General features: G+C 44.2%; 2 protein-coding genes across 6 annotated transcripts; one reads left to right on the top strand and one right to left on the bottom strand.

Annotated features, from left to right (window-relative positions):
- Positions 1-3,420: 3,420 nt before the first annotated feature.
- Positions 3,421-9,457, top strand: LOC143528569 (afadin- and alpha-actinin-binding protein-like). 5 transcript variants are annotated; one of them, XM_077024325.1, is made up of 13 exons: positions 3,421-3,503; positions 4,310-4,406; positions 4,849-5,003; positions 5,141-5,344; positions 5,472-5,582; positions 5,764-5,899; positions 6,182-6,257; positions 6,470-6,659; positions 6,773-6,908; positions 7,224-7,375; positions 7,461-7,634; positions 8,616-8,721; positions 8,814-9,456. In XM_077024325.1, the coding sequence occupies exons 2-13, from the start codon at positions 4,388-4,390 to the stop codon at positions 8,861-8,863; spliced, it is 1,509 nt and encodes a 502-aa protein (XP_076880440.1). In that variant the 5' UTR covers positions 3,421-3,503; positions 4,310-4,387; the 3' UTR covers positions 8,864-9,456. The 5 variants fall into 5 exon arrangements, with proteins under 5 accessions (XP_076880440.1, XP_076880441.1, XP_076880439.1 ...); XM_077024326.1 differs by having other exon boundaries at positions 3,430-3,654; positions 7,467-7,634; positions 8,814-9,457; XM_077024324.1 differs by having other exon boundaries at positions 3,430-3,654.
- A 14,291-nt stretch (positions 9,458-23,748) lies between these two features.
- LOC143528570 (vitellogenin-like) lies at positions 23,749-30,577 on the bottom strand. The gene is made up of 27 exons (XM_077024329.1): positions 30,486-30,577; positions 30,349-30,369; positions 30,099-30,250; positions 29,731-29,982; positions 29,481-29,642; positions 29,235-29,383; positions 28,996-29,146; positions 28,708-28,865; positions 28,466-28,631; positions 28,248-28,373; positions 27,787-28,005; positions 27,487-27,704; positions 27,304-27,401; positions 27,075-27,199; positions 26,882-26,980; positions 26,653-26,781; positions 26,391-26,571; positions 26,199-26,301; positions 25,928-26,113; positions 25,532-25,788; positions 25,139-25,437; positions 24,983-25,027; positions 24,837-24,890; positions 24,527-24,730; positions 24,277-24,428; positions 24,038-24,176; positions 23,749-23,944 (listed from the first exon to the last, which is right to left on the bottom strand). Exons 1-27 carry the CDS (start codon positions 30,523-30,525, stop codon positions 23,870-23,872), a joined length of 3,960 nt encoding a protein of 1,319 aa, XP_076880444.1. The 5' UTR covers positions 30,526-30,577; the 3' UTR covers positions 23,749-23,869.
- Positions 30,578-72,089: the final 41,512 nt, after the last annotated feature.

Here is a 72,089-nt window from a genome sequence, read left to right on the forward strand (position 1 = left end):
CACACAGCATCATTAGAGACCCCTCCCACCCCACACACCGTCATTAGAGACCCCTCCCACCCCACACAGCATCATTAGAGACCCCTCCCACCCTACACAGCATCATTAGAGACCCCTCCCACCCCACACAGCATCATTAGAGACCCCTCCCACCCCACACAGCATCATTAGAGACCCCTCCCACCCCACACAGCATCATTAGAGACCCCTCACACCCTACACAGCATCATTAGAGACCCCTCACACCCTACACAGCATCATTAGAGACCCCTCCCACCCTACACAGCATCATTAGAGACCCCTCCCACCCCACACAGCATCATTAGAGACCCCTCCCACCCCACACAGCATCATTAGGGACCCCTCCCACCCCACACAGCATCATTAGGGACCCCTCACACCCCACACAGCATCATTAGAGACCCCTCACACCCTACACAGCATCATTAGAGACCCCTCCCACCCTACACAGCATAATTAGAGACCCCTCCCACCCTACACAGCATCATTAGAGACCCCTCCCACCCCACACAGCATCATTAGGGACCCCTCCCACCCCACACAGCATCATTAGGGACCCCTCACACCCCACACAGCATCATTAGAGACCCCTCACACCCTACACAGCATCATTAGAGACCCCTCCCACCCTACACAGCATCATTAGAGACCCCTCCCACCCCACACAGCATCATTAGAGACCCCTCCCACCCTACACAGCATCATTAGAGACCCCTCCCACCCCACACAGCATCATTAGGGACCCCTCCCACCCCACACAGCATCATTAGAGACCCCTCCCACCCCACACAGCATCATTAGAGACCCCTCCCACCCTACACAGCATCATTAGAGACCCCTCCCACCCCACACAGCATCATTAGAGACCCCTCCCACCCCAATCAGCATCATTAGGGACCCCTCCCACCCCACACAGCATCATTAGAGACCCCTCCCACCCTACACAGCATCATTAGAGACCCCCCCCACCCCACACAGCATCATTAGGGACCCCTCCCACCCCACACAGCATCATTAGAGACCCCTCCCACCCCACACAGCATCATTAGAGACCCCTCCCACCCCACACAGCATCATTAGAGACCCCTCCCACCCCACACACCGTCATTAGAGACCCCTCCCACCCCACACAGCATCATTAGAGACCCCTCCCACCCCACACAGGATCATTAGAGACCCCTCCCACCCCACACAGCATCATTAGAGACCCCTCCCACCCCACACAGCATCATTAGGGACCCCTCCCACCCCACACAGCATCATTAGAGACCCCTCCCACCCCACACAGCATCATTAGAGACCCCTCCCACTCCACACAGCATCATTAGAGACCCCTCCCACCCCACACAGCATCATTAGAGACCCCTCCCACTCCACACAGCATCATTAGAGACCCCTCCCACCCCACACAGCATCATTAGAGACCCCTCTCACTCCACACAGCATCATTAGAGACCCCTCCCACTCCACACAGCATCATTAGAGACCCCTCCCACCCCACACAGCATCATTAGGGACCCCTCCCACCCCACACAGCATCATTAGTGACCCCTCCCACCCCACACAGCATCATTAGAGACCCCTCCCACCCCACACAGCATCATTAGAGACCCCTCCCACCCCACACAGCATCATTAGAGACCCCTCCCACCCCACACACCATCATTAGAGACCCCTCCCACTCCACACAGCATCATTAGGGACCCCTCCCACCCCACACAGCATCATTAGGGACCCCTCCCACCCCACACAGCATCATTGGAGACCCCTCCCACCCCAATCAGCATCATTAGGGACCCCTCCCACCCCACACAGCATCATTAGAGACCCCTCCCACCCTACACAGCATCATTAGAGACCCCCCCCACCCCACACAGCATCATTAGGGACCCCTCCCACCCCACACAGCATCATTAGAGACCCCTCCCACCCCACACAGCATCATTAGAGACCCCTCCCACCCCACACAGCATCATTAGAGACCCCTCCCACCCCACACACCGTCATTAGAGACCCCTCCCACCCCACACAGCATCATTAGAGACCCCTCCCACCCCACACAGGATCATTAGAGACCCCTCCCACCCTACACAGCATCATTAGAGACCCCTCCCACCCCACACAGCATCATTAGGGACCCCTCCCACCCCACACAGCATCATTAGAGACCCCTCCCACCCCACACAGCATCATTAGAGACCCCTCCCACTCCACACAGCATCATTAGAGACCCCTCCCACCCCACACAGCATCATTAGAGACCCCTCCCACCCCACACAGCATCATTAGAGACCCCTCCCACTCCACACAGCATCATTAGAGACCCCTCCCACCCCACACAGCATCATTAGAGACCCCTCTCACTCCACACAGCATCATTAGAGACCCCTCCCACTCCACACAGCATCATTAGAGACCCCTCCCACCCCACACAGCATCATTAGGGACCCCTCCCACCCCACACAGCATCATTAGTGACCCCTCCCACCCCACACAGCATCATTAGAGACCCCTCCCACCCCACACAGCATCATTAGAGACCCCTCCCACCCCACACACCATCATTAGAGACCCCTCCCACCCCACACAGCATCATTAGGGACCCCTCCCACCCCACACAGCATCATTAGGGACCCCTCCCACCCTACACAGCATCATTAGAGACCCCTCCCACCCCACACAGCATCATTAGAGACCCCTCCCACCCCAACCACAAACTGTTCAACCTACTTCCATCCGGGAGGAGATATAGGATCATCCGAGCCAGAACCAGCCGGCTCAGGTCCAAGTTCTTTCCCTCCACAATCACTCTGCTGAACACCACACCTCACCGATAACACTACCACTCATACTCCACACCTCACCGATAACACTACCACTCATACTCCACACCTCACCGATAACACTACCACTCATACTGCACACCTCACCGATAACACTACCACTCATACTGCACACCTTACCGATAACACTACCACTCATACTCCACACCTCACCGATAACACTACCACTCATACTGCACAGAGCGGACTAGTTTCAATGCAGTCTCCAACATGTTCATATCCACAGTTAATTTATTTTTGTATATTTATAACAGTAATATTCACCATATCCACAGTGAATCTATTTTTGCACATTTAGAATAGTAATCTATTCCATCAATCTTGCACTATGTATATGTATACTATGTATACTTATTGCACACTTGCTCTGTCTTTTTGCACTATTGCTACTATTTGCACTTCTGATAGATGATAACTGCATTTCGTTGCCATGTACCTGTACTGAGCAATGACAATAAAGTTGAATCTGTCTGTCTGTCACGTTTTGGCCTGCGCCTCAGTCTCATTGGTGGATTTGGTTTTACGAGAAAGTCGACCAATGACGTGCCAGCTGTTCGTTGCCTAACAACGCATGCTTGTAACTGTAACTGTTTCTCTTCACATGTCAAGGTTGCCCACGATAGACTCGTGAAAACTAAGGTAATAATAATTATATTTCAGAATTATGAGTACGTGCAACATTGGCATGCGACGTGTTTAAACAGCGTTTTATATTGCGTCGTGCGGTTATCTTTTGCTGATATGGGATGCTACGGGGACCTGGTGATGCTCTTGAGCTAAAAACACGCAAGTAAGTGAATTATCGCTCGTGCCAAACCATATCAACACTTAGTTTAACCTTTTCGTGCATGTTCAAATAATTATGTATGTATCGGTTGATGTTATAAAACGCATTGTTAAACGGATTGTTCGTAAATTTGCTCCATGTGTTTTGAATGTTAGCTGCGTAAACGATTTACACGTTCTCCTTGATTGGACTCCAACGCCTCGTATTCGTTAGAACACTTGAGCAAACTGGTTAGTTAATAACATTTGCGGTATTAAATGCTGATTTAATCTCTCAGCTATAATAACGACCCGCTCCAGAAATGACCTAGATACCTACTTAGATGCGCACTATACCCCCGCACCCCCGGGACACTTCCAGAGATTGTGCTACTAGGCCTACTTTTGAAAGATTCAGTGCTGTTTTTGATATTACCTGAAGCAAGTGGTCCAAATGCAAAAAAGAGTCCATCTAACACGCCAGAGACTTCCCAGTTTAATTTGCTCTCTTAAATATGAGGATCCTGGTGCCATGCTTTTGCAGGATTTTTTTTAAAGGCTTTATTAATTTTAGTCAATTAAAACATGAATGCTAATAGACGCACGTAACCTCATTACATGACCGTTTCTATTTTTTTCTTGACAGAGCACCGCTGTCCTAACATGACCTTCTTTTTCAGGATACTTGTGTCCTATTCTCGTTTGCATAACTGATCCACATAGTATATAGGACACTGGATCTATGGAACTTTGAAAGAATGCCGGAGTCATCATTTGGTAATATGTTATAATACCCTGCAATGCATTGTGTAGTGTGGTATACTTCATTTATATTTTATTTTATAAATAAAATATATATTACTTTTTTATGTTTTTTTTGTATTTATTTTACCTCATTTTATTACAATTTCTATTAGAACCTTTGCTCTACATAGTTAGTTAGTGTGTAAAGAGGTAAAAAAAACAAGTGCTAGAAATAACATTAGAGTGCTATTTTAAGTGAGATGATTTCTCCTAACCTCAATCATAACTGGCATGTGGATTGCTATCATTAATAATAACGTTTCTGCTCATAATCATAATTAAGAACATCTTAAAATGGTTATCATGTGTATTCTGCATCTCTTTTTAAAAATGTTGTACAGCAGACTTGCACAATTGCTATGTTTTTGTGTATGCTGAGAACTAACAATGATTTGATTTATTATTCCTTGTGCAGAGGGCATAAGCAACATTTACGTTTACTCTGCAATGCCTTCCTCAAGGCAGTACAGCCAGTCCACCATACCACTCCACCCATTTAGGCATTACAGCGGCACCGCAGAGTTCTGTACAGAGGAGAACACTTCAGAATGCATGATGTACATCAGTCAGGTAAGCATGCATCACCCAGTCCTTATTGTCCAGTTTACTGCCCAGTGTCCAGGCCTTGTTGGTGATACTGTCCTTAAATATATTAAAATGTAATTTGCTAACTACTGATTTAAACCAGCGTTCTTTTACAACCACAGGAACTCTTGGCTCTGGGGTTGTCGTCGATCTTCTTTGACTTGAATGGGATCCGGGAGCTCGATGTCATCCCGGCGCTGAACAGCATGTATGGTCTGTTGCAGCTGCATCGTCGTGCTGTGGGGATGGTGGCAGAGCTGGAAGTGGAGCAGCTCAGGGTCAGCAGTGACCTGCATTGCCAGCAGCTCTCTAGCTCCAAGCTCAAGGTCTGGGTCTGCCTTGGGGGGGGGGGGGTGTCTTTAAATATGCAAACACAACAAGGCATTGTTAGAATATATGCAGATTACCTTCAACTCAAAAAACATCTTGCCTGTCTTCATTCCCCTTCTAAAGGACCAGCTTGAACTCTCCAAAAAGGAAAATGTCAGACTGTGTGAGCGAGAACGACAATTGGAGGCAAATATAAAGGCTTTACATAACTGTTTGAAAAATGAGAAAGAGGAGGTAAGAAAAGGCTTACAGAACTATAGAAGACTCAGAGGTAGATGTTACTTCACTGCCTACAGCATGAAGTGCGGATTATAATTAGACTTGACAGGAACCACACCATTATGTCATATTCAAGAATTCTTTTGACACTTAATAATTAATTTAAATCATATTCACTTATTTTTCTCCTTAACAGGTTCAGAAGCTTCAGAATGTCATTGCTAGCCGTGCCACACAGTACAATCACAATTTGAAAAAGAAAGAGAGGGAGTTCAGTAAACTTAAAGAGCGCCTCAATCAGCTACTGACCGACAAGAAAGACCAGAAGCACGGTATGTACTCACTATTAGTAACCTCATGTAAACACTAAATTCAATTCAAATGGCTAAAATAGATTGTGGATCATTATTATGAACAATATTATACAGTATATAGTAAATGCATATATAATTCATTAGCAAGTGGGTCACCCCGGTGCTGCCTGAAAATGAAAATGACATGGCATCATTGCTACTTGCTATAACTACTTACAAGTGGACGGAGTGTACAATAGAGTCCTTAAGTTTAATTTAAAAAGTAACACTTAATGTATGCATGTATATGCCATGGGTTAGGGATGGATGTTTTGAATTATGTTGGGAGATCAGATGGGAAAAGAAGTCAGTGGAAAACTGGAAAAGCAGACGCAAGGTACTACTACTTAACTACTTTCTGAGGTGTTTCGTGTATCTTATTTAAATAAGATTTAAATATAATAAGATTTAAAAGAATTCAGTTACATCATAATAGTGATCTTTATGTATGGCGTTCTGGCCTATTTTTTATTTTGTTTTATGTGTTTTTACAGAACATTTTGTCAAAACTAATTTTACATGTCTAATCTGACTGACTTGGTACCTCAGGCACGAAAGTGAAATGTACAAGGCTCTTCTAAATGAGTTTGATAAACACCAGAGAGAGCTGATGACTGAAAATGCTGAGCTGAAGAAAGTCCTCCAGCAAATTAAACAGGAAATGGTGGGCATTTTAAGCCCCAAAAAACCAAGCGGTGGAACACTAAAAGAGGAGAAACGCACAGACTTCACAGACCAGGCGAGTCCATTATGATTTTGAGCAAGCATATCAAATACATCTAATTTAGTTAAATAGGTAGAATATTTGCTGTTTTATGATTCCATCATGAAATGTATGTTTTTTATGTCCAGCAAATAACTTCTGATGAGGAGGAGAATTCCTGCATGGAGGGGATGTCATGTGATCATGCTCGGGAACAGCTTAGCAACAGCATCCGTCTGCAGTGGAGGAAGCTCAAACACCATGTGGAAAACCTAGACAACAAGGGTATACTGAAACATGAACATCCTCCATGTTTTTCCACTGGGCACACCCGTGGAGGTCTTCAGAAAAACTTCAGGCTATCCATAAGATGAAGGTGTATGTCAGTTGAGCAGTGGGTTGTGTGATCTGCAGTAGGTTGAGAGAGGGAAATTAATGTTATAGTGAACAACAAAATACACATTTCATTACCTGCATTACCTGATCTAGTGTAGGTATACCAGATGTCTAAACTACAGAAGTGTTTTTCTTGCAAAAATACAACTGATTTAGAATCAGTGATGCAATATTACATGACATTAAAGAAGACTGTGATTTCAGTTATTTGTTTTCCAGCCTCGCTGGTGCAGCTGGGGCAAGAGAACAGTGAGGAGATGATTTCCAAAGAGGTCCATCAGGAGGAGATGGAGAGACTCAAGGTGGAGATCCAGCAATGCAAGGACTTCATTAACACTCAACAGCAGCTCCTGCAGGTAAAGAGCGATGCTAAGGAATTTCGCTTTCCACCTTTGATATGTGTGTGGTGTAGATGGTGGTTCTTATCTATGTAATCAATAGCAACAGCTCAGCACGCCATGGGATGAAGAGACTGCCGCTGTACTGACTGACTGCTACATGTTAGAAGAAAAGGAGCGCTTGAAAGAGGAATGGAGAACATTTGAAGAGCAGAAGACGAACTTTGAAATGGAGAGGAGGACTTTCACAGAGGCAGCAATTAGACTGGGCCATGAGGTTATTAGTCTAATTATGAATAAAAAATTTATTGTAATTTTCACATCATACATTTCTCTAACAAATGTATCTCACATCAGAGTCACTGGTTGGGTTGGATTTGTTACATGTTTTTTGGTAAACAGCCAGGATAAGTGCTTTTCTACACATGTGTGAGAATGCTAATCTCTCAAACAGTTTTACAATCGACATCTAAACAATTACAGAAATATAAGCAAATAAATTATTCACCCGTGTCTATTCAATCTGTTTTGGAAGGTGAGGGGTTAAGTGAGCCTGTGTCTCCCCCTATCAGGACTGTGATGCCCGCTGTTCGTTTACAGAGGGCCTGGCAGTTATAATTCAGCGCAATACCAATTTCAAATGACAGTAAAATTGACCAATCATATCTGCCGTCTTAGTGGGCGGGCTTAACTGTATGATAATTTCCGCCCGCTGTGGCGACGCTAGCTGTCGTTAGCCTACCGCCGCTAGCTAGTTTCGATTCATCCCTTTGACGTCCTCATTTACATATTTACATATTCCGCTTCCGAGAACCACGGAGCTGTGAACCTTATTTTGTTTGGAAACTTATTTTGCTTAACAAGTTATCTAGTACAAATGTTATTGTTTATTGCGCTTCTAAAGCTATACTGTCATCTCGGTTTTTTCTTTATTGCAGTTTATTAGGAGAGGAAAAACAAAAAAATTTCGGGGGGGGGGGGTGTGGTAGCGGGCCCAGGTTTAATGGTCACGGTTCGCTACTGTCTCAAACACACCATTGTGCAACATTGTCCATGACACAACTGGCCTCTTAAGTGGAAACACAGTTACTTGCATTCCCCATGGATGATCCCAGCTTGTAGTTTGCTGAAAGTTTGGATATTACTGATGCAATGTTTTATAAAATGAATCTGTAGACAACATAGGTGTAACACCATTGGAACAAACGCAAAAAGTTGTTTACCAAGCATTGTGTTCTTGGTACATTTTATTTTGCAGAGGAAAATGTTTGAAGAAGACCGTGCAACCTGGCTAAAACATCAATTTTTGAACATGACATTCACAGACCAAGTGAACATAAAGACTCAAAATGCCCTAACAGAATGTAAGTATCATTTTTTTAAACTTTAACGCATGGATATTTTGGATACAGTCAAACTCAAATAGAGAGATCATTGTATTCTAATTTTCATACAGATGCTGTTCAAGAACAGAAACACATATCATCTCCCAAAACTCCACTCTAGAGTGTACTGGCCCAATGAAAGTGTCCGAGAGGACTAGACCCACTTTGGAACAGATCAGGAAGGGATCAGAGTCCAGTTAACTTTTTTGCTAAAGGATTATTTACATTTGTTATTAAGGAATACTCTGTGTTATTTACATATTTACAGTAAGGGATACTCTCTGTGCTATCTGTGCTAACAACATTTTAGGAATTTTATCATTGTTTTTATTCTTGAATAATTACTGGTTAAAAGTTGCAGAACCATGTATGCATAGCATGCTTTAGCATTTCACTTTGCCCTACAGTTCTTTTTATCTAAACAGAAAATATGTACAACATACTAATGCCATTTGTAAAAGTCCAGATGTAGAGATGATGACAAGAAAATATACTAGTATGTAAATGTCTTGTTCAGTCGTAGCATTAACTATCATAGATTTTTAAGCTTGCATTAAGCCACTGTAATAGTCTATTTAGTGCCACTTAGTTTTGTAGATTTTTACTATTTGCTGCTAGTAAGTTTTTTCTTTTATCATTTAGATCTTCTCATTTAGAAGTTACCTGGTTCACCATGAAGTTTTTTTTTTTGCATTATATAGTTCTGTCTGTAGATACCTAGAGCCAAGCAACTGTGGAATTCATTATTTGAATTATTCATTAATTACTTGTAAAACCTTAAATAAATTAGTTTTATATGTTCAAAACGTGTATATTTTTCTTTTTTGTGCTATAAATGAATAATTTAATAATCAAATGATTTATTCTATGATCACAGAAGAGAGCATGTGAAATAAAAACAGTATAGGCTTGCAGCACCTCCCTTACCACAAAGAGGACATGCAAGCCCATCAGTTAGAATGTGGCAGATACAGGTACAGACATGCTTAATTTGGAACTGTAAAAGACCCTATGGGGTGATAGACAAATGTGTGTCCTGGTCCTCGAGGAAGTTGTCCTGGATCCCCACACGGATGTAGAGTATGAATAATTCAGGTATCATGGTCTTAGACATGGTGTCAGGAACAGCAATCACGCCCGTGACCGCCAGAGGGAGCCATCGCCGGAATATTAACCAGCACACCTGAATCCACTGAAGCACTCACCACACCCTCTCTCACCAAATGGACTCTGTATACACACTCCATTTGCGAAGTATTGCCTCCCCGTGTTGCACTATCAAGCCGTTACTTAATACTCTGTCTAGATTCCTGGTTACAGATCCTAGCTCTGCCCTCTTGATACATTCCCGTTTGCCTAGTCCTTCTGTACCTCTGCCTGCAACCTTTGGATTGTTCTGGTTTTTGACTCTCTGCCTGGTTTTTTGACTCTCCCTTTTTGCCTTGCCCTTTTTGTGCTGCTGCCTGCTTTCCCTACGGGGTCTGCTTGTTCCTTTTTGTTTAATAAACCTACGTATTGTTCACCTGCGTATGGATCCCTCACTACCTTTGGGTACACCACCGTTACACATGACATTTCTCAGTTAACTAACCTAAGGATACCTTGGAGCATAATTTACAATGATTAGTATCAGTAGCGAACCGTGACCATTAAACCTGGGCCCGCTACCACACCCCCCCCCCCCCCCCCCCGAAATTTTTTTGTTTTTCCTCTCCTAATAAACTGCAATAAAGAAAAAACCGAGATGACAGTATAGCTTTAGAAGCGCAATAAACAATAACATTTGTACTAGATAACTTGTTAAGCAAAATAAGTTTCCAAACAAAATAAGGTTCACAGCTCCGTGGTTCTCGGAAGCGGAATATGTAAATATGTAAATGAGGACGTCAAAGGGATGAATCGAAACTAGCTAGCGGCGGTAGGCTAACGACAGCTAGCGTCGCCACAGCGGGCGGAAATTATCATACAGTTAAGCCCGCCCACTAAGACGGCAGATATGATTGGTCAATTTTACTGTCATTTGAAATTGGTATTGCGCTGAATTATAACTGCCAGGCCCTCTGTAAACGAACAGCGGGCATCACAGTCCTGATAGGGGGAGACACAGGCTCACTTAACCCCTCACCTTCCAAAACAGATTGAATAGACACGGGTGAATAATTTATTTGCTTATATTTCTGTAATTGTTTAGATGTCGATTGTAAAACTGTAAGTAGATAAAATTAAATTGGATAATTATATATATATATATATATATATATATATATATATATATATATATATATATATATATAATATATATATATATATATAATATATATATATATATATATATATATATATATATATATATATATATATATATTATATATATATATATATATATATATATATATATATATATATATATATATATATATATAATGTTTTAAGAATATTTTAGGCCCTCTGAGAGGGCGTAGAGGGCCCTGACGGTTCCCCACTGATTAGTATTTATATACAGAGGTTTGTAGCCTCTGAACCACAGGATTTTCATATGCCAAGTTACCTACCAAGGGGTAACAGTGAGCTTGTTTGTGACTGTTTTCATCCAAACGCCCTGTTGCTGAGTGACAGAGTATAGCCATATTTTCTATGACCATGAAATACGAATGAATTATGTTACACATATAGCATTTTTCTCAGTACCCAATGACACTTTAAAATCAATACACAGCACAATGCTTTCACATGCAGTCAATACACCAGAGAGAAGTGGCAGCTAACTACTATATTCTCTGCTGGAAGCCACAGCCCCTGATGCTACGGGACAACATCAAGTGAGGAAGGGGGGAGAGGATTACACACAGGATAGTACACCATCACACACAGTCACACCAATTCTTAGGGTAACCTCAATGTTTCTGGATTTTAGGGTAACAAATGTTTATGGATTATGAAAAGAAACCAGAGACCTAAGAGGAAATTCACACAGGCATGATAAGAAGACATGGGCACCCGAGACCATAGTGCTGAGAGGCAAGCAAGCTAAACACCAAGCCACCATGCTGCCCACGGTTTTAGGGAAGGGTCCCAAAATTCGTGGGTCACCACTGATGACCCTCATGTTCGTCCCTTATTTGCTTTAGCATCTTTGTTTTCCTTCATAACCCCTAGCGCCTGTGCTTGTTGGAAAACAGAAACTAGAATGTTAGTAATAGTCTTTTTTTTAACAAGATTACTTTCCTTCATGAGAGGCAGTCAAGTTGTATTCATGTTTCTTGTTATGGATAATGTCAGTTTGGTAGCAACATGGTAGAGAAGTGACTGCTGTTTGCCACTATCCTTCTTAGGCAATGGCACCACCTAGTGTTGAAACAGAACAGGTTTCAGGCATTCTGCTCAGTGTGAAAATGCAGAGTATTTTCTGAACAAATACACAGTTTCAGAACAGAGCAGAAAGCAAATTGTATTCAAACCAACAGAAAATCCTAGTGTTACAGAAATCTCAGCAGTAATGCTGACTGTACACCAAGAAAGATTGTTGTGTGGAATGTCTGCTTTGCTTTTGTTTTCAATTGCATGCCTGTGTTCACACATCCTGCCCCCTTTCATTGCTGCATGCCATACGTCACAGAACCATAACTTGTCCTAGAGGTGTTTTAAAAGAGGATACTTTATACTCTTATTAGAGTACATTTGCAAGCTTAGAAATGTACATTTACTCCATTATATCCCTCTATATTCGTCCCATCACGTGAAAAATACTGATTTGGTATTTCTAGAATAGGATAATAGGACTTGAGGTAGACAGCACAAGTATTTAAAACAATGCAGTCAGACAGAACATTTTTTATATGAATTTTGTGACAAAGGCTTAAGGCAGCCACTCTACCCATGAATCAAACCCAGGTCCATAAGGAGGTAGACATGAGGTCTGACTATTGGATCAAGTAGCCAGCCACCTGTCATAGTAGTTAGAACACCCATTTACCGTTCCTAAGTGACACAATCCTCCCCTTTGGTGAGTGATGGTTTCTGTCAGACCGTCTTCATCTCTGGGGAGCAGCTCCACATGTGAAGCTTGCCACATGTCCCTCTGTGCACAACTGCCCTTTTCCATGAGGACCATGCCCAATACCCTAATCAGGAGCCTAATCAGGCTTCACATCCCCTCACAGCAGGGGATGGTTCATAGGGCACATTCCCGATGGTGTCGCCGCCATCCAACTTGACACCTTGTGTGACAAAGGCTGAAGGAAGTCATCCTAGCTGGGATTTCAACCCAGATCCAAAAGTAAACCATGCGAGTTCTGACACATGGAACAAAGAGCCAGCTCCTTGGTGTGGCACCGGCACCCCTATTGCCTAATTCTAAAGTGGACTACGCCACCCCTTGGTTTACTCCAAGAGCACAGAGGAGCTCTGAATGAGTACAAACACACAGGTTACTTCTATAGAAAAGATACAAGTTCTTTATTAACCCTTGGTCACTATTAAAACTTGGCTGACTTAAAAATAAAACACAATTCTCTTTAATAAGTATGATCCCACAACTTTATAAAAAGAATAGAAATATAACTACGGTCTTCAAAAAGACCAGTAAGGGTTCAGTCCCTATTTGGCATGTGGCAACAGGAAGTGACACCTAGTGGCTAGTTGCCTAGGAATCTACCTAACCCAAGTGGATCTCAGCAGTGTCCAAGCGAAAAGCCTCCCGTGCTTGGCGATGTCCTCCCTTTCATACTCCTTGTCTCTAAGTTTCGATAACTCCCCAATCCTGGCTGCTTTCCATGAAAACCCACCTGCCCCCTTAGCCTGTCCGCCTGGTTATCTAAAAACTTGCTACACATCCTGCACTGAATAGGCCCATTCTGTTCTCCTCAAGGCCACTGAGGCCTCCTTACTCCTGCTTTCCCACAGTCTCCCTGAAAAACATTAAGTTGATACATTAAGTTATTCACCTTTAAATTTCTTTTTCCTTACAACTGGTAACAGTTAACGAAGACATATATTAAAGTATTTATTATATTTCTCGGTGTTTGCTCATGTTATTCTGGCCAAAGTACCATTTGTAGATTTTGTGGAAATTAAGATGTATAATTTTTGTTCGCTAATTCATGTCACTTCTTGTAGGGACTTGGATATCCCCGCTTGTAGGGACTTGGATATCCCCGCATGATAATGATTGAGCCGTAGCCGTTTTTCTCCGGTCACACTGTCTAAGCGAAATCAGTGATCGCAAGCGCGCTGTAAAAAAATAGCTGTTTTTATCGGTTTGTAGGAGGTTCTTCCCAGAGTTTTCGTAATATGATATTTAACTTGAAATACTTGAAATTTAACTTCACGTTTGGACTGTTCAAAAACTTTGTGGGACTGTTCAAAAGATATTAATAGATAACTGAACCGTTACATTATATTCTTGTTTATTGTTTCCTTAAGTTTTATCCCAGTCTGTACAGTTTAAGGTAGTTTTTTAAGGGTCCCAAGACAACGTGTTGGTCAGATGAACCATGATAACGGCGGGCACGGACTAGCCACATGCTAAAACTAGCGCACATTTCTTGATCACAAGATAAAAAAAAAAATAGGGCAGATTTAAATGTGAATATCTGCGGACTTCCGGTCGCCGCACACATGGAGTAGACGTACAACTATCGCGCTCCCACCTTTTTTTAAAACAAACTATTCTATTCAGCCCTGTTCTCACCACTTTAACCCCGCCAACTTGCTCGTGACTTTACCTTAACTGACTTTCGTCGAAAATGGCTTCGAAGTCCAGCCGGAACTTAAGAAAGGAGGAGAATAATACAAAAGATAGCTCACCTGCTAGCGGTCCCGACATGGACGCCCTGGCTGCTATGCTGGAGAGCCACAGAGCGGCCCTGTCGACCGAGTTCAGATCAGCTTTCTCCGGTCTCGAAATAAAGCTGGACGCTATACAATCCAAAGTAGAGGGACAGGAGCTACGGATCAAGTCCCTTGAAACGAATGCTAACACAGTTAGCGACCACATCAGAGCACTGGAAGAATCCTGTTCTGTCCTAACCAGTGACAATGCTAGGCTCACGGCTAAGCTAACAGACTTGGAGGGGCGCAGCCGCAGGAACAACATACGTATTATAGGCCTACCCGAGTCAATTGAAGGTTCCCAGCCCACGGAATTTTTCTCGAGTCTTCTGGTTGAAGTCCTGGGCGAGCATGTGCTCCCATCACCACCGGAATTAGATCGCGCACATCGCGCTCTCTCCTCTAAGCCTAAAGCCGGCGAGAAACCCAGATCAGTCGTAGTCTGCTTCCACCGATTTCACGCTCGGAACATGGTGATCCGCGAATCTCGCAAAATGAGGGGTAAACTTCAGTACCGAGGCACCCCGATACACATATTCGAAGATTACAGCCCCGATGTTCTGGAACAACAATCTGCATACCGCGAAGTCATGAGAGACCTGTACAATCTCGGTCTCAAACCCGCTCTTCACTTCCCAGCCAAGCTGTTCGTCACGACCGAGAATGCGGGCAAGAAGCAACTATCCACTCCCCAGGAAGCCCGTGAGCTGGTGGCCTCGTTCCGTCGATCCGCAGCAGAACCTCCGGCAGTGTAGCTACTTCCACGGGCGCTGGCGTTGTAAGGTCAGACTCCAGCACGACAGTGCGCTTTGGAGGCAGGAGCGGACGGGTTTATCCTGGCTCTAGAGGACGGGATTCAGGGACTTTGTGGAACTTTTACCAATTTGTCGTGAGTTGACCATTGTCATTAAGAGTCTGTCTTCATTTTAGTCTTGCCGTTTTCGGCGAATGTTCTACTTAGTTCTGTTGGCGATATGTTTACACCACGCTCAAAGTCTTAACATTTATATCCTTTCAGTGCTTATTCAGCTATCTTAATTTTTTTTCCTTTTTTTTCTTTTCTCTCTCCTCCAACTTGTATTGTTCCTACGAGAAGAGTCTTTTTATACAAAGTTTCTACATAATTGTTCATACTGAACAGAAAGAAACAGTATTTATAAAGAGTGGTAGAGGCCACATTTTACGAGTAAGATATTTCAGTTTTGCAATATCAGGGCTGCTTCTTAACCAAGGGAATTGTGCGCTTAAGTACCGTAAGTACAGTGATTGTCAGTGGAGGCTACATTTGGGGTAGCTCCCTGAGGGGTAGGGTTAGGAGTTCTTTTTTAGTTTCCTTTCGGTTTATTTTTGTGAAATTTAACACTACCGCAACTTTTCCTTTCTATCTTGACAGCATAGATCCACCCAACTATACATGGATAGTTGATAATACATAATACATCCACAAATGCGCAGGGGGCAGGTTTTAAGCTGGTCAGCTGGAATGTGAGGGGTCTAGGTCATGCCGTTAAGAGAGCCAAAGTATTTAAATACCTTAAGTCCTTAGCAGCCGACATAATGTTCCTACAAGAAACGCACATCAGGCACAGTGCTAAGGGAGGTCTCAAGGTCAGCTGGGCAGACCAAATATATCAAGCCAACTTTAGCTCCAAAGCAAGGGGTGTAGCAATTTTATTTAGGAAAAACGTCCCTTTTATTCATTCCTCTACAATCACAGATCCTAATGGTAGGTTTCTCATTGTGCTGGGCACTTTAAATGCTGTACCTGTAACATTTGTTAATATTTATGCGCCTAACTTTGATGACCCTCTATTCTTTCAGAAGGTTTTCGATGCTATTCCAAACATTTTAGAAACAAACATTATAGTCGGAGGAGACTTTAACTGTATATTGGATCCTCTTCTGGATAAGCAGTCTCCTAAGTTTTCCCAACAGTCCAACTCTAGTGTTCGCCTAAACACATTGATAGACAATTTAAATTTGGTAGATATCTGGAGACTTTTAAATCCTACCGGCAGAGACTATTCTTTTTTCTCTCCAGTTCACAAATCCTCCTCGTGCATCGACTACTTCCTACTAGACTCTAAACTGATATCAACCGTCGCAACTGTAACGTACCATCCCATCACTATATCCAACCACGCTGCTTTGTCCATGAAGCTGCAAATCGGTAAATCTAGAGCTAGAAGCCGTCAGTGGAGCCTTGACCCGAAACTCTTGTCAGATAAACTGTTCACTGACTATATGCAAGAGCGGATTTCCTATTTTATTAGGGAGAATGATACAGGGGACGTCAACGACTCAATATTGTGGGAATCTTTAAAGGCTGTGCTTAGAGGTCATGTTATTGCGTTTGTTTCTAACAAGAGAAAAGTGGAGAACCAAAGACTGAAAGATATAGAAAAGGCCCTGCTAACCCATGAAAACACTTATAAGTCCAACCCCAACGATGCCACCTTAGAGTTAATCACCAAATTAAAATATGAGTACAACACCGTTCTGTCACACAGAGTCAGCTCACTCCTAGCCAAAACCCAACAAAAATACTTTGAATTAGGAGATAAACCCCATAGGCTACTTGCCAGGCAACTGCGACACTCACAAGCTTCCCATGCAATCCATAGGGTTAGAGATGGCACAGGCGTAGACATCACAGATCCTGTAGAGATAAATAAATGCTTTGCGCAGTTCTATAGTGATCTGTACCAATCCAAGTCTAAAACTAAAGATCCACAGACCATGAAACAATTTCTGGATAATATTCTGCTCCCTACATTAGATAAACAGGCAGCTGGGTTAATGGAAGCCGATATTACATTAGATGAAATTAAAACAGCCATATCTCAATTTCCTAATAATAAAGCCCCCGGCCCAGATGGGTTTGTTATTGAATTTTACAAAGCACACCTACCAACCCTTACACCACTGCTCTTACGCATGCTCAATCACGCCAAGGAAACTTCTGTTTTACCCCCCTCGCTCTACATAGCAAATATTGCTTTGATTTTAAAAAAAGATAGAAACCCCCTAGAGATGTCATCATACCGTCCTATATCTCTTCTTCAAATGGAAATGAAAACATTAAGCAAAGTATTAGCGAATAGACTGTCTAAACATATAGGCAGCCTATTACACTCCGACCAAACTGGATTTGTTCCTGGTCGACACATATACTCTAACTTGCGTCGCCTTTTCAATGTTATCTATCATAAGCACAGTGTCGAGTCTGTTGTGATTGCTCTAGATGTGGAAAAGGCCTTCGATCATATCGAATGGGAATTCATGCTATTCACCTTAGAACAGTTTGGCTTTGGCCAAAATTTCACCAATTGGATTCGCATTATGTATGCTCACCCTCGAGCCTCAATCATCACTAACGGTGACATCTCAGAGTCTTTTCCTCTCCAGAGAGGCGTCCGCCAAGGCTGTTCCTGTTCACCATATCTTTTCAATCTAGCTATAGAAGTACTGGCCAGTAAAATTAGAGCGAGTCCTGAGATCAGTTCAGTTATTATAAACGACACGGCTCATAAACTGTCTCTATTCGCAGACGACACAACAATATTTCTATCACGGCCCAAATCATCTATTCCTCCGCTATTGCACCTAATTGAAACCTATGGGAGTTTCTCAGGTTATAAGATTAACTGGGAGAAAAGTCAACTGATGCCCATATCAGATGAAGTAGACTTAGATTTTCTAGGTACAACGCCATTTAAGATTACCAAGGACCACTTCAAAACTTTGGGCATAACAGCTACTCGAGAACATTCACAGCTTCTGAAATTCAACTGGGAATCCAAGATAGCACAACTAAAACATAATATTGAATTCTGGAACACATTACCCATCTCTATGGTTGGTCGTATTAACGCCATAAAGATGGTCGCCCTTCCCAGATTTCTTTATACCTTTCAGTGTATTCCTGTGTTTATTCCCTGTTGTTACTTTAAGAAGTTGGACTCTATTATAACATCTTTTATCTGGAACAACAAAACAGCCAGAACGTCCAAAAAAAATCTATGTAAAGACAAGGCAAAGGGAGGATTCGGATTGCCACAATTCAAACTATACTACTGGGCAGCCAACTTAAACGCGCTAGCCTTTTGGCGTGAATGTTTGTCGAGAGACAGTGGACACGAGAACAGACCCGCATGGCTTCAGATCGAACTGGCAACCTGTGGTAGCACATCACTCTCGGCACTTCTCAATAACCCTGCCAAGATAAAAATACCAACTTACATTAACAACCCTGTTATATTGCACTCCTTAAAAATTTGGAGACAAATTCAGTCATTTCTCAATTTGCCAAAAATATACTTAGATAGCCCCATCTGCCATAATCACGCCTTTCCTCCTGCCTTATCAGACCCTGTTTTTTCCATATGGAAAGACAGAAACATTATCACAATGAAAGATCTCTACGTAGAGGGAAACCTGGTGTCCTTTCATCAGTTTCAATCAATCAATCAATCAATCAAAGTTTATTTGTATAGCGCTTTTCACAACACATGTTGTCACAAAGCGCCTTACAGGATTTAAAAGGTTAACAATACTACGGGTCCAGAACCCTAATGAGCAAGCCAAGGGCGACAGTGGCGAGGAAAAACTCCCTAAGATAGTGGGGAATAGGAAGAAACCTCGGGAGAACCAAGACTCAAAAGGGAACCCATCCTCCATTGGGCGGCCCGTTAACACACAGATTACACAAAATACAGACAAATACACAAGTCACACACAAATCACACAATCAGACTAAGTAAAGGTAAAAATGAAAGTTCTGGGTTATGATATTGTCACTGTAAATGTCTGTTGATGAACGCCAGGCTTTCATTCCGTGTCGGAGCAGCGATGCTGGTATTGTAGGCTCCGACTGCAATGTTACTCTCCAGGTGAACCTCGGAGAAAAGATACGAGATGTAGTAAATATGTAACAGATTAATCAAAGGCCAAACTAAACAGATGAGTCTTTAATCGAGTTTTAAACATTGAGACTGTGTCTGAGTCCCGAATAGAGGCAGGAAGATTATTCCACAATTGTGGAGCTTTAAAAGAAAAGGCTCTTCCACCTGCTGTGATCTTTTTGATCCTAGGAACAGTTAATAACCCTGCGTCCTGCGAGCGAAGTGAACGCGCTGGGTTATATTGTTCAATAAGTTCACTAAGATAGTCTGGAGCTAAGCCATGCAGCGTTTTATATGTTAATAAAAGTATTTTATAGTCAATACGGAATCTAATTGGCAGCCAGTGTAATGACGATAGTACGGGACTAATGTGATCAAACTTTTTAGTTTTTGTTAAAACTCGTGCTGCTGCGTTCTGAACCAGCTGGAGTTTGTTTATCGATTTACCAGAACATCCAGCTAGGAGACTGTTGCAATAATCTAAATGAGAGGATATGAATGCATGGATTAGTTTTTCTGCATCACTAATATTTAATATGTTTCTAATTTTGGCAATGTTGCGCAAGTGAAAGAACGCTACCCTAGTTATATTATTAATATGTGTATCGAACGAGAGATCTGGGTCTATTGTGACGCCCAAGTTCTTTACCTCTGCGCTGGAGGTTATAGTAAAAGAATGTAGATTCAATGCTGCATTATGTATCTTGTCTCTCGCAGCCCTAGACCCAACTATTATCAATTCTGTTTTATCGGCATTTAGTGCTAGAAAGTTACATGCCATCCAATGTTTTATCTCTTCTACACATTTCTCAATCTTACTGTTTGCGCCTAAATCATCGGGTTTTGCCGATAAATATAGCTGAGTGTCGTCTGCGTAGGAATGGAAACTGATGTCATGCTTATGCATAATTTCGCCTAAGGGTAACATGTACAGTGTGAATAGAAGTGGTCCTAGGACTGTCCCTTGTGGGACACCATATTTAACCTGCACAGATTTAGAGGTTTTATTATTAACACTTACACATTGGAAGCGGTCAGTTAAATATGATCTAAACCAGGAGAGTGCGACTCCTTTAATACCTACTGTGTTTTCTAGTCTATCCAGCAAAATGTTGTGGTCTACAGTATCAAAAGCTGCACTAAGATCCAACAGTATAAGGAACGAGACGAGCCCATTATCGGCCGATATTAGTAGATCATTCACTACCCTGAGTAAGGCTGTTTCAGTGCTGTGGTTTGGTCTAAATCCTGATTGGAACTTTTCATGGATACTATTTGATTGGAGATAGTGGTTTAACTGATTGGAAACTGCTTTTTCTAAAATTTTAGAGATAAATGGGAGATTAGAAATGGGTCTATAGTTGGCTAAAATCTGCGGATCGAGATTCTGTTTTTTAATCAAGGGTCTAATTACGGCGCATTTTTTTCAGCAGTCTCATGGTCTACCATCATCACATTTCTACAGATTTCTCCAAGTCAGAGATTTTCTTAGGACGCATTTACCGCAGTATGTGCACCTGCCTAAACACAATACACTGGATAGCATCCTTCGCCATGTACCTGGTACCAAGGGATCAGTTTCCTTCTTCTACGATGTGTTACAGGCCCGCGTGACGGTGCCTATTGATAAGCTGAAAAGCGATTGGGAGCAGGAGCTTGATGTGCAAATATCCAACGAATTGTGGAAGTCTATAAATGCTAGACATACACTAATTCAATTCAAGGTAGTCCACAGACTCCACTATTCTAAGACTCGGCTTCACACTATATACCCTGACACTTCGCCGATTTGCGACAAATGCAAACAAGAGCACGGTACACTGGCCCATCAGTTTTGGTCCTGCCCTAAACTAAATTCCTTTTGGTCTCTCATATTTCATTACCTATCGAAGGCCTTCAATAAAACGCTAATACCAGATCCCCTATTGGCCATGTTCGGAATTACAGTATCTAACCCCCACATAAATAAATATGAAGGCCAAGCGGTCTCCCTCTGTATACTGCTAGCCAAACGTCTCATTCTGCAGCAGTGGAAGTCAGAAACCAGCCCACTGTTTCAACAGTGGCTCAGGGACCTGGGTAATGTGCTGCACATGGAGAAAATTCGCTATAATCTTATAAACAAAGACAACATTTTCCTGAGAACATGGCAACCCCTGCTCAATAAATGGGCGACATCCTAGGTGTTAGTGTTGATCCTTTTTTGCCACCCCCTGCGCTTGAATCTTGAATCATAAGGGTCTGAACCAGTCCTGTCTAGTAATTATTGACATTTAACGCACATATTGTAGTCTGTCAAGAGATTTTTTTAATTTTATTTATTTATTTATTTTTTTATTTTATTATTATTTTTTTTCCTTTTTGAGGTGCTAGAGGGTTTGATTGGGTTTAGGGGTGGGGTGGGTGTGGGATGGGTCTTAGGTGGTATGAGGTTTGGTAGTTGGGCGGTCGGCGTGTATGAGTGTGTTGTGGATCCTTCTTTGTTTAAAAATGAAGATTCAACTATGTTTATTCCTTGTCTTGTATGACCTGTATCTATTCTTCACAAAAAAAAAAAAAAAAAGTGAATATCTTTGGACTGGCTTGATCAAATTTGACAATTAAGGCATCTTTTTTTTGTTACATTGTGCTGCATCTAATACAACTATTTTAAATGTGATTAAGTAATGTTTAAAAAAATGTCCAAGTCACTACTTCTTGTATCCCAAATATTTTGTTCACTAATTCATGTCACTTCTTGTACCCCAAATCTCAGGCAGTACTTCTCCACCATTCAACCAGTCCACTTTGTCACACTAACGTGCCCCAGTCCTTGGCTTTCAATAACGTCTGCGTTCTCAACGTCCCGGAGGGAACATTCTCCGTTGCGGTAGCACACTCACGCCGACCACACGGATCCACACAGCGTCTCAATTCCAATCGTATATCTTGCTTTATTTTCTCTCCCACTGCCGCCAATGTTGCGACTACCATGCACGGATGTAGCTCAGCTATTGCTAACTAGCCCCCCCTCCCTTTTTAGCTGCCCTTATATCTGCTAGTCCAAAACAACCACAGGAAACTCAACCAATGCCTTTTTGCAACCAATTAAACATGGCCTTCAGCCCCTACCTGCTACATTAGGATAATGTTGGGATATTTTCTCCTGACCCAGATAGGCCCCAACACTGCTCCGATGAACCGATTGGTTTTGACTGAGTTACCAAAGCAAAGTCTTAACACCAAAAGTTCTTTTAGATCAATTTATATGGAATATAAGTGAGTACAAAATAGCCAAAGTATACATGGTACAAACTCTCCAGTGCACTGGACAATGTCCTCATGACGCATAAGCAAATAAGACCTAATAAACGTATCTCTGTTCATTGTGGCATAAATCTAAACAATCAAAGTATATACAGTTTCAGGGAACTGTTACTGCCTCTCTCCTTGTATCTGCAATGTATGCGCTTAGACCAGTAGGGTTTGCAAATGAATGAATGAAAACGTGCGCACCATTAACAATTCGTGCGCACGAATTACTAAATCGTGACCACGAGTTTAATTAAAACGTGCGCACGATTAAAACAAAACGTGCGCACGAATTGTTAATTGTGCGCACGAATTAATAAATCGTAAGCAGTGATACAAAAAACGTGCGCTCGAATGGTAAAACGTTCCCTTTTTTGACCCATGTCCCCTCCCGGGCTCGGTAGTTTGCTCTGTTTTCTGCACTGATCTATTGGTCTGTGTAGTGGACTGGTGGAAAAATAAACAAGATGTTGAAGTTTATGCTTATGTTCATTGATTCATTCATCATTCAAACTTAAATTAATATTTCTCATGTTAAATATTGAAATGCGATTAAAATGCGATTAATTTTGATTAATTAATTACAACGCTTCGAATTAATTTGATTAATTTTTAAAATTAATATATATCTATATATTTTAATATATATACACACATATATATATATTAGCGGTGTCAATTCCAGGTTCCGCGATTAAAAGTCCTCACCGTAATTTTTTGAGCTCTTGACTTTTTGTGTACCCTTTTATCAAGCGATGTAATAATTTTTTGTGGTAATATGGTGTATGTGGTATTTCCTTTTTTTTACTTTTTGAACTGATACTTCAGGAAGTCGTAGTATAGTTGTAATCTACAGGTGGTCGCCCACCCCTTTAAAGAAGACGAAAATATTGAAGGTTCTTCAGGAAATCTTTGATCAGTACAATATTTGTCAAGCAAATAATTTACAAAAGAACTTAGAAAATACACGAGTCAGTTTTCTTTTGGGATGCTGTATATTTATTTTACATAATACACTTTGTTATATTCTAATGAAAGAGTCCTTTTTTGAACAATTTTGCAATAATGGCACACACACCTAAGATAGATATAAGATGTCTGTCTTATAGTGCAGCATATCGATCATTTTCAGTGGACAGGCAAATCGGAAGAGGCACATTTTTCCTTGACAGTGTCATCTAAAATTAAGAATGAACAGCATTTAAAATAATAAATACATTAAAGTATTGAAATATCACATTGTGCTATGCCATGAAGAGAATGTTTCTCACCTTTGGACACCTGAAAATAATGTTTACAGAGTCCTGATCTGAAATAGAGACGATCAAGACAATCTGTCTGTTCTTGTTATTGGTTGTGTCAACAGAAATTCCAACCAAAGGCGCTACCACTGTAATGTAGTCTGATGCCCTAATGTAGGAAAAACAAAGAGGAAAGCAAAGAAAAATGTAAGTGTGATTCAGTTTATCACAGTGAAAGACATTTGATGTTTTGATCTTCATTAATGTACCTCCTGGTGTAGATGCTGAGAATGTTCAGGATTTCTGGGAGTCTTTCCCACTTCAACTTCAAACGGGCAGCAAGTTTTGACTCATGCAGGCCGGTCTCAATTTTGGCATGTACAGAATATTCCTGGCAATCTACTCCCCACGCAAGCTTGGCCTAATAGGAAAGAGTCATGCCCAATCTAAGTTCAATACATGTACATTTGCAAAAGTTGGTGTCTTGTCTTGAAAACTGCTACAGAAAACCAAACTTACAGCGATTTTATGCTTGCTTGGCAGAACACCATCAGCACAGATCTTCCATTTGTCATTTTGCGCAGTTGAGGAAAACACAATCTGGACTCTTGAAGTGGACTTGTCCAAGTAAGCAGCAAGCTGATATCCCAGTGCACGGTCAGTTCTAACAGCACGAGCAATGATGGCAAAGGCAGGTGGAACAGAATCTCCAAGTAATTTAGCCTACAAGTGTAAAGAGACTCTTTAGCACTTAAAGTGGTGCTCATGGACCTAAAATTTTGCCTTGTGTTGGTCATATTTAAAATCACAACATGAGACTTTATGGTACCTGTTTCTCAAAACTGGAGCTGCTGGTGCCTGCCACTTCCTCTAAGGCCAAATACTGCCACAAAAGCAGAAAACTCATTATTTAATACATCTGTCGGTTTAGACACTATTATTAAATCTTCTTTAAATATTTTTATGTTTGAAAACCTTGTTCTTATGGAATTGCTGGAAGCTTCCACGTGTAGAAGTGGCCTAAGAAAAAATAATGAATGACTCAAGATTGTTTCTGTAGAAGGTCAGAAATAAAAATAAGCACTGGAAGACCACATACATCCTGAAATCAGTGATTCACTCTAAACTTACCTCAGACGTGCGAGCACTGGATGAACTACTGGAACTACTGGAACTTCTGGATCTCTTAGAACTGCTGGAACTGCTGGAATTACTGGGACTCTGATTGCTGCTGATTGAGGAAGAGGAGCTCGATGAGCTTGACCCGATGTTCTTCAGTCCAGCCTTCAGCATTTCCCTCAACCTCAACAGGACGTTACGTTCTTCTGAGCCTTCACCTTGATCAAGGCTAATTCCTTTACTCAGCTTTTCAGCTGCCTCAGGACCAAGTTGGACCTCAAGCTCCAGTCTTTCAAGGGCAGGGCCATCAGCTAAAGTGAACATGAGAGTAAGTTTGCCATATTTTTATACCTATAGGTAAAATATCACAACAGATCTTATTCAAGGTTTACCCTGAGAAATTACCTTTTGACACTGAAATGCGAACTGTGTGGTGTCCAACAATGTAGTAAATAAGATCGTTGTGAATAAAGCGAGCGTTGCGGAAGGAAATGTCTAGGCATGCCTTCGTGCGAATTTTGGGGATGACACCACACACTGTCTTTTGAAACGAAGTAGGGATCCAAGTGGGCTGAGCATCAGAGGGCGCTGGAGGTGCCAGAGACACAACCCTCTGACTAGGGAGGTCCTCAACGTTCCTGGCTACAGCCACAGTCTCAAAGCTGTTGGAGCAGGTTACAGTGACAAATTAAAGCTGACGATATGCAAGATCTAAATGGATCTTATTACGTATATTAACAGTTTTATTAAATGCTTTATGTTTTTTAGAATAGAAATACAATAAAGACATTTTTCCATTACCTAATGGTTGCAACATGATCAGGACATTCAACAGGTACAAGCTCCACCTTGAAATTATTCTTTGGAAGGTCAGCTTTTACACTAAGTTTTCCTGGCACATTTATATGGATCTTTCCTTTGGCTATTGCAGCAGCCTGAATGAAGGCAGTGTTAACTCCAATTACAGCAAATGTCTGCATGACAATACTGAAAGAAAAACAATGGGAACATTTTGATGGTGTTTTACTGGCTTGTATTCTGAGTCAGTTGAAAGGTGTCTGTGGTACTGTACCTTGGTCTGGCCTCAGCATGCAGCTGAATATTAGTCTTCCTCAAGTGGTCAAGAGTGATGGGCTCTGTTTGCTTATGTAAATGAGGTGTGATGGTTGCCTGAACTAAAAGATATCAAGGAACACCTTTAATCAAACAGAACTAATAACGTGCATTGTTCAAGCCAGGATGTGATGTTGAAGTGAAGCCCTACCATTGATAGATGCTGCAGCAACAGCAGCAGTGTAATGACTGAACTCCATCGGCAGACCAACAGCAGTGGGAAGGATGCGACGCACCTCAGCTGGCATCATGGGCTTGGAGTACTGGACATCAATCCCAATCTGAAGTGCCCTAACAATCTCCCTCAGGTATTCACGTTTCCCTGTAGCAACCTCCACAGAGCGAATGACAGATTAGTTTTAGCACGTAAATAATCATTACTTTTTTAATAAAATAATTGCATAATTAAATACCTGTGCTGCTTGTTCCATGACACTTTCAATTAGGTGTTTGTCAATTTGGCCAAAAGCAATTTCTTGTCCGAGGAGTTTGACGTACATGGAAGCCAGTGGCTGATTTGTTGGCAACAAATTTCTCCAATCCTTCAATTTGGAGAGGAATAACAAAGTAAATATGTGATGAAGTAGATACAGATTAATCTATTGAAATTAATTGAATTCAATGTTAATGTTGTCTTCTTGCCTTCATGATGTGCTTTATCTTGGTCATCCAGTCAGTGTTCTCATTACCAGCTTGGATTTTCGTCACAACTTGCTGGAGTCCCTCTGTTCTCACACCAACCTGGATGAAAGAATAAGTGGTCATTCCAGTTGTAGAATAAAAATCTCACCATTTAAATGAGTGCACTGACACCCTCAAACAGTGCGCGTCCTACCTCAAGAACATCAGAAGCAGCTCCAGCCAGGTAGGCACGTGATTTTGCCACAACAGCTCTGGGCACGATGTTGGCACCATCATTGATTATGAAAGCGCTACCAGCAGCACCAAGCATAACAGGAGCTTTGAAGGTAAAATAAACATTTATTCCTCAGCGATAAAATCATTTACTTATTTTACTGTAATTTACCGTCTTTGGAAAAATAGCAAAGTTTTTTAACACTTACACAAATAAACGTCAGCACGGAAGGCTCTGCTGAAACGGAAGCTCAGTCTGTCCAGTCTGGGACTTAAGATTCTGATGGCAACATTAGCTGCAGCAGCCCTGTAAGATTCACAGTAGTCATTTCTGGGTTGCAGTTTAAAGTTCAACAATATAAGTTATAATTTGAAAAGTGAGACATTCTTACACATTGACGAAATCAGGGGCCATGCTTCTTGTCAGAGACTTCATGTGAGAGTAAGTAAAGCTGGTGACTTGCATGCTGGGTTCCTTATCCAAGGCATCAGCAATAGTGGACATAAGAGCTACTGAAGGCTTGGTATCAAAGAGCAGAATACAGGCAACCATACGCAGTTCAGGATGAAGAGTCTTATCCATATACAGTTGAAGTGCCACCGTCTGGACCTAAAACAGAGCAATTAGACTGAGCTCCAGGTTGAAAATGTGCTAAAATGCATATTATGATCAATCATCATGGGATGCTTACCATGTTTGGTTCTGTCTTGGCAATTCTCCTAAGGGCCAAGATGGCATTATCTTTCACTTTCATGGGTAAGTTTGCAGCTGCAGATCCAAATCCTGGGAGGAGTTTCATGATGGGCTTAATGCTAGATGGGTGGCCTGCATTGCCAAGAACCTTCAGTGCCAGGGTGAGTTCATGCATATCAGCTCTGGAAGTAGCCTCAGCAACAATGTCATGGATCGGCTGAGGAGAAAAATTCAGAGATTAAATGTGTTTGTTTTTAGACCAGGTCCATTAGAATTAATGAACATTGAAATGAAAATGTTCATCACACTGAACAGTATAATTGTTTCCTCTCTTGATCTCAGATCATGTTTCCAAATTACGTTTGTCCACATTATTATATTTGATACCATTTGATACCTATTAAGAAAAGTAATTGAATCTAAAGGAGATGATTTATACACATAAATCAGACGTTTTACCTTCAGGAGATCAGCAGGACATGAAGGAACTTCAGCACAGTATCTGGCAATCATGGAACCATAGCCCAGCATGATCAACTCACGCAGCATTGCAATCGATTTGATTTTCGGGTCCAAAGCCAGACTCTGTCCAACATAGCAGAAAGTCAGAAGGTTTTTTAGCATTTATAAGTGTCAGCTGAACTTCATTTACCATAAGGATAAAAGTATCTACTCACAGCAGTCATGCGGAGAGTGTCAGGATTAGCCTTGACCATGTGCAAAGTGAACAGAAGGCCCTGGATGAGTTCTGGCTTGGTTAGCTCATCAGCTTGGAACTTGTGATTGATGAATCTCAAAGCTACTGGTGTACCAATCACAGGTATCGTATCCAGAATCCATCGTCTACCAGAAGAAGAGTTTTAGAAAAGCACAAATCAAGCTGCACTGTATTTCATTGAAATGTTCTAAGGAATTTTACCTGTAATCATGCTTGGTCTTGTACTGAGCCCAAATTGCCTCAATATCATCCATAGTTGCAAAACGCAGGAGTTGCACAAGCTGAACATACTTCAGGGGAGCATCGTCATGGACTTTATTTACATTGTTTTCAACCAGATGTTTCAAGACCTCCACAATCTGAAAGTAAGGGAAATGGCTGAAGTTTTGATGGCATAATAAAATTACACTTGTAAAAGAACAAAATGTTTCTTTCAGAAAAATTCATGAAAACATATTCATGCATGTTAATGTACATGAGCAATGATACCTGAGCCTGTACATTGTTGATCTTCAGAAGCTGAATAGGGGTTTGAAGTATCTCAGTGCCAAACTCGTAACGTAGGTTTCCACGGGCTGAATACTGGTCATTGCTAGGAGCGGTGGGCTTGTTCTGCACCTCCAGTAAGTTCAACGTTTGGCTGGTGTGAAAAATTACTTTTCAGATTTTTCATACAATATTTTATCAATGTAGTGACAGGATGGAAAATATGAGACGATAGATCATACTTGGCTCTCATCTGTGCTGCTCCATTCAGTGTATTGAATGCTGAAAACTCATGGACCTCTTCAACTCTAGCCTCAGAGACCACAGGTTGAGCATCAATGAACTTCATGTCGTACGTGTAGGTTGCAGTTCCAGTCTGACTCTTAAGTCTCTGTGATGAGAACAGAATGAGTTCTAGAAGGTGTACACTTTACCAGTTTTAATGCTCATTTAAAAATACTGAACTCATTGATAATGTTTGATCTCACCTGCTGGCATTCAACACATGTCTCAAGATAGGCCAAACCGATATCCTTGATCACCCTTTCATGGCAATCGGTCAGGTCTTTGGACTTGGTCACAGCAATGTGATTGGTTCTTCCATCTTCTCTGATCATATAATGGGTCTTGCAGACACCCTGGGTTCCATCCTTGGAAAATGAAATGATTTGAGCTGAGATGGTAGATCAGAATATGACTGAAACATCAAGAGATATTAAAAGAAATGTGTTCTCGTACCTCATGCAGTTCATAGACGTGCTGGGTCTTCTTCAGGTTGAGCTGAAAGATGTTGAGGATACCTCTGTGCAGGTTCAGAACAGTAGAGGAAACTCCAGCAGGGGCAAATACTTTTCCAACCACACCATTAGAGTACTCAAATTTGATGGGAGTTACAAGCTGACTCTTCAGTGCTGATGTGAGTTTAGTGGCAGGAGTGAAAGAATCCTCAGGCCAGACACCAGAGTACTCAAAGAGCTTGGGTTCCAAGAGCTGAACACAAAAGGATCCCAAATCTTTGTTAGAGTTTCTTAAAAGCACAAACTAGCCATGCATGTGTTGATGACATAGCCACAGTTCCTATTTCATGCAATGACAAATTATTTTACCTTCAGGACGCATATGTTCTGAGCTGTAGAACTGATGAGAACTTTGCTGCTGATTTTCACACCAGCCTTGGCCAGGCCCTCCTGAGGCACACCACCCAAGATCCGACCCTCATAGTTGTACACAAAGGTCTTACCGGCAACAAAGTCTGGAACTTATGAAATACATTTCATCTTTGAAATACCTTAAATAATAATGTCTGAGTGTGTCAAAAATGAGAATAAACTTATGTTTATAAAAAAAAACACTTACCTAGGTTAATCTGTTGACTTGCTAAATAAAGTAAGAAAATAATAGATAATTAACAATTTTGTAAAGATGTGCAACTCGATTACAGATTCCAATTAGTGTTTCTGAGGAAATTAAACCATTATCTGATCATAACTTACCCACAAGGGCCACAGTCAAGGCAAGCACAACAGCTCTCATGGCTGGTTATCCAGTGGTGGATCCTCAGAGAGGGTGCCTTTTTATATAATCAGTTTTGATGTGTAAAGAGTTATTTTCAAATGAATTATTAACTCATGAATCCCAATAGAGATGGTCATGATGGTTGTTTAACCAACTTACACAAATCAATGATTTTAAGGTCATGATCACCTGATCTCATGTCATGTATTCTCATGTTGAGAATAATGTGAGAAGTTTATTGTGTAGTTTTAAAATAATATATTGAGAGAAACATTTGGTTTTTGAGGGAGATTTGTTTTATGGTATTTTTGTCATATCTTAGAGTAGTAATGACAATCCAAGCAAGCCTTTATAAGTAGTTCAAACACCATCCTTGATGTTTGTCATGAACCTGAATGAGAAAATGCCAACAGTGTTAAAAACAAAAAAAATTAAATGTTTTGCCATGCCTATACTATACTATACTACTAAAGACTATACTATGGAATGCAAGTGAGAATATTAAATCTGTTTACATAACTTTTAATAATATCAGCAAGTATGTACAAATGTAATCATGCAAGCAAAATGGATAATTTCGCTATTTGTCAAATACATGTGCATGATTAAGACCAATGGAGATGATATGGATAGCACTGAATAAAAATGCAGCAGGCTTTGAACACCTAAATTCAATCCCACTGTTATTGTACCTGTACTGACATTTACATATGTACATTTACACTGAAATGTTTCACTGTAAGTGAAATTCTAAAAACTCCTATGCAGTGTGAAAGATAACCTGGCTCATGACATGACCTGGGATAATGTGACCCAAACATCACCACTGCTCTGTTCTCTGGACTTTGAATACAATGTTTGTCAATTCAATTTTTATGTCCATTTTTTAAAATGTTGCTTTAATCTTGACTATTAACACAAAGACAGTCTCCTCTGTGCAACCTGTAAATTCAATGTTTAATTATTTGTTCCTAAATTGAAAGAATGATTGATGCCATATTGTATTTTACACATGGTTTTTATTCATTCTACATCTAAGCTTTTTAGTTTTTCATGGAAAAAGCATTAAATATTATTAATTCAGTCAGGGGTCTATGAATTAGTTTTTGGTCTCCTCTGTGCAATCTGTAAATTCATGGTTTAATTATTTGTTCCTTTTGATCGGCAGGGTGAGCTAAATAAAATGGAAACGATCACGCCAAGTCTCAGGGAAAAAGGATGGTTTAATAGAAAAAGTGCACAAACCAAAACCTGTGACTTAGATCCAAATAAAGCAGGGATGCACATAAGTGGTGAGCAGGTGCGCATGCGTGGTCAAAATTATCTATGCGCAACGTGAATTACAACGTGAAGCGTGTTTGCGCACCATTATGTTTGGCGTTTTTGGGCCACGATAACATAGGCGGGCTCCAGAGAGTAGTTAGCTTATTTGATAACTAGCGCTAGCTTATATATTTTTTTTACTGGTTTTAAGATTCCCACCGATTCATCAGCATGTCCAAGAAACAAGCTACCTTAAGTAATTACTTTGGCATTCCACCACCTCCAAAGAAATGCCAGACTGAAACTGAAGGTAAAAAAAGATTATTCGCAGAAAAATGGCTGCAGGAGGTAGCTGCAGTGAACGTTGGAGTCAGAGCCGGCCCTGACCAATGTGGTGCCCTAGGCGAGATTTTGGTTGGCGCCCCCTGTATCATCAATCATCTGGTTGATTGTGCTAAGCTAATCATAGCACCTACTAGTAATGGGCAGTATGATGACAGTGGCGGTTTTCACTAAGATCATACAGAGGGGAACTGTGACGCTGGCGTGCCGGAGGAAGCAGTAGACACGATGAGCGTCTTAGAGTGACACAGAACGTTTATTTGAACACACACACACGCAAAGCCCAGCACAGATGGTGCAAGCACGCTGACACGGATGCTTGCACGGGCATGAACTTTAGACAAAGACGAGCACAAGACACCGCGCGAACGCACATTAAATAGGTGAATTACACAGACCCACGTGACCTCGAGACAAGGCACAGGTGTAGACCACGAACACGCTCACAAACGACCCACACCCACGGAAGTACAAACATGGACATAACGACACGCAGACAACGTAGCGGCACGCCCACAGGGAAGGGTCCGGAGCTGTTCCGTAACAGGAACAAGCCACAATGACGATTGAGTGTTAGTTGTGAGTCAAGCGAGCTGGTTTCAAAGAAAAACACAACAGCTACAGATTGGCAACATTTTGGATATGTTTCAAATAAAAATGAGAGACCATTGGAGCACGCCCCCACGATTCTAATTCGATAATATGATTGGTTGATAAAACTGCCAATCTATAATAAAAGCTCTCAATGTAAAAGGGCCTTTCTCTCTTTTACCTAGAAACAACGGTGTGAAATATTCTGATTGGTTGATTTTTTATTTCACCGCTGAGGTTTTTTTCAAGCACAAGTACGAAAAGTGGATTTGAAAGCCGATTTATAGGAAAAATACAAATTATTGGTGAAGCGTTATTAACATATATTACATATAATAGATAAAGCATCCTTTTTAAGATAAATTAACCTTCAGAGAAGGCGTTGAAGTCCCTGACGGTTCGCCAATGGTATAGTGTTAATTCACCACATATTACCATTATATTACCTGTTTTTTTGCCGCCTTTCTTCCTCCACTTTTCTCCTTTTACTACCCTGGTGGGCACCAGAGGACTTCTGCCTTTTTGATGTCTTTACGAGGAGATGTCACTCACTCTGTGGTGTCTTTTTCCCCACAGAGAAACAGTAACGAGGTGCGCAGAGCGCGCGGGGGAGGGCGGGTTGGCGCGCGGGTGATAGGTGTCGTTTGTTGTTATTATAAGAATTATTAATTTGTCTAATATTATTAAACAATGAAATTATGAGTATGTGGACTTTGCTTGTTTTCACATTTATTAATTGTTCATTTGTTAAATGCCCCCCTGGACAGCCGGCGCCCCTAGCATTTGCCTATATCGCCTAATGGAAGGGCCGGCCCTGGTTGGAGTTTACAACGGGGTCCTTCCCAAATTGCGTCAAATGGTTGCGATCGGGGATTCACTTGTACATATCCTGTGTACCACCCACACACTCGAAAACTGCGCTAAGTCATGATTGCATAACTGATTGCATGGTTCCATACTGTGAGACATTTACACAGTCCATTGTAAAGTTGTTAAGCTTTTATTTGCAGAAAGGGGGTGCAAAAAGGACAGATAAACTGAAGAAAATATGTGCTGAGAATGACATTGCCTTTGTCAAACTAGGGAAATTTCACAATATTAGATGGGCTGCATGGAGACAAGAGACTTTGTTGAAAATATGGAGGCTATTACCTGCCATTCAAATTCATGTGGCTACAAGTGATGACAGTGACCTAAAACATATAGCCACAGAGCGTGTTCAGTGTTTTCTAGCCAACATGCTTGGCACTGGAAATATTTTGCACTTCACATCTCTCAAGTTCCAGCAAGAGAAGCTGACTATTGGTGAATGCAAAGATGAGCTCATGGTAGCTATTGGACAGCTGACACTACTGCTTGACAGTGAAGGCGAGTACAGGAAAGAAGCTGTTTCAAATGCTGATGCTGACAGGGACAAGTCAGATGTATTGAGAGGTTTAATTCAAGAGTTTGAAAGCAGATATGAATCACTCAAATCATGCGATCAATTGTTAGTATTTGATCCTTCAACTTGGCCTCAAGAAATGCAGCACCTCCAGAGTTTTGGTAACAAAACACTGAGTAACATGCTCCAGAAATATGAGGCCAGCTTGTCTGTTGACAGAGATGCCACCCTAAGAGAATGGCTGCGTTTAAAGCAGTCAGGGAAGCGTTTGGCAGCCTCCTCTGTGTATGACTTGGTCAACATAGTGAAGATGAGCAATCCAGATAGTTACTCCAACATTCACAAAGTCATTCTGTTGTCCCTTACACTGGCCTTGAGCAGTGCGGCATGTGAGAGGGGATTTTCACATCTCCATATGATGAAAAATAAGTACAGATCCCGCCTATCAGACTTGCGACTCTCATCACTGATGCACATCCTCTTGTCTAGGATCACAACAGAGACATTTGACCCAAAACCATGTGTGAAATACAATATGGCATCAATCCTTCTTTCAATTTAGGAATGTCATGGTACGGCGGCCCCCTACTGGTTGCCTCCATCCACAGCGGCAGTTGTTGTTTTTGTTGTTGTTGTGTTCGTCCCTCAGGTGGGCGCAGAGCACCTTTTGCTCTACACTTTTAAAAAAGTCTGGATTGCTTATGGTGGATTTATTCTGAGTTGCCTACAGTTGTGCGACTCTACTGGTCTATGCGGTTTTGTTGAGGACTTCCAGCGAGTGGTCTCGCCAGCGGTTGGGCTACCCAGACAGCTAAACACAGTATTCAATAAATTCCACTGAAGCTGAGGCTTGTACTTGGACTCTTTACTGAACCACAGTGTGAAACTGCAACACAATATTATAAACATAAATGTTACAGACACAAGAAATAAGGAGCGGATCTATATTCTAGATCAGGGGTACTCAACTGGCGGACCGCGGTCCGGATCCGGACCCGAACGCAGTCCTGTCCGGACCCAATCTCATTCCTGATTAACTGGATACGGACCAAAACAAAACCGGAGCATTTATTTCAGGGCTATTGAAAAAACACTCCGTCACGAGTGTTACGTTTGCCACCCCCGCTCAACAACTTACGTTCGCCACCCCCCACCCCCGCTCAACAACAAGCCTGCCTGGTTGACGCTTCGCGAGCGGCACGAGGGTCCGCGCGGCGAAAATGACGTAATCGCTGTGGCTCCGCGTGTGCTGTCGGTTCGCGAGGTCGTGCACCTCTCTAATTTTGTAACTTCGCGCCGCGCTTCAGCGCAATGAACAAAGTCACGTTTTCTGGGTTCATACACCTTTATAAGGTGGAATTCAAGCACTTGTACGTCACTTTCAAGGTCCATTTCAATATTTCCCAGCATGTTAAACATAATTAAGTTAAATATTTATACATATACTCGAAATAATTCGCTTTTTATCACATTATTTAATGGTGGTTTATTTTAAAAACGCCCAATCTTCACGTCTTCACGTTCTCTCATGTTTCGTCCTGGAATTACAAGAGGCTCGTATTTGTTAACCTAATACAAGAGAACTATTCAGTCAGACAGATATTTGTTGTGAAACCAAGTAGTTACAATTTCAAGCATTTTAAAGTACTTTAACCTAAATTCCAGCACTTTTCAAACCTGAAACATATAGCAACATTAAAATTGGTCAGGTAAATGTTCATTCCCCTGTTTTGAGGGGTGTTTCTACCACATATCGTTTTGGACAAAACGCCTATCGTTTCGGAGAACACTGCAGTGACGCTCGCGAAAGTATAAACGCCTCCACCGTTCGCGCACCCCCCCCCCCCCTTCCCGCTCAACAACTTACGTTCGCCACCCCCGCCGCACCGGACCTCAGGTCACAGGTATCTGCCAAAATTGGACCGCGGACAGTTTTAGTTGAGTACGCCTGTTCTAGATAATACACACAAGTAAGTGTATGAATTTGCTATTATAAGTAAACATCATGGCATACAGGGGGAGCATACCACCTAATTATAAACACACAACTTATGGTAACAGGTCACAAATAATGTACTGTAAGCATCAATATTAACATTATAAACATATATACTTACAGACATTGCGTCTTAATAGACATGCATGAAAGGATGGAGAAGGATGTGTAGCACAGAAAAACACTGTCACTGAATTTCCTGAATACTAACTACTTCCTGTCTAAACCAGAAATGAGGTAAGTATTTAAAAAGATAACTTCACAAATGGCCTCAAGGGGGCTCCAAACCAACAAACAAACATGGAAGTTTCTGGGTCCATAACACTCCCCGCCTGGGGTCGTAAATCGACCCCACATTAACTTGCTCTTCACCCAGAGTCTTCGGGAGACAGAAGGAGAACCACTTCGGTGATGGGTCGAGAGAAGACTTTCCTGGCTCCATCTTTGAAGACTCTAACGTCCACCTTTCTCACCTTCCCATCTTGGCTCGGCGAGACCTTTGTGATGATTGCCATGGGCCACTCATTCCTTTTGGCCTGGTTGTCCTTCATCAGTACTATGTCACCTTCCTTGAGGTTAGGCCTGTTGTCTTGCCACTTTCGTCGACACTGCAGTGTATTCAGGTACTCCCGACGCCACCTGCTCCAAAAGGTCTCTGCTAGACTCTGAACGCGTTTCCATTCCTCTTTGAGGAGTTCCACTCTCCCAAATTCTCCGGGCGGAGGTGGAGGGGTGCCGGTTTTTTGCGTCAACAACACAGCTGGGGACAAGATGACTGGTGCCTCTGGGTCCGAAGACACTGGAATGAGGGGTCTTGAGTTAATCACGGCTGTGACCTCAGCCATGAATGTGGTCAGCACCTCGTGAGTGAGATGAGATGATCGATTTTGGAGAAGCATACAGTCTAGGATGCGACGGGCAACACCGACCATACGCTCCCATGTACCGCCCATATGGGATGAGTGGGGCGGGTTGAAAACCCATTTGCACTGTTGCTCCTGAAGATACCTATCTACACTGGCTGAACTGCTATTTGAGACATCCATTCTCAGCTCATGGCAGGCACCAACAAAGTTAGTGCCCCGGTCGGAATGGATCTGCTTTGCTGGTCCTCGAATAGCAAAGAACCTCCTCAGGGCATTTATAAAACTGCTGGCACTCATGGACTCGATGATCTCTATGTGCACAGCTCTGGTACACATGCAGCAAAACAGTGCAGCCCACCGTCTGCTGCAGGCATGTCCACCTCTTGTGCGGCGTGAGACCACTTCCCATGGCCCAAAGATGTCTACGCCCACATAGGTGAAAGGTGGCGCTGCTTGAAGTCTCTCAGCCGGCAGATCAGCCATCTGCTGATGTTCCGTCTTACCCCTAAGCTTTCTGCATGTGACACAACTGAAGAGAAATCTTGCAATGCATCTTTTAGCTCCAGTGATCCAGAACCCACCGGCGCGAATGGCGCCCTCCGTAAAGTGTCTACCTTGGTGCTTCACAGACTCATGGTATCGACGTACGAGGAGGGTTGACAGGTGATGTCGTCCTGGTATGATGATGGGGTTGGTTTCCTCTATTCCCAATTTGGACTGCATAATGCGGCCCCCCACTCTTAGCAGCCCACTGTGGTCGACCACGGGACATAGCTTCCGTAGACTGCTTTGGGATGGAAGGCTTTGTCCTTTAGCAATGCAGTTCAATTCTTTGGAGAAACACTCGTGCTGCACATTCTTAATCACAAGGATCTTGGCTTTCTCCAGCTCTTCTTCAGTAGGACCTGTATGACAGAAGTGCCACCCTCGGCAGGCATCGTCAGGTAAGTGCTGAACAAAGGAGCGAGCTATGTGGATTAGGCGTGCCACTGATGTTATGAGCGTGCCCCATGCAGAGAAACGTTCAAATCTTTTGGTGCTTATCAGGTTCTTTGCGATGTCGGCACCGCTAGCTGTGATCAGTGGACGTATATCACTGTCACTAAGAGGGTCTACAAGGTCAAAGGCTTCCTGTTGTTCAGAAGGATACAGAGATGTGTTCTGGAGGAAAGCTGGTCCTGACAACCAAGTTGTGGTGCTGAGAGAGGTTGCAGCAACTGACCGGGACCCATGGTCTGCTGGGTTATGTTCTGTGGGAACGTATCGCCACTGGTCCGGACTTGAAGACTGTCGAATCCGCTGTACTCGGTTGTTCACGTAGACATGGGACCGCCTCGTTTGGTTGTGAATATATCCCAAAACTACTTTACTATCGGTGTAGTAGGTGATGTGGTCAAACATCAGATCCATCTCTTCAACTAGCAGTTCCGCAATTTCCACTGCGAGGACTGCACTGCACAGTTCCAGCCTGGGAATTGTGATCTCTGGTCTGGGTGCCAATCTAGCCTTTCCGAAAACAAAGCTGACTTCACTCTTTCCATCTTCAGCAGTTAATCTCAAATAAGCCACTGCTGAAATGGCCTGAAAGGAGGCATCTGAGAAGATGAATAGCTCTTTGTTGCGAGCCTCGGAGAGCGGGAATGATGAGTAGGGGCGTGGTATTTGGAGCTCCTGAAGGTCTAAAAGGGAGGTTTTCCACGTTGTCCATTTCCCTTCTATGTCGTCAGGGAGCGGCAAGTCCCAGTCACGGGCTTGCCCAGACAGTTCTCTGAGTAAAAGTCTGCCTCGAATGGTGACGGGGGCTAAGAAGCCGAGAGGGTCGTACAGGCTGTTGACCACAGATAAGACTCCTCTTCTAGTGTACGGTTTCTCATCATTCGACGTCTGAAAGGTGAAAGTGTCTTTGGCAATGTTCCAAGACACTCCGAGACTTCGCTGTAGAGGAAGATCGTCAATGAGAGGGTCTAAGTCTTTGATTTCTTTGGCACGGTCCTTGGGAGGGAAAGCTTCAAGAACTGCAGGTCGGATGGACGTTATTTTGTGCAGACGCAGATTGGATGCAGCAAGCATTTTCTGAGCTCGTTTGATGACGCAAATGGCTTCTGCTTCTGTGGAGAAGGACTTTAGCCCATCATCCACGTAGAAGTGACGTTCTACGTACTGCCTAGTATCGCTGCCGAACTCCGCTTCTCCTTGCTTGGCTGCTCTTCTAAGGCCATAGATCGCGACTGCTGGGGATGGGCTATTGCCGAAGACGTGCACACGCATTCTGTATTCTATAATGTCATTCCTTGGATCATTGTTGCGATTCCACAAGAATCGAAGATAGTCTCTGTGGTCTTCTCGTACCACGAAGCAGTGAAACATGTGCTGGATATCTGCGGTGACAGCCACGGGTTCCTTTCTAAACCTTAACAGCACACCCAACAAGCTGTTGTTGAGGTCAGGCCCTGTAAGCAACACATCGTTAAGGGAGACTCCCTCAAAGGGTGCGCTTGAGTCGAAGACCACGCGAATTTGCTCTGGCTTCCTGGGATGATAAACCCCAAATGATGGGAGAAACCAGCACTCTTGTCCCTCGGAGAGTGGTGGTGCAACCTCAGCATGCTGGTTGGCAAACAGCTTGTCCATGAACTCCAGGTACTGTGATTTCATCTTAGACCGCTTTTCTAGGGTTCGGAGAAGTGAGGAGAGACGTCGGTAGGCGTAGTCTCTGTTGTTGGGTAGCCGCTGCCTGGGGGAACGGAAAGGCAGAGGCGCAACCCAGCTATTAGAGCTGTCTTGATAGCACTCGTCATCCATTAACTGAAGGAAACTCAAATCTTCCATAGATGGTGCAAGTTGGTGGTCGCTGGCCGAGCGCTGGAAGACTGATTGTCCAATACCCTCTCTGGTGCCCATCAGTGAGCAACGTGTGGTGAGGTTTGCGCTGTGGGGTAGGTGATTGATGTTCTCCTTTACCTGGACTTTGCTGGTACACGGCGTGAGATAGGTAGGACGACCATTTTCCAAGATAGAGGTGTTGAAGGCATTCACTTGGGATGGCCTGTGTGCGCCGCGAAGACACACATCACCAACGATGACCCATCCTAAGTCAAGTCTTTGAGCAAAGGGGGCATCGTCAGGACCGTTAATCTGCTCCCGCACCTTGTGCACTCGCAATATATCCCTTCCCAATAGCAGCAGGATTTTGGCTTGTGGATTGAGGGGGGGAATCTCTCCGGCAATACGTTTCAGGTGTCTGTGATGAAGAGCTGCGTTCGAGGTGGGGATTTCAGAGCGGTTGTTTGGGACCTGGTTGCATTCCAAAAGCGTTGGAAGAGGTAGACGAATCGCGCTATCCACTGACTCAACAATGAACCCACGGGCCCTTCTGCCGGCCGTCTGCTTGAGTCCTGCACATGTCTTAAGTGTGTAAGGTTGTGCATCTCCTACGATGTCGAAGAGCTTAAAGAATTCGGTCCTGGCCAATGACCGATTGCTCTGGTCGTCTAATATGGCGTACATGGGCTTCCACTGCTCACTACATCCTTCAGGGAACACCTTGACGAGGCATATCTTTGAACATGCTCTCCTGCTCACTCCGTCTCCACACACTTCAGTGCAGTTGGGGCTAACCTCGTCAGCGCTGGGTTCGTCCGACTCCCCGCCGTTCTCTGAAGCAGGTAGATCTGACCTTGACCTTGAAGGAGCCTGGCTTGGATGAAGTGCTGAAATGTGATGAGTGCTTTTGCATTCCTTGCACTGTATGTCCACTTGGCAATCTTTGGCAAAGTGACTTGTAGATGAGCAGCAGCGGAAACATATGGAACGCTCCCTCAGAAATTGTTTGCGGTCCTCATAACTCCTCTCCCTGAAGGCTTTGCACTTCTTTAGTGCATGAGGTTTGTCATGGATAGGGCAGTGCTTGGTGAGATCCACGTCTCTTTTATGGTCTCTTCTCTCAGCAGGTGAAGCTTGGGTCTTGTGAACTGCCACAGGTGTTGGAACGGACCTCTCTCTACGTACGGGGGTGGATTGGAAGGATGTAGTGTTGAAACTAGGGTCTGTTTGCATTCTAGCCTCGGTGTGGATGAAGTCCACGAACACACGAAAAGGGGGGAAGGGAATGTTGTGTTTGAGCTTATACTTGGAACCCATGGATTTCCACTTTTCCTGCATGCTGAAGGGGAGCTTCTCCACGATCGGACGGACACCTCTGGAAGTGTCTAAGTATGAAAGCCCAGGCAGGAGGGCATCCGACTTAGCGGCTTCTACCTCAATCAACAGGTCCGCTAGGTCTCTGAGTTTATGTGAGTCCTTGAAAGACACCTTCCCAAAATTCTCTAACCTGGTGAAGAGGGCGTGTTCGATGGCTTCTGGTGAGCCATAGGTCTCTTCCAGCCTTTCCCATATCATTATTAAGCCTCGGGATGAATCTCTTATATTAGCGGCCTTTATCCTGCGTGCATGCTCAGACGACTGTTTCCCAAGCCACTTGATGAGCACGTCGAGCTCTTCTCCGGGTGAGAGGTCTAGGCCAGAGATGGCACTCTGGAAGGATGATTTCCAGGCCCAATAGTTTTCTGGCTTATCGTCAAATGTGGTTAGCCCAGTAGTTATGAGCTGGGAACGGGCCATGCATTTGACAAGGTCAAGGGCAGTGGTTTGAACACCTTGGCCAGCATGCATGAGAGGGCTGTAGTCCGGTTGGTAGGCAGTGGGCTGTCGCCTCTGTTGGTGCTGCGGATTGTGTCCATAGTGCTGCTGGGTCTGCGCAGGGCCAGTCTGGGGGCCTTCAAACTGGAAGCCATGCCCTGAATGCTGGATGCCATGCCACTGTTGTTGTGGATTGGCGGCATGCTGAGGGAGGTAACTAGGTGGGGTGTGGAGATGCGGACTGTGACAACCAGCACCAGGCTTGGGTGGCATTTGACTGCTGACTGGAAGTGGTTGAAAAACTGCGCCTTCTTCATTCAATGTGTGTGGCTGAGGAATGGACTTGACACTGGCTTGATCACGCACATAGTCTGCTGTGCGCTGAAGCTGTTGTTGTAAAGGGACGGGTCTTAGTGGGCTTTTCTGTGACTCAAGATCGTCTTCCAATAAGCCAGCTTCCAGTATTTCGACTTCGGCCAGAGCAGCCTTCATTTGCTTTTCCTCTTGCATAGCTTCTAAGGTGGCTTGAAGACGAGCACTTTCGGTTTTTAACTCTATTTCTTTATTCGCAAAGGAGGCTCTGGCTTTGGCCGCTTCCGCTCTAGCCCTTGCTTGAATAACCACCATACTGGAGCTGGAGGCCGAGGACCGTTTAGATTTGTATGACTTAGACATCGTTGAGTGTTTATCATCACGCTGTGACGTGTCATCCTGGTGGCTTGAAGGCATGATGATATTGAGTATGGAAGAGAATTCTCTGGGGGTGGTGACAGAAGTAAATCTGCTGACAGCGTGTAGCGTGCGAGATCCTTAAAGACTCTTGATTCTTTGCAGCCTATTGTATTGCTGTCTTTTCACTGTACTGGTCTCGCCAGCGGTTGGGCTACCCAGACAGCTAAACACAGTATTCAATAAATTCCACTGAAGCTGAGGCTTGTACTTGGACTCTTTACTGAACCACAGTGTGAAACTGCAACACAATATCATAAACATAAATGTTACAGACACAAGAAATAAGGAGCGGATCTATATTCTAGATAATACACACAAGTAAGTGTATGAATTTGCTATTATAAGTAAACATCATGGCATACAGGGGGAGCATACCACCTAATTATAAACACACAACTTATGGTAACAGGTCACAAATAATGTACTGTAAGCATCAATATTAACATTATAAACATATATACTTACAGACATTGCGTCTTAATAGACATGCATGAAAGGATGGAGAAGGATGTGTAGCACAGAAAAACACTGTCACTGAATTTCCTGAATACTAACTACTTCCTGTCTAAACCAGAAATGAGGTAAGTATTTAAAAAGATAACTTCACAAATGGCCTCAAGGGGGCTCCAAACCAACAAACAAACATGGAAGTTTCTGGGTCCATAACACCCTGGGAGAACTTTACAATCTGCGTTTTCTATCTCTGCTGGATTCCTACTACATACAGAATCTGTCTATCCACTGTTATTGCTCATTGGCCTCATTACATCAGTCTCTGACTTCTTACATGATACATGAATTTGGTGAAGTTCTTACCACTGTTAGCCCTTTATCAAATTCACTGGTAATCCTTGCAGACTTCAACATCCACATTGACACTCTTTCATCTGGTTCCACTGGCTTTTTATCATTGTTAAATTGTTTTGACTTGCATCAGCATGTCAACTTTCCAACCAACAAACATGGTCATATCTTGGGACTTAATTTGTTTAACTCCCAGTATCGTTACTAATGTGATGGGTCATGACACTGGCATGTCTGACCATTTGATTATTACTTCATGTATCTCACTAAACACTGCGCCTCCATCCACCAAATCACTTCCCACCTACTGTAAAACTTTCATCCATCAAGTTGTCAACTTTCTTCTCTGCCTTGGAATCCTCTGCATTTTCCCTCATTACCTCTCTTCACAATCTTCTTGCTGCTTTATCTGTGTACAGTCCAGTGTTAATTTTGATAGCAATTTTTGATTTAGTTTTAGTCTTAGTCTTTTGACTAAAATGTCATTTAGTTTTAGTCATAATTTAGTCATTGGATTTGTTTTTAGTCTTAGTGTGACGGGCAGGGGTGAGCAACGAAAAGGAAGCGATCACGCCAAGTCTCAGGGAAAAATGATGGTTTAATAGAAAGTGTGCAAACCTAAAACCCGTGCACTATCTCCAAATTAAGGATATAATGACCAGCGGTCAACTGGTACAAAGACAAGACATATATAGGCAAACAAACGACCCTCAGGTGAAACGGATCACGGGCTCCGCCCACCTGAGGGACGCACATGACGTCACCAAACAACAACAACAACAGCCACTGTGGACAGAGGCGGCCGGTAGGGGGCCGCCTCACCGTGACAGACCCCCCCACCAAGCCGCACTCCCCTCCACTGGGTGTGTGGCACACAGCGGCTGCACACAAAACACGAAGGGGCAGGAAGGCAGGGACAGGCATGGACACCTCCTGAGTCCGGGAGCTGAAACACAAAAACACACATTACACAGCTCACCTCCCCGGGCGGGACCCTGGACCGACCGGGCCGTTAACACCACAAAACCACGCCCCAGTCGGTCACAGGGCCCTCACGCCCTAACCGGCATTCAGCCGGTAAGCCCCACGGGTGTGAGGACGAGGGGCTACGGCTCCTCTCTCGTCCCTCAAGTGTGTGTGAGTGTGCAGGCTACCTCTCCAAGGCGTAGCTACTTCACCTCCTGGACCTACCTCCTCCCAGAGCTGACCCCTGCGTTCTGCTAGGGGTCACCCCAGCCTCCTGGGGAGCCAACCCCTCCCGGGGCCTCTCATCTCAAGGTGGACTCCTCCACCCAACCCAGGAGCGCCAGAGACCGAGGCCCAGAGCACCCCCGACGCGGGCTAGGGAGCAGCCCCAAGGGCCTCCTGGTCACCCCGGGCAGGAGGGAGGATCTCCATCCCCAGCAGGAGCTTTTCAGACCGGAGCCCCATGGTCCCCAAACATCCGGGGGCCCCAGCCCTCTAGGGAGGGGCTCTTCATGACCGGGCTCCGGTCACCCCACAACACAAGGGGGCTCCTGCCAGGTGGAGACCCCCACAAGGTCCAGGAACACTGCCAAGGAGAAGCACCTGCACAAAGAACACACACACACACACACACACACACATACAAACACAAACGCGCCTTACCCTATTCAGGGCCTCCCTTGGGAGAGACGCCCTCCGTGCCACACCCCATGGCACGGGACCACAGCCGGTCCCCCCCCAAACACACATTCAGGGGGAGGAGCATGCATGGAATTACACGCAAACATTAGACAACACGCTAGGACACAACACACACGCAAAGACTAGACAAGCAAACAAAAAACGGCGTACACACAAACAGACGGGACCCACAAACGCGCGCTCTACATAAACAGACACAGTGACGCGCCGCTCACGTTCGCAGTCGCTCCCCACATGAAACACAAGACAACACGGGGAGCGAGGCGACAGTGAGGAGCGGCACCAGCGTCACACACAGAACATGTAACATATAACACAACGAGTGCGCATATCGATCGACACGTCCGTTCACGCATACACACATTCACAACAACACGAAGAGTTATCGCCAGGAAGACATTCCTGGTCTTCGCCGTGCCACGGACACAACACGAAAACACGGTGGAACTCTTCACACAAACTGACAACAGACCCGAAGAGCTTTCTCAGGGCAGACTGCCCTGGTCCTCGCCGTGCTACACACACACACACACACAAAACACAAAAGCACGGCGGAGCTCTTCAAACAAAACACTACGCAGACAAACACTTACCACGAGACATGACCACGAACGAAGGAGAAAGAAAAAGAGACTCGGCGGCTTCCGAAGGGTGGCTGGTCATTCTGTGACGGGCAGGGGTGAGCAACGAAAAGGAAGCGATCACGCCAAGTCTCAGGGAAAAATGATGGTTTAATAGAAAGTGTGCAAACCTAAAACCCGTGCACTATCTCCAAATTAAGGATATAATGACCAGCGGTCAACTGGTACAAAGACAAGACATATATAGGCAAACAAACGACCCTCAGGTGAAACTGATCACGGGCTCCGCCCACCTGAGGGACGCACATGACGTCACCAAACAACAACAACAACAGCCGCTGTGGACAGAGGCGGCCGGTAGGGGGCCGCCTCACCGTGACACTTAGTCAAGTTTTAGTCGACTAATTATCATTAGAATTTAGTCGACTAATTATCAAAAGAATTTAGTTGACTAAAAAATATAAATGGTATAATAGTCATTATATGCACTTGCACAAAACGAAACATTTATTAACCAGTTACAGAATATTATTGTTTGTCCACAGTTTCCATTCCCTGTACCTTTCCTCAGGAAGAGGGGCATCCCAGTCGCATGACTCGGTGGTAAGCCCTCTCAGTATGGACCTTCCTCGAATGCTCACAGGAGCAGCAAAACCTAATGGGTTGAACAGACTGTTTACTGTTGACAGGACCCCACTTCTTGTGTATGGCTTTTCTGCATCAGCAACTCGGAAGGTGAACACATCATCTGAAACATCCCAGCTCACCTCTAAACTTCTCTGCATGGGAAAGGGAGTAGGAAAAAGTTTTCAGACCGCACAATATTGCTGATGTTTTGTAGAAAGAAAACCGGACTAAGGAATTAAATTTATCTATTTTTATTTCTCTGTCTGTGAGTGCTTACTGGACTGCGTGTCGGGAACAACTTACCACCATCCTCATTGGCGTTAGACAGAAATCGCCACTACAAAGTCTGAAAACTTCCTAACCTGACGGTAAGAAGGATTACTCTGAAATATCTTGGATTACTTCACCCTACTTCGGATACGTTGGATGTTTTCCTGTGGAAGCGCAAACAAAAAGGACGACATGGAAGCGTAAATTAGAAAGGAAAGCAAGCAAGCAAGCAGAGTGTGTGAAAACCGATACCCGAAGGACTTTAAAGGTTGAAGGACCGTAGTGATGGTGGACTGCGTTTAAATCAAATCACAATGTCGGAATGCGAGATGGTACAAGACCCGGCTGAGTTAGTAAAGATCAAGATTGCCTCCCGCCGCGGCAAGTTAAGTGTCTGCACGAAACAAATCAATGGAATTCGGACTTTGTTGGTTCAAAACGGAGAAACGGAACAAGTTGAAGAAAAGGTGACGGCACTGTTGCTAAGTATTCAGTCGTTTAAAACATCACACGGAGAAGTGCAATCATTACTGTTGGAGGATGAAACCGAAAGTGACACGGACTGGTTCAATGGAAAATTGCAGGACATCGAGGATTTCCTTGAAAAAGTGAACATTTGGAGAATGGAACAAAACAAACTGCAGTCAACCGTACAGCCACAGGACAGCGTTTCTAACGTTTCCAGGACTTCTAGGTCTTCGAGGGCCTCGTCTGCAGCGAAGATGGCACTGGCCGAGAAGGCTGCTCTGGAGGCACGGAGTAAAGCACTGCCAGCGCTTCAGGTGCTGCAGATGGAGGAGGCAGGGCTCAAGATAAAGCGTGAGATGGAGGAAATGTCACTGAGATTAAAGCACGACATGGAAGAAATGGCATTAAAATCCAAACCCGAGAATCTGGAACTACAAGCTCAATTAGACGAGGCAAATGCCAAACTCAAAGCATTGAGCAACGCTGAAGAGCAAGGACACGCTATGAATGAGTATTATGACTCCCGTATGGAGGAGTCGAGTAAGCCTGCCCTCTCTCCCCTCGACTTTGCACCTGTGGCGGCTGTTCCTAAAACACCACTCCAGCGAGCGGTGCGACATCTACAAAGCAGCACCAGGTGTATCGCGCCGTCCACCACAAACCAGCAGCAACGATGTGGCGGAATCAACACCACTCCAGCCACCGACACAGAGCTGAACAGGCAGAGAGACCTTACAGAAATAATGGTGAGACAGCTAAATCTTTCCGTTTTACCAAAAAGAGATGTGCCTACATTTAGTGGTAATCCCTTGTCATTCCAGCCGTTTATGCTTGCCTTTGAGCATTCTATTGAAAAAAATACTGATGATTGTAAAGACAGATTGTACTTTTTAGAACAGTTCACTGATGGCCCAGCAAAGAATATCGTCAAAAGTTGCATGCATATGGATGCCCTCCAAGGTTATGCCAAGGCAAAAGTGCTCTTGAAAACTCATTTTGGAAATGAAACGAAAATTGCAAATGCTAAAAGTTGATGATGGAAAGGCTCTCCTTGAATATGCACTATATTTAAGAGAATGTCTTACTGCCATGCAAAATCTGGACCATTTGGATGAACTGAATGTAACATCTAATCTTAAACTGCTCATTTCCAAATTACCCTACAAACTCCGTGAACGCTGGCGAACCACAGTGTATGAAAAATCCCAACAAAACAACACGCGGATTAAGTTTGTTCATCTTGTGGAGTTCATAGAACGCCAGTCTACCATCTTACTCCATCCAGTGTTTGGTGACATCAGAGATAACCCAATCAGCAAGCCCATCTCTAGAGCCAAGCCTAGTGCAAAGTCTCAAAAGAGTGGAAGCAGCTTCGTGACCTCTGTCACCTTGTCTAACCCTCCGTTAACAGCACAAACAGCTAAGACGCAGCAAACCAACAAGTACGTTCCAGCGTCAATGACATGCAGTTGCTGTTCAGATAGGCACGACATCACTGACTGTGAAAAATTTAAATCACAGACACATGATGAGAAGGTAGAATATCTGAGAAGAAATGGCTACTGTTTTGGGTGTCTAAAAAAAGGACATCTTAGCAGGAACTGCCTCAATAGGGCCATTTGTGAGCTGTGCAAGCGTAAACATCATACCTTACTGCACATTACCTGTGAGGATACTGTTAAAACTCAGGCGCCTGTTAATAGCGCACTCATCTCAGCAAGTCATGTCACAGGGGCCAGTCACTGTGCATTGGCCATTGTGCCAGTCATCATTGAGTCACCCAAAAGCTCCAGATCCATAATGACCTACGCATTCCTCGACCCGGGCAGCTCAGCAACTTTCTGCTCTGACAAGCTCATGCACCAGCTTAACGTCAGCGGACGCAGGACTGAGGTGGCCCTGAGAACGATGGGACAGGAGCAAATGGTGAGATGCTATGAGCTCAAAGGTCTTAAAGTTGGCAACATTGATGGCAGTGTGTTCCTTCAGTTACCCACTGTATACACACAAGCCAAAATCCCAGTGTCAAAGGATCACTTGGTTACAGCAAATGACATCAAAAGATGGCCGTACCTCAGTGGCATAACCCTGGACAGCATTGATGCTGATATAGAGCTACTGATCGGCATGGACGTACCGAAGGCGATGGAACCATGGGATGTCTTAAATAGCCAAAATGATGGACCATATGCAGTCAGGACATTACTTGGATGGGTGGTCAATGGTCCACTCAATTCCTGCTCTGCTATGGAAAGAGGTGACAAGGGACCTGCAACAGTCAACCGAATCACATTGGAGAACATAAGAGAGACGCTTATTAGACAATACAACCATGATTTCCCTGAAAAGGAATGTGAAGAGGAAACTGAGATGTCCGTTGAGGATAAAAAATTCATGGATGTGACGACAAGGTCAGTCGTGCTTAGAAATGGTCGCTATCACTTACCTTTACCTTTTCGCAATGAAGCTGTAAATATGCCAGACAACCAGCAGATGGCAGTACAACGTACAGTGGATCTAGCTAGAAAATTTAAGAAAGATTCTGCTTTCGCTAGTGAGTACACCACATTTATGGAAGACGTGCTCAGCAAGGGTTATGCAGAAAAGGTGCCTACATGCCAGCTGCAAAGGAATGATGGAATGGTCTGGTATATACCTCATCACGCAGTCTACCACAAGCAGAAAGGTAAGTTGAGAGTTGTATTCGACTGCTCTGCATCTTATAAGGGCAAATCACTGAACACAGAACTTCTCCAGGGTCCGGACCTGGCGAATCCACTGTTGGGTGTTCTTCTGAGATTTAGAGAAGAAAGGATTGCTGTAATGGCCGACATCGAGGCGATGTACTATCAAGTATGTGTTCATGAACATCACCGTGACTTCCTCCGATTCCTCTGGTGGCCACAGGGGGATACGAGCAAGCCATTGGAAGCGTACAGGATGAAGGTTCATCTTTTCGGTGCTGTGTCATCTCCAAGCATCGCCAATTATGCCCTGAAACAAACAGGAGTTGACAACTCAGAGCAGTTTAGTGCAACAACTCTTGACACCATCAAACATAGTTTTTATGTAGATGACTGCCTTCGGTCTGTGGCTTCTGTGACGGAGGCTATCCAGCTTACGCACGACCTTAGGGAAGCATGCGCCCAAGGAGGATTGATTGATTATGGCGAACTCAAGAGTAGCACCTCTGAAGCAGATGACTATTCCCAGGTTGGAGCTTGCTGCTGCCACACTGGCTGTGAAAGTCGACAAAATGCTCCAGAATGAGCTACACATGGATCTTCAGAAGTCCACTTTCTGGACAGACAGCACAACTGTGCTGAAATACATTCACAACGAAACCCAAAGGTTCCGCACCTATGTTGCTAACCGCATTGCAATAATCCACGGCCTCTCGCAAGCACACCAGTGGAGGTATATCTGCTCGAAAGACAATCCGGCAGATGATGCCTCACGTGGACTCTATATTGAACCACTCTTGGCATCCAACAGATGGCTCCACGGTCCTCCCTTGCTTAAAAGAGGGGAATCGGATTGGCCTGATATGCCAGAAGATCTGAACTACATACCCAGCTGTGATGTAGAGGTAAAACATGCCATTACTGTCAATTGTGTGAAGATGGAGATTAATGCAACTTCATCCCTGATTCAGTACTTCTCCTCTTGGAGGAAACTACTTAGAGCTGTTGCCTGGTTGCTGAAGCTCAAACGCATCCTTCTGCATCGAAGTCGAAAGGACAGAGACAAAGTGACATCCACATGCCAAGGTGAGCAAGAGCAAAAATGCTTAACTGTGGATGATTTGGACGAAGCAGAAAAGGCAATCATTTGTTATGAACAGCACTGCCACCTGGATTCAGAATTGAAATTGATGAAAATGAACAAACCAGTGAAATCTGATAGCCTTGTATTCAGACTGGATCCATTCATTGACGACGGCATCATGAGGGTTGGAGGACGGATAGGTAAAGCACCAGTATCCGTAAACACAAAGAATCCAATCATACTCCCCAAGTCATCACATATATCTAAGTTGATCCTGAGGGATATTCATCAGCAAAATGGACATTCAGGAAGAAATCACATGCTATCAAAACTTAGACAAAAATTCTGGCTCCCTTCGGCTAACTCTTGTGCTAGACACATTGTTAGATCTTGTGTGTTTTGCAGACGGATGCAGGCCAGACCTGGAATGCAGAAAATGGCGGAATTACCACAGGATCGGGTTACTCCCAATTTGCCACCATTTTCCCATGTGGGGATTGACTTCTTTGGTCCAGTGGAGGCCAAGAGTGGTCGCTCACGGGTAAAGCGCTGGGGAGTACTCTTCACCTGTCTGGTAAGCCGGGCAATCCATCTAGAAGTAGCATGGAGTCTGGATACCAGTGCTTGCATCAATGCCATCCGGCGGTTCCTGTGTCGGAGAGGTCAGGTGCTTACCATCAGAACAGACTGTGGCACCAACTTCACCTCCGCACAGAAGGAACTGGAAATGGCGTGGAATCAGCTGGATAAAGAAAAGATTCAGGAATTCCTGCTAAACAACCATGTCAAGTGGCTGTTCAATCCACCATATGCAGCTCATTTCGGAGGAGCATGGGAAAGACTTATCCGCCTGGTTAAGAAGACACTTCTCTCGATTGTACGACAACAAACACTGGACGACGAAATGCTGCAAACAGCCTTTTGTGAGATTGAATGCATTCTCAATGACCGACCGCTTACTACAACCTCTAGTGACCCAAATGATCTCGCACCCTTGACACCAAACCACCTACTGCAGTTGAAGAGTGAACCGTTGCCACCTCCTGGTCTCTTTAGCAAAAATGATGCGTACAGCAGGAAACGGTGGAAATATGTCCAATACCTAGCAGATCAGTTCTGGCAAAGGTGGACTATGGAATACCTTCCACTAATGCAAGAACGACAGAAGTGGCTCCACACTGAAAGGAATTTCAAAATCAATGACATTGTGGTGCTTGTAGATCCAGCAGCACCTAGGAATTCCTGGCCCCTGGGTAGGGTGGTTAAGACCCTGCCTGGCCCCAAAGGTCTTGTGCGAAGCGTGTTGGTGCAAACAAAGACCAATGTGCTGCAGAGACCTATCAGTAAGCTTTGCTTGCTTCTTGAAGGCGATGAAGCACCTTCAGAGAAGCTCTGATTGCACACTTACAGTACTGACAAATCCATATATTCCTGTGCGTGCTCTCACACCAGTCCATACACTTACACGGACTTTTACAGGTGGCGCTACATGTTCATTGGACTTGATCAGTTACCTTTTTTAACTTTACTAAAATAAAAACACAAAAAAAGGGGGGGGGGGCAAATGGAAACGAAATGTGAGACTAGCATTTCATTTGGTGTTTCTTGGTTTTTATGGTTACCTTTGTGTGTGGGCTATTGTATGTGTATTAAGGTTTTGGAACACCTGTAGTGCATAGCCTTTATTGAGTATGTATGGCTCCCTTTCATTATGGTTTAGAATTGTCCTGCAGTAACAGTGACAATTAGGGGCCAGTGTGTTGGAGCCATATTTGTGAATTGTACATCATGTGGATGGTAACTTGTAAAACACAAATTAGTGGTATACTTACCTGACATGTTTGCATTTTTATACATGTTTGTCTGTCTATGTCTATTATGAGCTTGTTTGTTGTGAACGTGACCTGCACCTGAAAGACTTTCCTGTTCACTTGCGGACCGACCCCAGACACACCCCCTTCGACGCGCAGGTGCGCGAAACCAGTATTTAATTGTGGCTAGCTCATTGTCTGGGGATGGGGATGGCCATGAGTAGGAAAAAGTTTTCAGACCGCACAATATTGCTGATGTTTTGTAGAAAGAAAACCGGACTAAGGAATTAAATTTATCTATTTTTATTTCTCTGTCTGTGAGTGCTTACTGGACTGCGTGTCGGGAACAACTTACCACCATCCTCATTGGCGTTAGACAGAAATTGCCACTACAGGTAGATACCAGCACTCCTCATCTGGTGGGGAAGGTGGTGCTACTTCTGCATGACCATTCTCAAAGAGCTTGCTCATGAACTCAATGAAATGCTCTCTCTTTTCTGAGTGTTTTCTTAGCGTCCTGGTAACTGCAGCAAGACGAGTCCTTGCCTGCTCACAGTTGTTTGGCAGACGCTGGCGTGGACTCCGGAAGGGGAGAGGAGCCTCCCAGCTGTTGTCATCACCCTGTTTCAGTTCCTTCTCCATAATTGTCAGGAAGGCAATATCTTCCATAGATGGGGCTGTCTTCTCATCTCTTGTGTGACAGAAGATGAACTTCCCCATGTGTTGCGTTTTGTCTTTGGGCAGGGACGGTTGATTGGAGAATGAAGGATCCTGAAACTGGCCAATGAGATTGAGCTTCTCCTTGATTTCGATCTTGTTGGGGCAGGGACATAGGACACTGGGACGCCCATTCTCAAGAACATAAGTTCTGTAGGCATTCACAGGCGAGGGTGCGTGCGCACCATTAATACACACATCCCCTACTATCACCCAGCCGAGGGCTAATCGCTGGGCAAAGGGAGCATGTGGGGGGCCATTGCGCTGTTCAAGAACCTTGTGCACCTGGATCATGTCTCTTCCTAAAAGGAGTAAGATCTCAGCCTCTGGATCAAGAGGAGGTATTTTTGAGGTGAGGGACTTCAGGTGTGAGTGGTGCATCACAGCAGCTGGCGTAGGAATCTCCACCCTATTGTCAGGCAGTTGATCACACTCAATGAGAGTAGGTCGAGCTAGACTGTTTCTTTCATTAGCCGACTCCACGATGAACCCCCTGGCTCTGCGGCCGGCAGCCTCTGACACACCTGCACAGGTTTTGAGTGTGTAGGGAGAAGTGTTGTCGGCTACGTTGAACATCTCAAAGAATGATGACCTGGCTAGTGACCTATTACTCTGGTCGTCCAGGATGGCATATGCTCTCTTTTTCTCCTCAGGACAGTCTTTAGGATATACGTAGACCAGACTAATTTTAGCACATGACTTAGTAGTCGCGCTGTCTCCACAGACCTCCGTGCAGATTGAGGTAGTGACTGAAGCGGAAGTAAGTCCTTCTCCCTCCCCGCCATGCTCTTCTGAGGAGCCACTAGCAGGCTTTGTCGACCATGGTGCAGGACCGGCATGAAGGGCTGCGATGTGCTTATCTTTGTTGCATTCAGAGCACTGGATAATGGCCTTGCAGTCCTTAGCTTGGTGAGAGGTTGAAGAACAACAACGGAAGCAAATACTATTTTCTTTAAGGAAGGCCTTACGTTTGTCCAGCAGTTTTGCTCTAAAGGCTCTACACGTAGATAGGGGGTGGGGCTTTTTATGTATGGGACACTCTTTATTGAAGTTGCCTGAACCCTTAGTCTCGCTCCTCTTGGCATGATTGGCCACCTCTATTTTATGCACAGCTACGGCTTTATCTGACCTAGGTGAGTATTTCTCCCCTCTAGGTGGCGTGTTGTTGGGCACTGCTGCAGCAAAGCTCGGATCGTTCCTCATCCTTGCTTCTGAACGAATGAAGTCGGCAAACACAGAAAAGGGTGGGAAGATGGCGTGGTGTTTTTCTTTATACTTAGTACCGTGCACCATCCACTTCTCCTGCAGGTTAAACAGCAATTTTTCCAGGATAGGGTTAATGCCTCGCGCAGTGTCCAGGTAAGCCAAGGCAGGCAGGAACTCATCCTCTTTGGTTGCCTGTATCTCCAGGAGAAGGTCGCCTAGCTCTCGTAGCTGCTTGGGTTCTTTATTGGAGAACTTAGGGAATTGTTCAAGCTTGTGGAAGAGAGCCGCCTCCATGGCCTCTGGTGATCCATAAACCTCCTCTAATCTCTGCCAGACCATACTGAGGGCCTGACTTGGGTCGTTGATACGAACTGACCTCACTCTCCTAGCGTGATCCGTCGACTCTGGACCAAGCCATTTAATCAGAAGGTCAAGCTCCTCACTAGGTTTCAGACCCAGATCTTCAGTGTTGTTAGAGAAGTTGGACCTCCAAGCCCAGTAATTTTCGGGTTTGTCATTGAACTTTGTGAGTAGCTCACGGCGAGCTAAGAACCTTCCCAGCACTGATGCATCAGCACTGGGTTCTCCTCTCCATGGATAACTATAATCCCCTGTATCTTGTCTGGGCGTCCATCGGTTCCTTGGTTCAGATGCTGGGCGTGGTGCAACATGACCTCATTCACTTCTCGGTGTGAATAGCACTGGCGGCCGCCTTGAATGAGCAGCTGTTACCATTGGCATTGTGGCTTTAATGGACAGACGTTTTCCCCTGTTGCCGATATCTTGACACTAGTAGATGTAGAACAGGCAGGATATCTTACTCACTGCTGTAGAAATCACTGAGCAGTCCATCTTTTACTGATGACTTCTACAATGCAACAGTCGGATTTGGAGAATTTATTTACACCGATGGCATGCAAAGGGGTAAACTAAAATAAATAAGCAAAATAAGACACACACAAGACAGCACAAAATATGTACTTACTATCATATATTGTGCACATGTTCAAGCATAAAGCCTAGAACTAGCCTACCACAATACTAACTAGCAGGGGCGGACTGGCATACATTGCTACCGGGGATTTCCCGTGTAGGAGCCATTGCCGCGCACTGCGGCCCGTAGTCACGCTGCTGTTTAACGGTGTTATTACCTCCCCCGCTCCAGTCAGACTAACCTGCTCAGCGCGGCCGCGGACTGATCCAGTAAACACATGAACGAGTTGGAGCGGGCCGCGGACTGGGCCAGCTGATGAGGGCTGACGGTATGCAGCGGAGATCAGAAAAAAAACAACTTGTCCCAGAAAATCCGGGCCGCCCTACGAAAACATACAGCAGTTTAAATTGTAGATAACATGTTATTTTAAATGTACTGCTGTCGCCTCTGTTTTACGCTTGTTTATCGCTGCTTTTGTTTCCCATCATTAGTAATGTTATGTTCCATTCTCTCATGGTCTATGTAGTTATTCGTTATGCTGTAGTGTTGCCAGTATTCCGTTGGCCCCCTGTATTGATTGCATCTCGTGTGTTTTGGTTTGTTAGTGAGGTGTATTTTCTTCTTTAGCAATGCTGTGATGATGAATGAAGAAGTCTCCGCCGACACTGTCTTAGTTGTCAATAATAAGTTTATTATAAAAAAGAACAGCATCAAATCAAGCACCTAGGTCTTGCTTGAGAGAGGTCTCGGGCCAATTGTGAATCTCCTCTCTCGAACACTGCCAGTCTACCCATATTTATATGCGAGTTAAACAAAGAAGTCGTAGAGTCCCTCACATCTGTAAACCATCATACATATTGATAGAGAAAGGCGAGTAGGGCGAGAAGGGCCTCAATACTTAGTCTAAACAGAGACAGGAAAAGGGCCCACCAGACCTTTGACCCTTGGACTAGGGTCCCTTTTCACCTAAACCAAACCCATATGTAAACCACATTTCTTCAACCTCTTTGTCCTGCTCAACTCACCATAAGCAAGAAGAGAAATAAATTTTAGACCAGTTAGTTTAAACTTAAACACTACATAATGTATTACATAGGCACAGACACTACATATTTCCCCCCTTCGAGACTACGCAGAGTCTCGAAAAACAAAAGAAAATTCCATATTTGTTACATGTCATACATTTTTGTACCCATCACTGTCAGGGTTGGACCCAGGCACGTGCCTCCTGCCGCCACTAGGCGGAGCCCGCGAGCTGGTACCAGGGGTAATCGAGCCCGATAGATTACACCTGTTGGGCTGCCTATTTAAAGCAGGCGACTTCAGCAACGCATTGCTGAAGTTGTCTGTAGTCACGCACTCTCACAGCCTAAGCCAAGTTCTCTCTTCTTCTCACTACGATCTCGTTGCTCTCTTTCTCTCGTTTTCCCCCTGAGTGTTCTCAGGTTGGTTTTGTTTCTTTTTTGTCTTCTCCCTCTGTTCTTCGTCGGTTGTCCTCCAGTGTTCTGGTTGACAGTCTGACAGGTAACCTGGTAAGAAGCCGCTGGTCTTGTACCAAAGCTTCGTCTTTTGTTTTGTATATTTTTCTCCTCTCCTTCTGACACGTTGAGGTTTCTCCGTGTGTTTTTCGTTTTCCTGTTTTTCCCTTTAGACGCGTTGTATTTCTTTCCGCGTGTTTTTTGTTTGTTTACTTACCTGTACACGTCGAGTTCCTCCGTGTTATCCTTCTGTTGTTACCCTTGAGTTTTATTTTCGTTTTTTCCCGCATCTGCGGAGGTTTCAGTTGGCTGTCTTTTTGCCGTTGTATTTTTTGGTTAGCGTTTGGGTTCTCACCACGTTTAAACCAACGCGTCACCGCCGTGATCGGCGGCAACGCGTTACAGAACAACTTCAGCCTATTATGGACCCAGCTAACCCTGACGCCGACGACATGCGAAACGCCCTTGCCATACAAGGGCAGACTATTGGCAGGCATGAGCAGGCGTTGCAGGAAATTCACACTCAGCTCCAGGCTATCGCTCTCGCTGTCCAAAAGCCTGATCCGCCTGCTGCGGCTCCCAGCCCTCTGGTTTCCCCCGGGGCTGTTGGGCTGCCTGCTGACTCTCGTGCTGAGCCCGCATTGCCCGCTCCGGCGCGTTATAACGGGGATCCCAACGAGTGTAGGGGGTTTATGTTACAGTGTTCTCTTATCTTTGAACAACAACCGTCCCGTTTTCCCACCGAACGTGCTAAAGTGGCTTATGTTATGGCGTTACTCTCGGGGAAAGCGTTACGGTGGGCTACACCGGTATGGGAGAACCAGCCGGAGCTCTGTTCCTCATACAAACGGTTTTCTCGGGCTATGCGGCAGGCGTTTTTTCATCCTGCTTCAGGGGGTATGGTCGCTTCTAGGCTGTTACGTTTGCGACAGGGCAGATCTACCGTGATATACTCTCTGGACTTCCGCACACTGGCGGCAGAAAGTGATTGGGGTTCGGAGGCGCTGGGGGCCGTTTACATAGAAGGCTTGAGCGAAGAGATCAAGGACGAACTGTCCCTCAGGGAGCCTCCTAGCGGTCTGGACGACGCTATAGACCTCACCATTAGAATAGATAATCGGTTGAGGGACCGTAAACAACACCGCCGTTTGTTCACTTCGCCCAGTGTTAAGGCAGTATCCCCTGTGCGTAAGACCACACACGAGGAGGGCGCGTCATCGGAACAGCCCATGCAATTAGGGCACACTCGTCTCTCCCGTCAGGAAAGACAAAGCCGCATACGAGAGGGCAAGTGTCTTTATTGCGGCAGGGCTAACCACCGTATCGCCGAGTGTCCTGAGTTACAGGGAAAAGGGCAGACCCGTCGGTGAACGGGGTTGCACCGACGGGTCATGGCACTTATTTCCCCGCATGTGGACTGATGCCTCATGTAGTGGTGTCATGGAGAGGTTCTGAGGAACATCGGGTCCTGGCTCTCGTTGACTCAGGGGCCTCCGGTAATTTCATAGACACCGCTCTCGTAGCCTCACTCTCCATACCTCTGGTTCCTCTAGAAAAGCCCATCTCTGTGTCCGCTGTGGACGGTAGGCTGCTCACTTCCGGGGACATAACCCACCAAACCGTTCCTCTGAACATTTCTATAGGGAACCACCACGAAACACTCACCCCCTATGTCATCGCTGCACCCAAACTACAGCTGATCCTAGGGTTTCCCTGGCTCCAACGCCACAACCCCGACGTAGATTGGCTTAATCTGTCCATTAACCGTTGGAGTAAGGTCTGTGAACAGTCGTGCTTGGCGCCCCACCGCAGCAAAACCGGGGAGAGCCAAGAAAAGATAGCGTTCATAGAAAAGGTTCCTGCTGTCTACGACCTCAAAGACGTTTTTAGCAAACGCAAAGCAGGCTTCCTACCCCCGCATAGAGCCTGCGATATCGCTATCAACCTCCTGCCCGGTACTACTCCCCCTAGGGGGCGTTTGTTTTCCCTAGCTTTGCCTGAACGCAAGGCTATGGAGACCTACATACAGGAGGCGCTCGCGGCTGGTACTATTCGTCCCTCTACCTCTCCCGCCGGGGCTGGATTTTTCTTTGTGGGGAAAAAAGATGGGGGTCTCCGCCCTTGCATCGATTACAGGGGGCTTAACAAGATCACTATCAAAGACCGCCACCCCTTGCCTCTCATGTCCTCTGCCTTCGAGGCCCTTCAACGGGCGACGGTCTTCACTAAGCTAGATCTGAGAAGTGCGTACAACCTGTTGCGTGTCAGGGAGGGCGACGAGTGGAAAACCGCCTTCAACACGCCCTCCGGGCATTACGAGTACTTAATCATGCCGTTTGGTCTCATGAACGCACCCGCCGCTTTTCAGCGGTTTGTTAACGGCGTCCTTAGGGAGGCTTTGGATAACTACGCCTACGTCTACCTAGACGACATTTTAATATATAGCCGTACCGTCCAAGAGCATCAGCAACACGTACGCCGCGTGCTCCAATTGCTACTCGAGAATCACCTCTATGTTAAATTACAGAAGTCCCTGTTCCACGTCGCCGAAGTAGCCTTCTTGGGGTTCATCATTGCCAACGGTAAACTGGCAATGGAACCCGCCAAGATTAAAGCTGTGTCTCAATGGCCCGTGCCCACGTCCGTGCGTTTGGTCCAACGCTTCCTGGGGTTTGCCAATTTCTACAGGCGCTTTATTAGAAATTTTGGCTCCCTCGCGGCTCCGCTCTCTGCTCTCACTAGCAAAAAACTGGGGAAGTTCACATGGACTCCAGAAGCCCAGAAAGCATTCGAGACCCTTAAGGGCCTTTTTACTAGTGCTCCTGTACTGCGGGTTCCTGACCCTGAGCTTCCCTTCGTTGTTGAGACTGACGCTTCTGATCTGGGTGTTGGGGCTGTTCTCTCGCAGCGGGTCGGGGTTCCTCCTAAGCTGCATCCCTGTGCTTACTTTTCACACCGGTTCACCCCCACGGAAAGACGGTACGACGTAGGGGACAAAGAACTCCTGGCCGTTAAGATGGCCTTAGAGGAGTGGCGACACTGGCTGGAGGGGGCTCGCCATCCTTTCCTGGTCTGGTCGGACCACAAAAACCTGACCTATCTCCAGCAGGCCAAGCGCCTCAATGCCAGACAGGCCAGATGGGCCCTGTTTTTCAGTCGTTTCGACTTCACTCTGTCGTATCGTCCTGGCTCAAAAAACACCAAGCCTGACGCTTTGTCCCGACAGTGGGAGCCACCTCTCGTCGACAGTCCCCCTGAGACCGTGCTTCCCCCGGGAGTCGTTGTCGCACCCATCCGGTGGGGTATTGAGAAAGCAGTACAGGATGAACTCGCTAACGAACCCGGCCCTAGCGGTGTTCCTCCTGGCTGTCTCTACGTGCCCTCGACCGTCCGGCGTAAGGTCCTCTTATGGGGACACACCGAACGGTATGCGGCGCACCCCGGTGCTAGGCGGACCGCCGAGCTCATAAAAAGGAGGTTTTGGTGGCCTGCGATGGATCAGGAGATCCGTGACTTCGTGGCTTCCTGCGAGGTGTGCACCAGGAGTAAGGCCCCTCGTAACAAGCCCAGGGGGCTGTTGCGCCCTTTGCCTATTCCCTCCAGACCATGGTCCCATATCTCCCTAGACTTCATCACCGGTCTTCCATCCTCCAAAGGGCTGACCACCATTCTCGTGATTGTAGACAGGTTCTCTAAGTACAGCAAATTCATCGGCCTGCCTAAGCTACCCTCCGCCCGAGAAACTGCGTCTCTATTACTGGCTCATGTAGTCCGTAACTACGGATTTCCTCAGGACGTGGTGTCCGACAGAGGACCTCAGTTCGCCAGCAGCTTCTGGAAGGCCTTTTTGACCCTCCTCGGTGCCTCCGCCAGCCTCTCATCGGGTTTCCACCCCCAGTCTAACGGTCAGACCGAGCGAGTCAACCAGGACCTGGAGCAGACGCTCAGGTGCCTGGCGTCCTCTAACCCCGCGTCCTGGGCCGACCACCTGTTGTGGGCCGAGTACGCCCACAACACGCTATGGCATTCCGCTCTGGGTATGTCGCCCTTTGAATGTTTGTTTGGGTATGCGCCTCCCCTGTTCGCTGATCACGAGCAGGCCGTAGCTGTGCCTTCTGCTGTGGCTCAGTTTCGGCGCTGTCGCAAGGCTTGGTCGCGTGCTCGCTCGGCCCTGTTGAAGGCCTCCTCCGCCTATTGCCGCAGCGCCGACAAGCATCGTCTCCCTGCGCTGTCCTTCCATCCTGGTCAGCGGGTGTGGTTGGCGGCGGGTAACTTACCGGTGCGGGGCGGCACCAAGAAGCTGGCTCCTCGCTTCCTGGGCCCGTTCAAAGTCGACCGTCGCATCAACCCGGTCACCTACCGTTTGGTTCTCCCTCCGTCCATGCGTGTCCACCCGGTGTTTCACGTGTCCCATCTCCGGCCTTACTTATGTGGTTCTTCTCCCGCCCCGGCTCCTCCTGCGCCGCGTATGGTTGTTGGTGGTCCTGTTTACACGGTGCGGCGTCTTTTGGACGTCCGTCGGGTCCGGGGGCGGGATCAATTCCTGGTGGACTGGGAGGGTTACGGTCCTGAGGAGCGGTCTTGGGTTCCCAGGGCACGCATCCTGGATCCTTCCCTGATCGCGGCCTTCTACCGCGACAGGGCTGTTGCCCTGGGCCCGCGGGGTCTCGGGCCTAGAGGGGGGGGTTCTGTCAGGGTTGGACCCAGGCACGTGCCTCCTGCCGCCACTAGGCGGAGCCCGCGAGCTGGTACCAGGGGTAATCGAGCCCGATAGATTACACCTGTTGGGCTGCCTATTTAAAGCAGGCGACTTCAGCAACGCATTGCTGAAGTTGTCTGTAGTCACGCACTCTCACAGCCTAAGCCAAGTTCTCTCTTCTTCTCACTACGATCTCGTTGCTCTCTTTCTCTCGTTTTCCCCCTGAGTGTTCTCAGGTTGGTTTTGTTTCTTTTTTGTCTTCTCCCTCTGTTCTTCGTCGGTTGTCCTCCAGTGTTCTGGTTGACAGTCTGACAGGTAACCTGGTAAGAAGCCGCTGGTCTTGTACCAAAGCTTCGTCTTTTGTTTTGTATATTTTTCTCCTCTCCTTCTGACACGTTGAGGTTTCTCCGTGTGTTTTTCGTTTTCCTGTTTTTCCCTTTAGACGCGTTGTATTTCTTTCCGCGTGTTTTTTGTTTGTTTACTTACCTGTACACGTCGAGTTCCTCCGTGTTATCCTTCTGTTGTTACCCTTGAGTTTTATTTTCATTTTTTCCCGCATCTGCGGAGGTTTCAGTTGGCTGTCTTTTTGCCGTTTTATTTTTTGGTTAGCGTTTGGGTTCTCACCACGTTTAAACCAACGCGTCACCGCCGTGATCGGCGGCAACGCGTTACAATCACATTATAACAACTCTCCTACAGTGCTTCCTACAGCACACTTAACAATACAACATCTTTGTGGAATGTAAGAGCAAAAAACCTGTCAGGCAGATATCTTTCTTGAAATGTCCATCAAACAATCTAGACAGGAAAATTCTCTTACGGCCCCTCTGCCTAGGCGACCACATAAAGTACTCCAGACTAATTTGAAAAAGGAAGATATTTCAAGCAAATGAAGTAGTTATATAGCTTAACAAATACATATAGAAACCTCAGAAAATAAAGTCAAAATGTTCAAATCCAGGCTGGTCGACCCATCGGACCTGAAATTCGAACCTTTCCTTACCTAGTTACCCCTTTCCCTAGCATCGAGGAAAAAACAAAACATCTGAGGTCCCACATGTACTCATCCAACTAACAGAAACATCATTCTATATCACCATCAACCATCATATTTGCTCATAGAATACATTCAAAACACATGATTATACTTTATTCAGATTAATATTATCACACAATCTACTAGTATGCAGATGTATATACGAAGGAAACCATATTGATGTGTCACTCTGCAGCTCCTCAGCAGCTTGACTCTCAGTGTAGTGTCGACAGCCTGTGGACTCTGGACACCATCTCTCAGCATCCTTGTTCAGAGTCCTTCTGTATTGTCCATTTTTTAGCTCCTGAACCCCTCATAGCAGCCTTCCCCACTATTTGTTCTGGAGGGGAAGAAAAAACACAAACCAGTATCTTTGCAAAAACAACAGATGTATGTGAATTAAACATCAAACACAGACTTAATCCTATATGGAAATGCAAAATTCACCATATCATACTTTCACACTCCAAATTATAAGTCACCTATTCCATTTCCCCCTACACACACTCACACACTCTATTGTACTAAAAACTACTAGAATACAAAAAAAACAACAACAAATGTCAAAACAATAAATGTGAATAAATATCAAAATGGATACTTTTCCACTAATTCACCTTCTATCTCTGAAATTTCCTATGGTCACATTTACAGGCAAAACTTGATTCTTTACCATTAATGTCATACCCCGTCTATGATGTGGAACCTGAAAAGTTACTTTATGCAACTCATCTTTTGTCTTTCGTTTATAATTACTCAAATCCATCATATAATTATCACAGTCTGATATGCCCATAAACCTTCCCGGTATGTTATGCGTAGCATTAGAACAAAAACAGTCTTCAGCCGCTACCTGTTGCACATCCATAGCATCAGGAACCGCTGTCATCACACTATCATCCTCATCAAACCAATTCATATATGGCAACTCCTCCAGCCAAGAGCAATCATACCTAGGCTTAAACAAATACTTAGACAATGCCAGCATAGTAACTGTAGATGAACGTTGTTGAACTAACAACCATGATAGCGCAAAAAACTGACACTCAGCAAGTAGCGGTTCTGGTACTGTCTCCAAAATTGAAGGCCATGTGCTTGGCGTTGGCACTTTCACCACACATGGACATTTCAATCTCCTTACTGATTTTACAGAATGAGTTAATTGCTGAAACCATAAGTTCCTACCTGCCCATTTGTCTGCAATTCGTAACACTGAAGAATCAAATCCAAAAGCCTTCCACTTAGCCTCTCTCCTTCTTCTTGTTATCCAGCAGCTGTATTTGATTAAGTTTTCTTAGAATCTCTTGATCTTGTTCTTTCTGGTCATGGTCTTTCTTCCGGTATAGCTCCACTTGATGGGCTATATGATCTGTATAAACACCCTTGGTCATACTTCCAAGACCAACTACTTCTGCTAGTTTGCTTCTTACTGGTAAGGGCAGCCCCTTCTGTATTTTTGCTCTCAGGATTGACTGCTCCATTTGATTCATATCTGGATCATGTCCTGTGACATTTCTCCACACTTGATGTGCTCTTGACACATAGGCTCTTGGGTTCTCTTCCTGTCCCAGTGGCTCAATGAGAATATTATCAGGATGTACGTTTGTCGGAATTGTATCTCTCAGTGCTCCCCACACTCGTCCTCTATTCGCAGAAAACAACTCAGGATCATTCACAGCAGTTCCCACATATCTATTCAGTCCAGCTTTCAGTATGATCTCTTCCATAGCTGGAACCCCTAGGAGATTAGCCAAAAGTCTCTTAATGTCTCCTATGGCAGGCTGCGTCCCCACCATGATCTCTTCCAACTTTGAAATCCACGGATGTGCTCCATCTTGAAGAGTAGGCAACTTCTCAAGTATGTCTGACATATCAGTATTCTGCCAGGGCTTGTACTCCATATTCTGCCCTCGAATGATGACTGGACACATCTTCTCAGGTCGCTTCCCTTTTCTTGAGCGCAATACATATTTCGCTTCTGATCTTAGGGAGCCTTGTCGCTCAACCTCCCTTGAGGCTCTCCTCTTATCTTCTTTTGTCCCAGTACTAGATGCTGCCAGACAAGATCCTCTTGAATATGAAGAACTCCTACACTCAATATCTCCATCACTGTCTCCATTCTCACTTTCATTTGAACTTTCATCTTCTGAATCTTCTTTCCTCCACATTCTGTTTCCCTTCCTTTCCGCTCTTTCCAGCATTCTTCTGACCTCAGGGTCATATCCACCCCTGATTTCCTCCAGGTCACTTTCATCATCTTCAGAAACCATCTTCTTAACCTTCATTTTACCCTTAGTTTCCAGACTTACCATTTTCTTCTTGCTTTTAGAACTTGGATACATCTTGATAATTGTCTCCGCTTGTCCAGTTTCTATTATTTTATCATCTTCATCTCTGACATTATAGATGCCTTCTTGACTGATCACTGGGAGCTGAGGATAGATTTCCTTAAACTTCACTTCCTTCTCATAGGGAGGGGGCTTCTTTACCAGATCCGTGTGAGAGAAAGGTGTCTCTATTTCTGACGTCAGCCGTTCCGTTTCTCTTTCACTTTTTGCTATATCTTCTGCACTTCTTTCTCTCTTTTCCTTTGCAACTTTTATCATCTTCTGTCCTTCCTTTTCAAACAACTGAAGAAACTCAAGCTCTGCATGTCTCTTCTCTTTGCGGTGTTTACCTTTCCTACCCTTCTTTTGTCCTGCCTTGTATGTAGACACAAGCACTTGCATTGTTTTGATCACATCCGGGTTAAGAGTCCCCTCCAGTGGCCATGGTTGATCTATATCAGGCCAACGCTTATTCCATTTCTCTGACATCTTTGCAATACCTTTAACTAAAGGATTATTCTTCTGCACTACATCAACAGGTGTAAGTACTTTTACTGCTTTACTGTCCTTTTCCGACATTGCAACAGCTCCCTTGATTCCCTTATTATAAGTTAAACTGACTAAAAATACTGAGACTCCTTTAAAACTATTAAAAATTTACTGACTTCCTCCTTCTCTCTTTTGTCAAATTAATTTAATTTAATTATTTAAATTTATTTACGTACTTATTTATTAATCTTCCTTTTTTCAATAAGTATTTATAACTAATCAATTAACCAATCATTTTATTAAATTTATTTGCCACTATTTTGCTGCAATCAAAGAGAAAAAGAACACAATTTGCCAACTCCAGAGGAATCAAACCACATTAATGTACATTCACAATACTGGTCACTCCCAATCACTCTATCAAACTGTAAATCAAAGCACTTCAAATATCCTAGAAAGAAAAACAACCCCAAGGGAAAAGCATAGACTCCAGCTACAGACCAACTATCACCAAAGGTATTCTCATCATATAAACCATATAAACACAAATGGATCTCCAATACAACTCAAATAAGAAGTAACCAATGCACAGAGATAAACTCTCACCTACAACTCCTTACAGAGTCTAAATCAAAGTAGCCTCAAGTAACTAAAGCATCAACTAGTCAATCTGTTGCCAAGGTTTGTTCTATAAAAAGACTACACAGCATGTAGTATCTTACATACACAGAACAAGAGATGCATCTATTAAACCCCAAACTGAAAATTTTCCTTTAACAGCTTAAATGTGAAACTGGACTAGATATATCAACATTAGTGACTTTAAATGGTTATACACATATATATTCAGGAAGCAGGTATTGATCAAAAAGTTTGTCAGTAGACACACTGCCCTTTGTCAGGCTGGAGTTAGCAGACCTCAAGCAGTGGCCCCTCCTCCTTCTCCTTCTCTGACACACACACCATGAACAAACAAAGGAACAGACCAGAGTTTTAATGTCTCAACCCTCTGAGCAGCTTAACACAGTTCGCGCCAAGTTATCTTCCAACACATATATCATATGTCTACAAAATATCCACCTCAATTAAAGTTCTATACCATACATGAAAAACTTCATTTTATTTATTTTACTCCAAAAACAAAATGTTTCTCTATGCTTGTGCACACAAATGATCCTCCCTGATCTTTCTTTCAAAGAATAAATGTCCTTCTTTGGGGCTCATATAATTTACTCAAATATCCTACGTCCACTCAAAAGAGGCTCATAGATTTTAACAAAGTCCCTGGAAAGAGGCTCATAAGTTCTCATCTTTATTCATAGTCCTCTTTCCAAAGGCTCATACATTTTATTTACTTATTAATTAATTAATTAATTTTTTTAACAACTCCACGTCCCCCAAAAAGGCTCATACATTTTCTATATCATATATAACTCAACTACTAACATTTATATAGGCCTTTATTTAATATAAAATCATATAATCCATGGAAACCAACTCACTCAGCTTCTCACACACATCTGGCATTCCACCAAGATACGCACACACACAGAGAGACCAACTCAGCTCGCACACACACACAGACAGACACCCAGGCAAAGGGACAACTCTCCCTCTAAGCACAAAACAACTCTCAACTTATAATAAATAAATTGTATAAACTTACAAACCACTAAATCTCAAACACTCAGAGTCGACTCATTCATACACTTCCCTATAGCATGCTTTATAGCCGCTCCTTTTCTCATTTATCTTTCTCTTACATTACAAATTTTTGCTACCATATGAAGTGTAGACAATTCAAATGTCAGGCTGCTTCGAACACAGCTCGTCAGCTAATGTTGAGTGGGAACCCACAATGAATCTTAAGGCTACACCACCAGTTCCATTGAACTGACCTGAAACTCACCTAGTGACTTTCCAGGATTTTGGCCCATCTAACATCGCCTCCCAGAGGGCTTTAAACCAAATCTGCGGCTTTTCCTTTAACTTTTAACCTTTAACTCTTAAACTCATTTCTCATTATCTCTTTACCTTTTCCTCTTTAATCCTCTATTTATGCTTATTAGTAGCCAATTGCCCTGGGCCCAGGGTTACCACTAGTCTCTTTACTTTTAACCAAATCAGACTATATCACAAAGCCAACTTTCATGCAGTGACTAATGTACACATGTCTTACTGTTAAGAAGTCAAGGGCCCAAACAACTTACTCTCGCATGGTGTTATTTAGCACACTGTTATCATTACTAGTTACGCTATTCTACACTTAAACCATTTCCTATTCTTTACTTCAACTTTAAACCTTTATCTTCACTATTTCCCATTCATCTCTATTCCCATATTTCAACATATGCACCACCATAAACCCCAAATTTAAAACCCAAATTTAAAACGGAGAGTTTCTCTAACAGCAACACAGCATGGCACATAAATGATTCTTCTCGGTGCAACTAGACAGCAACCACACAACAGCCCTTACGAATAAACCAACACCCAAAACACGTGAGAAACCAGCTCACCCGTTTGTTGGCCTGGTGCAGGAATAAGTGCGCAGAGGTCGTCAGCAGCGCTGTCAGTCACAACACGGTCCCATCTGGGGTGCCAACTCTTGAGGTGTATTTTCTTCTTTAGCAATGCTGTGATGATGAATGAAGAAGTCTCCGCCGACACTGTCTTAGTTGTCAATAATAAGTTTATTATAAAAAAGAACAGCATCAAATCAAGCACCTAGGTCTTGCTTGAGAGAGGTCTCGGGCCAATTGTGAATCTCCTCTCTCGAACACTGCCAGTCTACCCATATTTATATGCAAGTTAAACAAAGAAGTCGTAGAGTCCCTCACATCTGTAAACCATCATACATATTGATAGAGAAAGGCGAGTAGGGCGAGAAGGGCCTCAATACTTAGTCTAAACAGAGACAGGAAAAGGGCCCACCAGACCTTTGACCCTTGGACTAGGGTCCCTTTTCACCTAAACCAAACCCATATGTAAACCACATTTCTTCAACCTCTTTGTCCTGCTCAACTCACCATAAGCAAGAAGAGAAATAAATTTTAGACCAGTTAGTTTAAACTTAAACACTACATAATGTATTACATAGGCACAGACACTACATTAGTTATCATGTTCTCATGTGTTCGCTCCTCCCTGTTGCTTACTTAACCGTTGTAGTAGTGTCCTTTCCGTAGCGTTTACTTTAGCTTCCTTGTTTCGTGTATGCGCTGTGTCTATTGTGTTTGGGTTTGTATCGTGTTTCCCTTTGTGTATTGTCTGGTAGGGTTTGTCTGTCTCCTTCTAGTTGATGTCTCTTAGTTTTGTTCTCCCCCTGGATTCTGTTTATATTACGTGGTGTTTGTATTTAATAAAGTAGTTCCCTTGCACTTGCTAATATATATATATATATATATATATATATATATATAATATATATATATTTTATTTTATTTTATTTTATTTTAGTTTTGTCTCGTGTTTTTAGTTTTATTTACCTTTATATTGCCGTTTTATACCTTTGTGACTCCGCGGTTTTTATATCTTACCGGTCGCTTCTTTCGGAGGTTGTTTCGCTTTGCTGTGCTAATGATAACAGCCATTGTTTACAGTGGTTGCTATGCAAATGCTAAGCGCTATTATTTTCGCTCGCTGTTTCGCCGCTTAACTCTTTAACCCGAGTCTTCTATGTTTTCATCCTGTTGTTACTGATAACGCTTCACTCGAGTAGTCTCTACTTTCTCGTTTGCTGTTTGTTTTCTTTGTACTTCGTCCTGCTGAGTGTTTACAGTGGTTGCTATGCAAATGCTAAGCGCTATTGTTTATGCTCGCTGTTTCACCGCTTAACTCTTTAACCCGAGTCTTCTATGTTTTTATCCTGTTGTTACTGATCACGCTTCACTCGACGGATACGATGCTTTTCTACACCCCTTACGAACTTCTGCTGCTCAATCGTAGGATTGTCCGCCTCCCTACGTCCATTGCTACTACTTGTGCTGCCCTGGGTATAGTTCGCCGTAAACGTTACATTCACCGTGGCACCTCTTCCTCTAAACCTAAGGTCCATTATTCATCTGTACCTAGACCTGGATGCATTCCCACTATCTGGACTTCTAATCGGCTCTCATCTCGTCATTCCCAGTTAACTCAGTCCAAATCTGGTGCTCGGCCCTCAGAACATCATCCATCTGTTACTCCATGCTCCATTGACCTCTCTGTGGTGCGGCGTCGGTGTGACCCTGTTAGATCGTCGTATCTGCGGGTGGTGTGTCCCAACACCAACACCATTTCGGTGGGCTTGCACCGACCTTGCCCGTGGGCCAGGCTTGTTGTTGACCGCGGTGGGCAGCGCGTGCTCCGGCAGCTTGCTCGCGCCCAAACATCAACTTCCGTCAAAGGGGATTTAGCGGTTTCACTTGAAATATGTCTGATCAACGCACGCTCTGTGGCGAATAAGGCTCACATTTTAAATGACCTTTTCCTAAGCAAAAACCTGGACTTTTTATTTCTGACTGAAACTTGGCAGCGAAATCTGGAGTTTATCCACTTAAATGAGCTGTGCCCAGCAGACTGCTCTTTTATTGGGACTCCACGTCAGTCTGGTCGTGGTGGTGGGCTTGCTGTGGTTTGGAAAAACCGGTATTTCTCCCAGCTAGTGAGCTCTGACCACGTCTCCACTTTTGAACTGCAACTGATGAAAGTTGGTAAGATCAATCCGTTTTACTGCATTTTAGTCTACCGTCCTCCTGGTCCAGCAGGTCAGTTCTTATGTGAATTTACTGATTTTCTGACATCTATTATAAAGATGGACAAAGTTTTATTGCTGGGTGATTTTAACTTACATATTGATAATAACCTGGATAGTGCTGCTATGGAATTTCTTAATATTGTTGAATCCTTCAATTTTAAACAGTTTATTACTGGTGCCACTCATACAGGTGGGCATACTTTAGACCTTGTGTTTTCTTTGGGTTTACACGTTGATCACGTGTGTTGTGAAGATTTTTTGATTAGTGATCACAAATGTATTTTCTTTAATCTCTCTGGAAATACTGACCCTCTCTGTCCAAAAAGAACGACGCTCACTCGTTCCATCAGTCAAGAATCAGTAAACCAGTTTTCGGCTAACTTCTGCTGTGATTTAAGTCCAAACTGTAGCAACGTCGAGTCTTTAATGCAGTCTTTTAATGAAGAGTGTTCCCTGTTACTGGACAAGGTGGCTCCTCTAAAGACTAGGTCTAGGCCTATCATTAACAAAACTCCATGGATGACTGATGAAGTTCGTTCTTTAAGACAGAAGTGTCGTAGATCTGAGAGACTTTGGAAAGCTACGGGTTTGGAAGTACATCGTCTGTACCTAAAGGAGCTTCGCATCTCTTTTAATGATCTAGTAAAGGATGCTAGGTCCTCCTTTTTTGCGAATCAAATTTTACTCTCCAAAAGAAACCCAAAGATTTTATTTAATACCATAAACAATATTGTAGCTCCTCCTCCTGTAGCGCTGCCATGTCTTTCAGTCAATGACTGTAATAGGTTTCATGTGTTTTTTGTGGAGAAGGTCATGGACATTAGGTCCAGCATTAAGCCAGTGGCAGGTGTTTCCTCTTCTAGCCGCCCACCTTCTCTTACTGTTTTGGATTCCTTTCAGCCTATCAGCTTAGATGATCTGCTGGATGTAATTGTGAGGCTAAAGCCATCAAGTAGCTCCGTGGATGTGATACCCTCTTCATTATTGTTGAAGGTCTTACCTACCGTTGGCCCTGCTATATTGGCCATTGTAAATTCCTCACTGTTAACAGGTTGCTTTCCATCTTATTTTAAACACGCCACTGTTCAGCCTCTTTTAAAGAAATCAAATTTAGACCCGGCTGTGCTTAAGAACTATAGGCCTATATCTAAGCTTCCTTTCTTATCCAAAATTTTAGAGAAGGTGGTGGCAAACCAACTGATTACAGTTTTAGAAAATCACAATTGCTACGACTCTTTACAATCTGGGTTTCGGAAGAGGCATTCTACAGAGACTGCTCTCCTGAGGGTCTCAAATGATCTTTTAATGTCTGCTGATGTTGGTGACTGCTCTGTGTTGGTGCTGCTGGATCTCAGTTCTGCGTTTGATACCATTGATCATGAAATACTGATAAATAGGTTACGTGACTGGGTGGGCATATCTGGAACAGCACTTGATTGGTTTATTTCTTATCTCACTGGGAGAAGTTTCTCAGTTACGATGGGAAATTGCACGTCTGAGGCAACCCCATTAACCTGTGGGGTTCCACAGGGTTCAGTTTTAGGGCCTTTGTTGTTTTCTTTGTATATGTTACCTTTGGGGCAGATTTTAAATAGTTTTAATATTTCCTATCATTTATTTGCTGATGATATTCAGCTTTATTTCTCTTTTAAACCAAGTGAGGTTCATAGTTTGTCTAGGCTATTAGATTGTCTTCAATCAATCAGAGAATGGACCTCAAATAACTTCCTACAGCTAAATGATAACAAGACTGAGGTATTGATCATTGCTCCTGATAGGCTTAGTCAAACGATTAAGCAAAATCTTGGACTTCTTTCCTCTGCTGTCCACACTAGCCTCCGAAATCTGGGAGTTATCTTCGATCAGTCTTTAGCATTTGATTCTTATGTTAAACAGCTGTCAAGATCCTGTTTCTTCCACTCGAGAAATATCAGTAAACTGAGATCTATGGTCTCAACAGCAGATCTAGAGATGCTGATCCATGCGTTTATTTCATCTCGCATAGACTACTGTAATGCCTTGTTTTCATCTCTCAGTGTATCAGCTCGTGGTCGTTTACAGATAATTCAAAACGCTGCAGCGAGGTTACTGACCAAGTCAAGCAGACGGTCTCACATATCACCCATTTTAAAATCCTTACACTGGCTTC

This window comes from Brachyhypopomus gauderio, chromosome 12 (genome assembly GCF_052324685.1).
Source record: "Brachyhypopomus gauderio isolate BG-103 chromosome 12, BGAUD_0.2, whole genome shotgun sequence".
NCBI lineage: Eukaryota > Metazoa > Chordata > Actinopteri > Gymnotiformes > Hypopomidae > Brachyhypopomus > Brachyhypopomus gauderio.

Bases quoted from the DNA above. Each gene is read 5' to 3' on its own strand.
- LOC143528569 (XM_077024325.1), top strand. The intron at 5,004-5,140 runs GTAAGCATGCAT...TTACAACCACAG, and splicing joins GCATGATGTACATCAGTCAG to GAACTCTTGGCTCTGGGGTT. The intron at 5,583-5,763 runs GTAAGAAAAGGC...TCTCCTTAACAG, and splicing joins TGAAAAATGAGAAAGAGGAG to GTTCAGAAGCTTCAGAATGT.
- LOC143528570 (XM_077024329.1), bottom strand. From the start codon at position 30,525: ATGAGAGCTGTTGTGCTTGCCTTGACTGTGGCCCTTGTGG. The intron at 30,370-30,485 runs GTAAGTTATGAT...TACTTTATTTAG, and splicing joins CTTGACTGTGGCCCTTGTGG to CAAGTCAACAGATTAACCTA. The intron at 23,945-24,037 runs GTGAGAAACATT...TCTTAATTTTAG, and splicing joins TTATTTTCAGGTGTCCAAAG to ATGACACTGTCAAGGAAAAA.